The sequence below is a fragment of the Mauremys mutica genome, chromosome 20 (genome assembly GCF_020497125.1).
Source record: "Mauremys mutica isolate MM-2020 ecotype Southern chromosome 20, ASM2049712v1, whole genome shotgun sequence".
In the NCBI taxonomy this organism is placed as follows: domain Eukaryota; kingdom Metazoa; phylum Chordata; order Testudines; family Geoemydidae; genus Mauremys; species Mauremys mutica.
In genome coordinates, this window is record NC_059091.1 from 8,659,878 (window position 1) to 8,728,389 (window position 68,512).

Sequence of the window (68,512 nt, forward strand, 5' to 3'; positions counted from 1 at the left end):
TTGGGGAGCTCGTTCTTAGGCTCCTCTCTCCCCACGTGGATTGTACAGGGAGCCGGGGCTGCTGAGTGGCTGGTGCACACGGCATCACAGGTCCCACACTCTCCAGCAGGGGGAGTGGCACATGCGGCCGCACTCGTGAGTCCCATCCTGTTCAGCAGGGTGCAGTGGCACACACCAGTCCCATGTGCTCCAGCAGGGGGCTCTGGTGCATATGCACACACAGGTCCCCATCCTGACCAGCAGGGGGCGGTAGCGCGCGCGCACACACACACACACACACACACGTCCCATCCTTTCTCCCTCTCTCCAGTGCACGCCATGCTGCTCGCACCCACTAATCACAACCGAGGGTGACCAAGGTGCAGCCATCAATGACCAGGCGAGGAAGAGTCTTTAGAACACATTTAATAATAAAATAACAATAGAGAGTGAGCGCCTCCCTGAGGCAGGAAGCTGGATCCCCCCCAACCAATTAATGACAACAGCTCCCCCACCCCCTGCTCACTTTCCCTCGAGCAGGGGGGGGAAACGACCTGTTTTTTTCCCCCATTCACCAAAAATTTCCAACCCTTCCCCTCCACTTCTCTCAAACCAACAGCAAATCAACACAGAACAAAGAGGGGAAAGTGTCCGCCATGGGGAGGGCCCCAGTCCCAAGGACCGTCCCCCCAGTACACAGCACCAAAAGGCACCAGGGCTCTGGCCTCCTGAGCTGGGATCTGCCCCCATGGGGTGGTGTGTGTGTGAGATGGGCGGCTGTTTGGAACAGCCAATATAAAGTGGAAGGATAAATACCAAGAAGAGGGGACAGACACACACCCCCCCCCGGCTGGGCAGGGGCTGCTGGCTGTAGTGCAATTTCGACTCTCGGCTGCTGCACCTGCCCTGGGAGTGGCCGCGGAGCCCTGATCCCAATGGGCCATGCTCCAGTGAGAATCCAGCAGCTGCCAGAGCCCCACCCCCAGCCCCGGGACCCCGCCCTCGATCCCCTGCCCATGGCCTGCGGGAGAGAGGAATGGCGACTCGGTCCCCACTTTGCCAGCTCTCGGGCCCTGGGGCAGCAACGGCCAGGCCTGGACCCCAGAGCGGCCGTGGGAGCACGAGTCACAGCTCAAGCTTCAGTCTCACCTGAGCACCCCCAGCCCCGGGAGAGGTAGGGGCAGGACCCAGGGCTCTGGCTCAGCCCAGCAGAGCGAGGGGTTCCCAGCCCTGAGAAGGGTGCGCTGCCCGGGACCCCACTGACGGGATGGGGGCTCTGGGCGAGGGTTCGGCTGCATGGTAGCTCACGGCCCGGCCCTTCCAGCAGCCTGGCTGTCCTGTTTGCTGGCACCTGGCATCTGGGCTGGTCCACCAGGGCAACGGCTGCCCCCCCAGGCATCCCTCCCCCGAGACCAGCTAGTGCCGTCTGGGAGCGAGACCAGGTTCCCGGCTAGGCAGCCGTGGGGCAGCCGGCCCAGGGGGCAATGGGGCAGAGCCCGCGGAGTAGGCTGCTCTGGCACCCCTTCTCCATGACGGAGTCTGCCCAGCCTGCGGACAGCTGCCCAGGAACGCCAGGCGAAACCCAATGCTCTCCATGGGGGTCCTGCCAGGCTGCGCCCAATGCAGCCCGGCCATCCCTGAGGGCCAGCGTCGGAGGGCAGCGCAGGGCCAGCTCGGGGCCACCCCCAGATTTCAGGCAGGAGACAACATAATAACTTAGAGACGCTGGGAGCGGGGCTGGAGGGGAGGGGGGATGGGGCGGGGGAGGGGGCTGGCCCTACAGCGTGGGGTCAGTGCAAAGCGGGGAGCACCTGGGCCAGACCTCCAACCACACGAGAAAATTCCTGATCATAATTAAGAAGATTAATACTGACGTCGACGGGTTTATTGCACTTGGAGAGCCCAGAATCCTGGCCGCAACCCCGGGGCCGCCCTGCCCCACTGCCGGGCTGCGAGCTCAGGGCTGGGGCAGGCGCAGCTGGCGGGCCATGGCTTCGGCTTCCTATGCTGCAATCTTTGGCATCGCTGAGTGTGGCCCCGAGAACCCCTGGCTGGAAGTGTCCATCATGTCCTCGGGGGAGCTGCCTCAGACAGGAAGTGGGCTGGGGAAGGCAGGAAGTCCCACCCAGCTCCATGGCGGTGGCTGCATGGGGCGATTGTGCTTATCCGGGCGTGTCTGAGTGGACGGGCAGCTTGTAAACTGTCCTGTTCAGACTCCACGACCCTGTGCCAACCCGGCCAGAGGGACGGCACGTCACGCTGTGCCGCGGGAGGAGTCCACGGCGCCGCAGAGCCCAGCAGGGCCTCCCAGCAGCCTTCAAGTATTGCCCGTGGCTGGAGAGCGCAGCCCTCAGCATCTCACCCGCTGGGGTGCCCGCCGAGGGCAGTGGGCGGCTGCCGGGGCCTGGTGCCGAGGGGAGGCAGAGATGCCACCCCTATGGGCACAGATCAGGCAGGGCGTTCTCCAGTTGCTGCTGAAGTCCTGGGGGCTCAGCTCATGGCCCCCCCACGGTGGGGCTTCCTTGGGTCTGTCTCTGCCCCACTGGCGAGCTTGCTGGGAGCGGCCCGTCCTTGCTGTGCCAGGCCGCGCCGCCCCTCCCCGATGCCGCTCCGAGGCGGCCACGCCGGCAAAAGCAAACAAGACAGACAGACAGACAGAGCCCAGACGCGCAGAGCAGCTGGGCGGCCCCGGCCCCACTATGCCTCTGAGGCCGCCTGTGGCTTGAGCTGAGCCTTCTCCATGGCCGTGCCGTAGGGCAGGGAGCGTTTGAAGAACCCCAGCTGCAGAGACAAGAGGCAGAGAAGCCGGGCAGTGAGCGCACAAGGCAGCACTGGCACGGGCACGGGCACTGACAGCGCCTGCCCCGTCTCCCAGGCCCCCTGCTCCAGCCACTCGACCCCATTCCCCCCCAGAGCTGGGCACAGAACCCAGGAGTTCTGACTCCCAGCCCCCCGACTCTAACCACTGATCCCCAAGCTACAGAGCTGTAACTCCTGGGTGACCCTCGCCTGCCCTGTCCCTGCTGGCATCGCCCCACCCTGGCGCTGCCCCTCTATCCCAGCCTGCGGAGAGCTCCCTCCTCGCAGAGGGCAGGCCCCACACCGGAGGCTGGTGGCTGTTCACAGGGGCTGAGGCCCCAGCCCGCTGGCTCAGGACCTGCATGGTGCTGGTGCCTGCTCCCTGCCTGGGGAGGGACGGATGCCCATGGGCCGTGAGAGGCGCCTGCTCCCCAGCTGCATGCCCGGGGAAGCTGGCACTGATGGCCCATGTTGCAGTGAGATTGCTGAGCTGAGGGATGCCTGCCGGCCCGGTGCAGCGCGCCCGCGGGGGACAGCCCGGCCTGTGCTCCCAGGGCTGGTTCCGGAGGCTGCTGGGCACCCCCCGCACCCCGGCCCCGTGCCCTCACCTTGTACAGCACGTAGATGAGCAGTGCCAGCAGCAGCAGCCCCAGCAGGATGGCCAGGATGATGATCCACAGCGGGACCCCGTGGCTGCTCTCCGGTTTCACCCACTGAATCGCCGTGGACACCTGCCAACGCCGTGAGACGGGGAGGGTGAGACAGCAGCCGGGGGCTGGGCTCCCCCCACACCCTCCTGCTTCCCCCTGCCCGCGGCAGCCTGCTCTCTGACCCCCATGTGGGCCCAGAGCTTGGTCCCACGCCCTGGGCTACAGAGCTGAGCAGTCAGGCCCTGACGGGTGACCGGCCTGGAGCGGCAGGGGAAGGAGCTCTGCCCCCCGCACACTCTCAGCTGGACACTGGGCCTGCAGGGGGTCCTGCTGCAGGGACTGGGCTGGGCTTTGACTCTGCCCCAGGCGCCCCCTGTGTGCCCCCCTCAGCCCCACCCGCTCTGCATGGCCCACGGGCAGCCACTGACCTTTAAGGCCTCGCTGGGGTAATCCTGGGGCTGGATCATGTAGGGCATCCTGCGGACCTGGTACACGGCCTCGCACTGCAGGGCCTGGGGCTGGTTCTCTTTCTGCAGGGAAACCCAGAAGGGCAGGTTGGCAACATACAGCAACAGGATCTGGAGAGTAGCGGGCGCCCCCAGGCGAGGGCCGCGGGGAGAGTAACGGGCGCCCCGGCACGGCTGGATGAGGGTCGTGGGGAGAGGGCGGACGCTCCAGTGCGGACGGGCGAGGGCCATGGGGAGAGTAGCGGGCGCCCCGGCGCAGCCGGGCGAGGGCCGTGGGCAGAGGGCGGGCGCCCCGTCGCAGATGGGCAGGGCTGCGGGGAGAGTAGTGGGAGTCCCGGCGCGGCTGGGCGAGGGCCGCGGGGAGAGGGCGGGCGCCCCGGCGCGGCTGGGCAAGGGCCGCAGGGAGAGGGCGGGCGTCCCGGCATGGCTGGACGAGGGCCGCAGGGAGAGGGCGGGCGCCCCGGCATGGCTGGACGAGGGCCGCAGAGAGAGGGCAGGCGCCCCGGCATGGCTGGACGAGGGCCGCGGGGAGAGGGCGGGCGTCCCGGTGTGGCTGGACGAGGGTCGTGGGGAGAGGGCGGGCGCCCCGGCGCAGATGGGCAGGGCCGCGGGGAGAGGGCGGGCGTCCCGGCATGGCTGGACAAGGGCCGCGGGGAGAGTAGCGGGCGCCCTGGCGCGGCTGGACGAGGGCTGCGGGTAGAGGGCAGGCGTCCCGGCGCGGACAGGCAAGGGCCGCGGGGAGAGTAGCGGGCGTCCCGGTGTGGCTGGGCGAGGGCCGCGGGGAGAGGGCGGGCGCCCCGGTGTGGCTGGACGAGGGTCGCGGGGAGAGGGTGGGCGCCCCGGCGCGGCTGGGCGAGGGCCGCGGGGAGAGGGCGGGCGCCCCGGCATGGCTGGGCGAGGGCCGCGGGGAGAGGGCTGGCGCCCCGGCATGGCTGGACGAGGGCCGCGGGGACAGACGGGCGCCCCGGCGCGGCTGGATGAGGGCCGCGGGGAGAGGGCGGGCGCCCCGGCGTGGCTGGGCGAGGGCCATGGGGACAGAGCGGGCGCCCCGGCGCGGCTGGGCGAGGGCCACGGGGACAGAGCGGGCGCCCCGGCGCGGCTGGGCGAGGGCCACGGGGACAGAGCGGGCGCCCCGGCGCGGCTGGATGAGGGCCATGGGGACAGTAGCGGGTGCCCCGGCGCGGCTGGGCGAGGGCCATGGGGACAGAGCGGGCGCCCCGGCGCGGCTGGGCGAGGGCCATGGGGACAGAGCGGGCGCCCCGGCGCGGCTGGGCGAGGGCCATGGGGACAGTAGCGGGCGCCCCGGCTTGGCTGGGCGAGGGCCATGGGGACAGAGCGGGCGCCCCGGCGCGGCTGGGCGAGGGCCACGGGGACAGAGCGGGCGCCCCAGCGCGGCTGGGCGAGGGCCATGGGGACAGTAGCGGGTGCCCCGGCGCGGCTGGGCGAGGGCCATGGGGACAGAGCGGGCGCCCCGGCGCGGCTGGGCGAGGGCCATGGGGACAGAGCGGGCGCCCCGGCGCGGCTGGGCGAGGGCCATGGGGACAGTAGCGGGCGCCCCGGCGCGGCTGGGCGAGGGCCATGGGGACAGAGCGGGCGCCCCGGCGCGGCTGGGCGAGGGCCATGGGGACAGAGCGGGCGCCCCGGCGCGGCTGGGCGAGGGCCATGGGGAGCGGGCGGGCGCCCCGGCGTGGCTGGGCGAGGGCCGCGGGGAGAGTAGCGGGCGCCCCGGCGCGGCTGGGCGAGGGCCACGGGGACAGAGCGGGCGCCCCGGCGCGGCTGGGCGAGGGCCATGGGGACAGGGCCATGGGGACAGAGCGGGCGCCCCGGCGCGGCTGGGCGAGGGCCATGGGGACAGAGCGGGCGCCCCGGCGCGGCTGGGCGAGGGCCATGGGGACAGAGCGGGCGCCCCGGCGCGGCTGGATGAGGGCCATGGGGACAGAGCGGGCGCCCCGGCGCGGCTGGGCGAGGGCCATGGGGACAGAGCGGGCGCCCCGGCGCGGCTGGAAGAGGGCCATGGGGACAGAGCGGGCGCCCCGGCGCGGCTGGGCGAGGGCCATGGGGACAGTAGTGGGCGCCCCGGCGCAGCCGGGCGAGGGCTGGCTCAGGACAGCGCTGGGCACTACCAGCAATCAGCCCTTGGGAGCTCAGGCATTTTGCTTCTGTCAGCCTCAGGTCCAGTGAGCCCCGTGGGAGCTGGTAACACAGAGATCAGCTAACAGCCCTGGAGGGGCTTTGTGAGATGCAGCTACCTCTGGTTGGGGGGAGATGACCCACCCCACAGGGCAGGGCACGGCATGGACAAGAATCCTGCATTTAGCTGGAACCACAGGGCATTTGGAGCAGCCCCAGCAGCCAGGCCAGCAGGGGCCCCCCCACTACCGTCAGCCCCCCACCCCCTGGCACCCAGCCTGCCCCTGCAGCACAGCCACACCCACCCTGGGGGCACGCACACTGCAGCCTAGACCCCCCTGCTGCATTGGGGTCAGCACTGAGTAAGGGGAGAGCGGCCCCCGGTGCTTCCTGCACACCCTGGGTGCTCCCTGCCGGGCTCCCATCTCAGCACTGACCAGGACTGACCCTGCTTGGCTGGAAAGGCCCGACGGGCACCAAGGGCAGCTCGCAACAGCTCCAGCTCCCAGCCTCGGGGCTGCCACAACGGCAGGGCTGGGGCCGCACCGGGAAGAGCTGCCACGGGTGACTCCAGATGCAGGCACAGCCACGGGATCCCGGCTCCGGGTAGGAGAAGGGAAAGGCCGAGCTGGCCGGGCTGCAGTCAGGGGCCTCTGGCCTGGGCAAACAGACGTGAATTCGGGGCTGCAACAGGCAATGGAGCTGGGGCAGCGCAGGGGTTGGGATGGCCACCAGGTGGTGATATCGCCTCACATCTGGACACAGGCTGGCAGAAAGGAGCCCAGCTGGCGCTTGCTGTGGGTCTGGGCAGGCCAGTGCATTGCTGGGGGGCTGGGCTGGGCAGGCAGGTGCATTGCTGGGGGGCTGAGTGGGGGCTGGGCAGGCAGGTGCATTGCTGGGGGGGCTGAGCAGGCAGGTGTATTGCTGGGGGGCTGGGCAGGCAAGTGCATTGCTGGGGGGCTGGGCGGGAGTTGGGCAGGCAGGCACATTGCTGGGGGGGCAGAGCAGGCAGGTGCATTGCTGGGGGGCTGGGGGGGCTGGGCGGGCAGGTGCATTGCTGGGGGGGGCTGAGCAGGCAGGTGCATTGCTGGGGGGCTGGGGGGGGCTGAGCAGGCAGGTGCATTGCTGGGGGGCTGAGCAGGCAGGTGTATTGCTGGGGGGCTGGGCAGGCAAGTGCATTGCTGGGGGGCTGGGCGGGGGCTGGGCGGGCAGGTGCATTGCTGGGGGGCTGGGGGGGGCTGGGCAGGCAGGTGCATTGCTGGGGATTGTTCGGGGGCTGGGCAGGCTGGTGCCACCCGCCCCCTGCCGCAATCCTTGGAAGCAGCTGACGCCACCCAGGGTGATTCTCGCGAGTTGGTCTGGAAGAATGGAGGGGGCGAGACCCCATTTACCCTGCCCAGGTAGGAGGGTCTGAGCAAAGAGCCTGGTGGGGAGGGAGCAACAGGTGCCCTGGAATGCTGCAGAGACTCGGGGAGCTCATCCGGGTCACGGCTCCCCCGGCGGGTGGGGGAGAATCCTAGAGAGACCCCAGGGCAGGGCAGGGCCGAGCCAGTGGGAGCTGCAACGTGGGGCCTCCGCGCAGACAGACAGACAGCCAGCGGAGCCCGCCCAGAGCAGGGAAAGGGAGCCCCGCCCCAGCCTGCCAAACACTGGCAAACGGGGGAGCCACGCAGACACCCAGGGCCGGAGGGGACGGATGGGCTAAAGAAGGGCTGGCTGCAGCGACGCAGGAGGCCCCTGCTGACAGGAAAGCTGAGGCCCCAGGCCGGGCCTGCCTGGGGAGCATGTGTGGGGCCTCCCAGACACGGCTGCCCTGGGGGCAGGGAGCTGGGAGGGGGCAGAGCAGTACTCACCTGCTGGAAAGTTTTGGCCCATATCCGGAAGTAAAGCCAAAGGCTGACCCGCTGCTGCCTCTGCAGCGTCCCCACCTGACAGCTCAGCTGGAAGCACTCGGCCTCGGGGCACGTCTGTGGGGAGAGGCCATTGGACAGCGGGTCAGTGACACAGCAGGGGCTGGGGCCCAGCAGAATAGAAGTGACCATCTCCACCATTAGACCTTGAGCCGCTGGCAAACAGCCCCAGGAATGGGGGCTCAGCAGAGACAGCCCAGGCCGAGAGCCCAGTGACCGGGGTTAGCCTCGGCATTCTGAAAGGCAGAGCGACCATCGCTGGCGCCAGGCTCTGCATGGAAAAGGAGGCTGGTAGCAGCGGCAGAACCAGAATGCAGCCACCTCTGGGGCGGGACAGCACACAGCAGTGCTGCGTGGGAATGGGAGGAGTATCTGAATCCAGGTGCAATGGCAGGGGACTGGGTGCACCAAACGCTCCTGAATTAGAACAGGGCAAGGACACAGGTAACACTCTGCCCATGTGTGCCAGGCCTGTAGGCCCTGGGGAGTGGGTGCCTATTGACGACTCTCCACTCCCAGGGCCAGGCAGAGGCTGACTCTTGTGCACTGCACCCCCCTGCAGTCACAGGGCACCCTAGGCGCAGCTGCCCACGGAGATCAGCGACCCCTGGCCTGGGGTGTGCAGCGTTCAGAGAAGCACTGACCAGGGTGTGGGGGCTCCCGGAGGCCCCACTGCTCCACGCCGCGTCCCGTCTCTGCAGGTAATGCTGCTCCAGGCTGGGAGAGGTGGTGGGACTCTTCTCCAGCTGCAAACACATTCCAATGAGAGAGGGTCACCTTCACGTGGTCCCCCACATGCCCTGTGCAAGGGAGGGGCGGGGGGGGGATGCCAGGCCTGCAAGGCCCGCGTTAGATCCCACCCCCGCTGGTAAAGGCAAGCACTTCTAACCTGCCCCACAGCTGCCCACCCCTCTGACTGCAATCCAGCTGTGACCCTTGCAAGAGAGATGCCAGCCTTTGCCCAGGCTGCAGGCACTGACTGACGGCCTTGTAGCTGGAGACCAGACCTGGTCACCTGTACGCTAATTTTGCTGAAAATAGTTATTAGTCTTATAAGAATGTTTTTAGCGTCTAGACGCTATGAAATGCTTGCATGTCGCTGCATGTATTACTTCTGGGGGAATTCTGCACCACTGCACACACGCAGAATTCATGTGCCACGCAGATTTTTTTTCTCAGCTGAAAATACATTCTGCTGAGAAGTGCTGCAGTTATGCCTTTTGCCCACCAGGGGCCACTGCGGCACCAGAACAGAGCAGCCCCAGCTGCAGATAGGGAAGAGAAGAGGCTGCATTCCTGCAGCGCCCTGCCTATGGGGCCAGGTCAGGAGCCATGGGCTATGGGGGGGATGGACAGTGTGTGGCACATGGGGCTGCTGGGTGGGGCCCACAGACTGGGATTCAGAAGGGCTAGTGGAGGGGAAGACTGGAGCAGGGGCTGAATGGGAGTGGGGGGGGCTGAGTGAGGGTGCAGGGACACATGGCGGGAAGGGGTCAGCCAGTGTCTGCATGGGGAAGGCTCCCTAACAATCCCCCTTCCCCCAGAAAAAAACCCTATCCCATAATTTTCCTACCCACACCTAACAACCCTCCAAGTTCACACCCAGGCTCCTTCCCAGCAATTAGTTCCCTCTCCCTCAGCTCCTCCATTACCCCGACTCCCCCCAGCCTTTGCACTGCTTCTGCGGAGGGCAGGAAATATGAATTATTACTCAAAGTTCTGTATTAATATGCCTAGTAAGGCATCTATCTGTCAAAAACATTCAGGAAATGTTTTGTTGTTGTCTGTATTGTTAGACTTGCTGACAGGTGTTTTGGAATAAATTACCAAAATAGTGGAACTAATCTGATTATACTGTGTTATTTTGACAAATAAAATTTGCAGAATTTTAAAATATTCTGTGCAGAAATTTTCATTTTTTTTGGTGCCGAATTCCCCCAGGAGTCATGTATTCATCTCACTGATAATGTCTGGGTCCCATGGTATAAGGCAAGATTTCAGGGGCTGCTCTGTAATGTAAAAGTGTTAGCTTTGAAACTGCCAACAGACACCCGACAAACCACTGCGGTACGTCAGAGGACAAAAGACTTTGCTGATCGCTCCCTTCCACCCAGGAAGAGGGGACATGCACATGGACTCAGCCCATCATCTTGAACTCTGGGGGAAGGGAATCGACATTCCTGACAAGAAGAAAAGGCGTCTTTTTGGCCATTTGAACTCTGAAGGGCCAGACTCTAAACTGAGGCCAGAGATCCCCAGGGGATTCAAAGACACTTGGAAAAGACCGATCACTACAATTCCATCACTTGTAGGACTGAGATGGTAACTCGTGGGGTGTGTACGTTTGCCTGCTTTAACCTGTAAATCTCTCTTATTGCTTTTTCCTAGTTAATCAACCTTTAGACAGTTAAGTAAAGAACTGGCTACAGCTGTTGTCTTTGGAGTAGGAGCCAGCGCACCAGGTGACCTGGGGTAAGTGACTGGTCCCTTGGGGCTGGCCCCAGCCTGAATGCGGTGTGATTTTTGGGGTGTGTGATTGTTAAGTCCAGTGGCAAGACAGACTGGAGAGTCTCAGGGGACTGACTGTCTGTGACTCCATGGTCCAGCGATCCAGGAGTTCACAGTTGTTACTGGCTTGGTGAAATCGAATTACGGAACATATCACCCGCGTGGGGCGTCTGCCCTGCTTCTGACAGTCTGCCCTGACTCGGCACTCACGCTCACGAGCCGCTCCAGGCAACGCGACAACGGCAACAGGAGCCAGGAAGGGGCATGGGGTGGCATCCCCCTCACAGGAACACACGACACAATTCAACTCCATCGGTCATTGCTAGAGCAGGGGCTGCGGGGCCGGACTGGGGCATTAGCAGGTTTCTCAGCAGGTCTCACCTCCTCTGTGCTTGCCCCGCCCAACTCACTAATTTTTGTGATTCCCGACACAAACTCCACCCCCCACCCAACCTCCAGCCCCTGGAAGCCCGGACTCAGCCCCTGGCTGGCCCAACTTGAGCCCCTGCTGCCCTGCGAATGTAACCAGGGCCCACGGGACGCTGTGCAGACAGGGTGGTTAGGGGGTTGCCCCGTAGTGGAGAGCCCCAGCCCATCGCAGCACCCAGAGGCTCGCCCTGGCCGGGGCCAGCCCTGTGTCCCAGTCACCTGCAGCTTCAGTTGGTTGACGGGCTGGCTGGAGGTGCAGTTGGCCGGCACCGAGTAGCGGGTCACGTACATCACTGGTTTCCCTTGGAAGCTCATAGGGCAGCTCAGCTCCAGGACCCCGTGGCTGATGGTGCTGGGACCCTCATTCACCAGCTGCAGGGGAGGAGAGGGAGGGGGAGGGTCTGTGCCAGTCTGCAGTGTCCCACCGGGAATAGGGCAGCCCATCTGGCTGTGCAGTGGCCTCGGTGCCCGTGACCCCCAGGCGAGAGGAGAGGAGAAAGCAGGGAGTGGGGCATTCCAGCTGGCCTGGACGGAGTGCCCTGGTGGAGTGAGCACCCCCCCCAAAACATCCCCCCTCAGTATGGGCCCCCAGGGCGAGCCCCACAGGCAGCCCCTCTGCTCCCATACTGGCCCCAAAGAACCCCCCTCCCCAACCTGTCCTGGCCCCATGGCCCCCCGATATCCCCCAGCAGAGGGGCTGGAAGATTGGACTGCTCCTACCCAGCCTGCAGGGGGGATGGCGCGGCTCCCTCCCAGCCAGGGGAGCTGCGCCTCGTATGACACCCACCTCATACACATGCTGCACCTCGGGGCCCACATCCTGCTCCTTCTCCGGACTCCTGGCAGGCTTCCAGCCCGAGACGGGGAAGGACACGGCCTCAGGCTTGGAGACCCTGCGGGGCAGACGCAGACGGTCACTGGCTGCTGGCCCTGGGGATCAGTCCCCGCAGCCCAGACAGCCTCTGCAGCGAGGGGCCACTGGCGAGCTGCGCTGAGAGCTGCTGAGCTCGCGTCATGCAGGGGCCACAGAACAGCCACAGCTGGGCCATGGCTTCCCTGCCGGCCTGGGCAGGATGTGAATTAGTGACTGGGGGAGGAGGGTGTTTGCTGGAGGGGCGCTGGGGGGGCTACAGAGGAGCAGCTAACAGGACCTGGACTGAGTGCTGGCCCCCCCCGCCCAAGGCCAGGCCCCCTTGGCTCAGGGCTGTGGCACTGCAGGGAGGCTGGGGCCGGGCACACTCACCCGTGGGAGGAGACCCTGGCGGCGGCCTCGACGCGGAGCGGGAACGCCACCACCTCACTGTGGGAGTTGTTCTCGTTCTTGCTGTGGAGAGAGCAGAGCGCGTCACGGAGCAGCCTGCTCCCCTGCCCGGCTCCCTGCTGCCCCCCGCATGGCTCCCTGCTGCCCCCCGCATGGCTCCCTGCTCCACTCCGTGGGGAGAGCCCTGGCACCAGTCAGAGCCCCGCCACCTCCGGGCCCGGCCGGTCAGAACCCCGCCGCCTCCGGGCCCGGCCCGTCAGAGCCCCGCCACCTCCGGGCCCGGCCGGTCAGAGCCCCGCCGCCTCCGGGCCCGGCCCGTCAGAGCCCCGCCGCCTCCGGGCCCGGCCCGTCACAGCCCCGCCGCCTCCGGGCCCGTCCCGTCAGAGCCCCGCCGCCTCTGGGCCCAGCCCGTCAGAGCCCCGCCGCCTCCGGGCCCGGCCCGTCAGAGCCCCGCCGCCTCTGGGCCCAGCCCGTCACAGCCCCGCCGCCTCCGGGCCCGGCCCGTCAGAGCCCCGCCGCCTCCGGGCCCGGCCCATCAGAGCCCCGCCAGCTCCGGGCCCGTCCCGTCAGAGCCCCGCCACCTCTGGATTTGCCACATCAGTTAAGAATGTAAAAAAATAGCTTGAGCCTCGGCACCTCTTTCATTACAAATTAAGCACTGGTGCATCTGGGCTCCTGGGTTGGGGTGGCCCAGTCTGGGATCCTCCCTGAGGGAGCAATGGGGGTATGGGAGTGGGGAGCCCTGACCCCACCCCATAGCTGGGGAGGGCAGGTCCCAGAGTGTGCGTGGGGGGGATGGAAGGGATGAGGATGCCTGGCATTACCTCCGGATCTGGAACTCGAACTGGATGGTCTTCTTGTCACGAAGATGGGGGACGGTGAAGCGCAGGCCCCCCCAGAGCTGGGGGACAGAGGAGGGTTAATGGCTCCATTCTCCCAGCTCCCTGGAAGGACCTAGCTGCTCACCCACCGCCGATGTGCCCACCAGCCCATGACAGCCCAGCTCCCTGCCCTCCCCTCTGCCCCAATGTGCCCCCTGCCCCGTGACAGCCCAGCTCTCTGCCCGCCCCTGACATGCCCCCGGCCCCATCATATGGGGGTGCTGGGCCTTCAGCAACTCCAACACATGCAGGCAGCTACCACAAAACCCGGGGGGAATGACGCCCCTGCTGGCCTTGGCTAGGGCGACTGTGATGAGTCGCCCTGCTGGGCCAGTTGGCATTTCCCAGCAGCAGATTTACTGGGGACAAAGGGAAATCCCACGGCCATTCCCTGCCTGCCCCAGCCCCCTGCTGCCCTGGCACCGCACCCCCATTCCCCAGCTGCCCTAGCACCCAACCACACCCACACCCAGGGGCCTCCCCAGGCCTGGCACCCCAACACCCCACCCTCCCCAATGCCCACTGGAAATGGCCAGACGCCTCAGTGCCATGGCACCCAGCAGGCCTGCCTGGCCTCTCAGCAGAGCAGGTCTCGGATAGGCAGCCACTCCCAGGGGCAGAGGGCACTGCCCAGTGAGGGCGGCAGTGGCCGGTGCTCCAGGTGTGGGACAGCTACTCACACTGGTGCCCGACTTCATGGGGTTGCCGAGGTCACAGATCACCATGTAGGTCCGGTTCACCGACTCGTAGGCGCAGCTCAGGTTGGTGAAGTTCTGCGCGGGAGGGGAAGGAAGCTGGGATCAGAGCAGGGCTGCAGGGGGAGGGGGACTGGAGGGGAGAGGAGATACCGGGCCCTCTGCCTGTACCACCCTGCTGTGGGGAGCGGGGGCACCCCGGAGCTCCCCTGCAGGAGTCCCGTCCTCAGAGGCAGCACACGCCTGGCCACCCTGTTCCGGGGGCTCAGACCGGCACTGAGGGGCCCATGCCAAGGAGCCGCAGCCCCGAGCCAGGGACTTGGGCCCCACGGCCCTGCGAGGGAGCAGCCAGGAGCAACGTCCCTGGGGCCTGCATCGCTCCCAGAGCAGCGGGCCGGCTCCCGGGGTGCGCCGATCCCCAGGCGTCTCTGCCACCTACCCCATGGCTGCGGATCACCCCGGAGTAGTCGGCCTCGGCGGGCAGGATGACGTAGAGCTCGGCTTCGTAGGCGCCACCCTCCCCGCGGTTGCGGGCATTGAAGGTCAGGTTCAGGGCGTTCTTGTCCCCCAGGTACACCACGCTGTGCTCCCTGCAGGGCACAATGGGCATGAGAGCCAGCGGGCACAGCCGGAGACACGGCCCCTCCCGCCCCGGCATGGCACGGCCAGGACTCGCCTGCACAGCGCCTCCCAGCCAGAGCCCCCATTCACCAGCTAGTGGGGGGTGTCCCTGCTGTTCACACAGCTGTGCCAGCGCTGCCTGAGCTCCGCCCAGCTCCGCTTACACTCAGCGCCAGGCTAAGGGCTTCCATATGCGGGCGCAGCTGCTTTGCGTTAGGCCATGTGTGTGGGGGAGGGGGTGTCACGTCGCCCACGCAGCCGGGGTACTGCAACAGGCCTCCTCCAGGCCGGGCTCAGAGCTCTGCGAGGGAGGGGCTGGCATCAGCTCCTGCCCTCCTCTCACCACATCTGGGCCTTGCCTGGAGGTGGGTGAGCACCACACCAGACCCAGCCGCCTCAGGCCCATGGGGCAGGGAGAAACTGGAGCAGGTCCAGGGCAGAGGGGGCAGCGTCCCTGAGTTCCCATCCCGCTCTAGACAGAGGCGATCTCCAACCCACCCCACTGACCTGGGGCCTCTGGGGACTTCCCAGCCCCACCCCCAGTGGGAAGCTCTCGTCTCACACCCCATGATCCAGAGAGCAGGGCACCATCGGCAGCAGGAGAGGGGAGAGGGAGGGAGGTGGAAGGAAAGGAAGCTGATGGGGGGGCTGGCACCCTGCTGTAGGGTACCTGAGCCAGGCCCCCCAGACACCGCTCCTGCACTGTCCCAGCCAGATCTGGGCAGGCCTGCCCCAAAGCCCAAGGGAGCGGGTGCCCTGAGGAACAGTCTCACCTTGTGGTGGGGAAAAGAGACTCCCCAGGGCCTCTGCCACATGCAAGCACCCAGAAAAGATGCAGCTGCAGCCCAGAAACCCAGCTCGGGGGAGAGCATCACTCATGGCCCCCTCCCTGCCCCCAGCGCTAACTGCCCCTCCCTCACCCTAACTGCGCCCCCTCCCTGCCCCGCCCCACTGGCAACTCATGCACAGTGCCCCGCTCTCATCCACCTGGGCAGCTGGCCTTGATCCTCGCTCCCAGCCCTCCGCACCCTCGGCCTGAGGGGGGTTGCTGGGGGCCGCCCTATGCCCAGGCTTCCCAGACCATCCTCAGCGCCGGTCCCAGCATGGCCCCTTCACTGAGCCTTGGAGGCTAGGGATGTAACCCAGGAGCCCTAGCTCCCAGCCTGTAGAAGTGATGCGATGAGTGGGGGGCCCCATGTGCCCCCCCCCCATTTCTTCCAGGGTTTGCCAGCCAGGCCACTTCCCTGTGAGGAAGCTTCTGGAGCTGGTGAGCTGCGAGCTGTGGCCGGAGGGAGCAGCGAACAGCTGGGAGCTGCAGGGAGGGGCCACTAGGCTTTGGGTGCGGGGCGGGGGTGACTCAAGTTGTTGGGGGGCGGAACCTTTAACTTGTGCCCTGCCATCAGCAGGCACCAGTTGTCTCTGCCAGCCAGCACCCCTAGCCCCCCACCCCCAGTGCAGGGCTGCTGCTGCTCACAGCTCACCCCACGCTCTGAGCTGGTCACTGCAGAGGCCCCCCGGCATTGCCCTTGCCCGAGGCGCCTCCCGCCAGCCTTACCCAAAGACGTCGAGCTGCAGGTCGGGGACGCAGATATTGTCCTCGCCACAATCCAGCTGGATCTGGGCCTGGGGGTCAGAGAGAAGGGGTGGGCGTCGGTGTGAGCAGCCCTCCAACCTGTGTCCCTTGGTCAGGGGAGATATACCCACCTCACAGAGCTGGAAGGGACCCCGAAAGGTCAGCGAGTCCAGCCCCCTGCCTTCACTAGCAGGACCAAGTACTGATTTTGCCCCAGATCCCTAAGTGGCCCCCTCAAGGATTGAACTCCCAACCCTGGGTTTAACAGGCCAATGCTCAAACCACTGAGCTATCCCTCCCCTGCTGCCTTTATAGTGACAGCAACCTCCATGCCCCAGGACTGCCCCCCGCACCGAGGTGGCACAGGGTGAACCCCAGAGCGTGGTGCAGACCACGGAGCTGCTCAGGTTAGCACTCCAAGCCCTGCCCCAGTGCTCTGCCCCTCAGCTCCTGGGGCATTGGGGGGGCGGGGAACAGCACAGCCAGCCAGGGCCCCACAGAGAGCTGGGGGACCACAAAGCCAAGACCCCTGGTGCACACACATGGGGAACCTCCTGAGCCCCATCACTTCCACTAGTGCATCAGGCTCCTGATCAGGGGGTGGGGATGGCAGTGCTGGCGGCAGGGTATGTGTGTGTCCATTTCTGCCTGTCCTACCCCAGTGCCAGGGCCAGTTGGAGACAGACCAGGGTGGGAAGCACTTGGGTGCCGGTTTGCGGGCTCTGAAGGGGGGTGCTAAGGAGCCTGCAACCTGGGGAGAGGCACCTTCTCGCGGTGAGATTGGCTCCACGGGACCTCCCAAGGGCACAGCAGGCAGAAAAGCCCCTGCAAAATGACCCTGGGGGCCCCAATTTGATCCCTCCCTCCCAGGGCCTGGCCCTGCAGACAAAGCCAGGCTGGCAACCCAGCTCTGAGATCCAAGCTGGGGCTCCCCTACCCCTGGCCAGGCCCTGCCACCATGCCAGCCTCCCGCAGGGAGCCCTCAGCAGCCGCCACAGAGGAGCCCGGGCAGTGCGGCGCCAGCCCCTAGTCTCCCGCCGTCCCCCACCCCTCCCGCACCTTCCGCTCGATGTAGCTCTTGGTGAGGTAGTTGAGGATGGGCTGCAGCCCGTGGGCGTCTGCCGGGGCCCGCGGGTCCAGGCCGAAGCTCAGCGCCACGTGGATGGAGGACAGCTTGTCGCGGAACTCCGACTCATTCTGGGGAGAGAAGAGAGTGCTATGGGGCAGCACGGACTGGTGCTGGCCGGGACCCCCGGGCACCCCACCGCCATAGCACCTGGCCAGCGCAGACCGTCCGTGGCCGTGAGAGCTCGGGGCACTGGGCAGTGTGGGGAGGTCTGCCAGCCTCCCCAGCGAGCCCCCTGTACCCGCCTCACGGGCGAGGGCTGGCTCTGCGCCCCCTGGGGATCAGGTGGGTCACCCCAGTGCCGGGCTGCGGCTCTCGGCTGGGCTGGCCCCACTTACCCGGAGGTAGATTTTCATCTCCCTGCACTTCTCCAGGGCGCCGTTGTGCACCTGGATGGTCTGCGCCAGGTGGGGCTGGCGGGAGTGCAGGAACAGCGCCCGCTTGACGGCCCCCTTCTGCTTCAGGTGGTCCAGGTGCAGCTCCACAGTGAACCCTGTCGGGGGGGGGGGGAGAGGCCAGGGTGAGTGGAAAGCCCAGGGGCCAGGGCAGCGCTGCAGTCACGGCTCCAGGCCTCGGCAGCACCCCGCTAATTCCCCCTCCCCCCCGCTTCACAGAGGCACCAGCTAGCCTCAGAAGGGAGCCCTTCATCCACCACTGGCATGCAGCCAGCTCTGGGGCGGGGCTCAGCAGCTGTTTAACAGCGCACAGCAACCTTACAAAGCATTTTGGAAGTAAAGATGAATCCTGTGTCTCACTGGAATTAAGGGGAATTTAGAGGCAGAAAGAAATTACCCAAGTTTGAACTGAACGAGGACACAGGTCACCAAACAGGTCACCCCGACCTCAGGAAAACAGGTCAGGGCATCTTTAATCCCCACAAACAGCCAGGACCTCAGTGTTACATCTCATCTGAAACACAGCCCTGTCCCCAAGTGCCACACTGGGGTCAGCATCAACGGTGTAGGGAGAGCGCCCCCTGTTGAGCCCCGACCCCACTCCCTGCAGCACAGCGCCCCACCACCGTGCTGGGATACTGGTTCAGAAATCAATCAGATAATAAATGACTGACAGTGAGTTATCAGCACTTCATGGACAGCGACAAACTGACCTCCAGCCCCCCAGGGAAAGTGGGTACGTGACCTGCCCCAAGGGAGCAGAACAGCTGAGTGTAGGGTCAGTGCCTCAACCGTGAAGCCACCTGTCCTTAGGGGGACAAGCGCCCCCTACTGGCTCACCCACAGCAGTATGCGCTGCCCCCTGGGTTCCCACCCACGCCCTGACCTTGCTTCTCTCACCTACCCCACAGTAGGATGGACACGTCCCCACGGGCTCCCCCGTGCCCCGGGACAGTGAGACTCCCCAGACCAGGGGATTCTGGGAAGATCAGAGGCAGCACCGCGCTCCCGGCTGCTCTGACCGGCGCCCGAGCTCGCTACTCACCGATGGAGTCAGGCACGTGCTTCCCCGAGGCGTTGAGGCAGAAGCTCAGGTTTATGCTGCCGAGGCGGGAGAGAGAGAGAGAGACATGCAATGAGCGTGGGGCAGGCCAACACCTGGCAGGGCCCTGCCAGACCCAGCGCAGGGGCAGAGCTGACCCACCCTGGGGGCAATGGCGCGGGAGCCTGCACGGACCCAGCAACTCACTGTCAGTGTAGATGGTCAATGGCAGAGCCAGGAGCAGGACGTAGGACCCCCATGCCCAAGTCCCATGCTCTGCCCTCCCCTTAGTTACCCACCCCTCTGGGAAGGTGGGGGGAGAGAGATGCCCTCCCCATGGTGCAACAGGGAAACTGAGGCACAGAGCAGGGAACTGATCCAGCCAGAGTCACTGGGAATGGGCATGGGGGCTATGGCCACAAGCTGTGCTCCTACCAGACCTGGGCTGCCCCAAGGCTGGCGACAGCTAGACCCAAAGGGGAGAGCCAGGGGCGGCTCTAGCAATTTCGCCGCCCCAAGCACAGCAGCACGCCGCGGGGCGCGCTCTGCCGGTCGCCGGGCCCGCAGCTCCGGTGGACCTCCTGCAGACGTGCCTGCGGATGCTCCACCGAAGCCGCGGGACCAGCGGACCCTCCGCAGGCACGTCTGCGGGAGGTCCACCGGAGCCGCCTGCCGCCCTCCCGGCGACCGACAGAGCGCCCCCTGCGGCGTGCTGCCCCAAGCACGTGCTTGGCATGCTGGGGCCTGGAGCCGCCCCTGGGGAGAGCCCTGGACCCAGACCCTGGGATCTTCAGTTACCCCAGAGCCAGTGACAGCTCCAGGGCTGCGGCCTCCCAGTGGGCCCCACCCGCTTCCAAACAGCCCTTAGATTCCAGCCCCCCCATGGAGTTACTGGCCTCTCCCTACACCCGCTTCCAGCCCCCCCCATGGAGTTACTGACCTCTCCCTATCTTGGACCCTGCCCTCAGTGCAGCTGTGAGCGGCTCCCACCAGCAAGCTCCGGTTAATAGTTAACACCAAGGCAAGCAAACCCCGGGAGGTGGGAGCAAGATCATAATCAGAGCGAGGGGATTCTTCAGGTCAAACGCTTCCCAGGGTGCAGGGTGGGGGGCTGCTACCGCACAGAGGGGTCTCAGGAGCAGCACCTGACCGGCCCCTTGAGGCATTCCTGCCGCCCCACCCCTTGTCATGCTGACTCCCCCCTGCCCAGTGCCGATCCCCCTCCCCACCTTCTCCCCCCATCCGCCCCCACCCCAGTGCCTGAAGCTGCCTCCCCCTAGCCGCTCAGCCCGCAGCCCTGCTTCCTGGCTGGGACAGCCAGTCTCCCAGCTCCCTCCAGCTGGCTGCAAGAGCCTCACAATCGCTCATTCATGGAAGGGGAGGGCAGGCGGCCACCAGCCCCTGTTGCTGAGCAACGGATAAATAGCTTGTTATAAACAAACCCCCAGCAGGCCCGGGCCACATTAACACCCCCCCCCAGCCCCCTGGAGTGAGACCAACGAGCCGCAGGGGGCAATTCACACACGCCACAACCAGCTACATGGGGTTACACCCAGGGGGGCTTGGAGGGGTTGTCCCCAGAGCTGAGTTCATTGGCAGCGTTTCAGAGAGCCCAGCTCCAGCAGTTGAGTACATTAAAAAGGCTAAAAGCAGATGCTATTCGCCTGCCACCCGCTTAGCTCCTCTGACGGGGCTGGGGCCGTCTGCCTTGCCGGATTCTCGTGCACGGTACGCACAGGGAATGCTCCCCCTCGCCACCCCAAGCTGCAGTGCAGCCACCTCTGGGGTGGGATGCAGCAGCTATTTAACCACAGACGCGGCTGTGCAGGACAAGAAGAGAAGAACCCAACAGCCAGTCACCTCAGCCGGGCCTCACAGCCAGGCCAGCTGCGTCAGAAGTCTATGGAAGCGGCGCTTGTTCGGACGGAGGCCCTGAGCCCCGGCAGGGCAGGTCTCGAAGGGGGTGCGTTACCTACCAGGCCACGTGGGTGTCGGTGCCCTCCAGCGTGCAGGATCGCTCTTCAGGGTTGAACATGGCGGGGAAAATGTTGAGGGAGGCGCTGGCGTAGACGATGGGGCGGCCTCTGTGTGGGGCGGCAGGGGCCAGGAACGACAGGGAAGATGGTCACATGCTACATTCCCAGCCTGGAGGGACCGAAGCAGGGTCGGGACTGGGCTGACCCCAAAGGGGCGGCGGGAAATGGGGCCAGAGAGCTCGGACGCTGCCTCTTCTGCCTGCAGAGGGGCTGGCTTCAATCAGCCCCGTGCTTCTATGGGGCTGGGCCATTCACACCAAAGAGGATCTGGCCCCAGATTGCTCCAGTTCAGCCAGGAATCCTCCAGAGCAGCCGCTTCCCTTCCCCACCACGCCCAAAGTGATGACAGCCAGGAGCCGGGGATGCCCGTGGCTCAGGCTGGCTCCCATGCCATCCCCCAATGTTACTGACACTCTAGCAAATGAACTCCAAGCTGGCTGGAGAGGACCGCCGCTTGGGTAACCTCCAGCCGGGGGCAGGGGCAGACGTTCAGGTGGGCACAGGGCCCCGGTGTGCAGAAACACCATGGTGGGCTGGGGCAGCGGTGCCTTTAGATTCCCACAACCCGTGGCTGAGGGCAGGCCTGGCACTGCTGACTCATGCGGTGTGGGCTCCCGGAACCGGCCCCCAAATCCCCAGGAAAGAGCTCACAGAGAGGAACAGCGCCTACCGGTACACCACGGCCGTGTCCACTCCGAATGCGCCCACAATCAGGTCTGCAGGGCAAACACACACACACATGAGCTGGACCCCGCGGCAGGACATCACCCCTAGGAGTCAGAGCTCACAGAGAAGGGGAAGCAGCATACGGGCAGGGGGACGGTAGATGTGCGCCAGAGGGGAGCTAACAGGGAGCTCGCTGCCAGGGGGACGGGGTGGGGTCTGCTCCAGGGGGAGCGAGCAGGGAGCTCGCTGCTAGGGGGACGGGGCAGGGTCTGCTCCAGGGGAAGCGAGCAGGGAGCTCGCTGCCAGGGGGACGGGATGGGGTCTGCTCCAGGGGGAGCGAGCAGGGAGCTCGCTGCCAGGGGGATGGGGTGGGGTCTGCTCCAGGGGGAGCGAGCAGGGAGCTCGCTGCCAGGGGGATGGGGGGGTCTGCTCCAGGGGGAGTGAGCAGGGAGCTCGCTGCCAGGGGGGCGGGGTGGGGTCTGCTCCAGGGGGAGCGAGCAGGGAGCTCGCTGTCAGGGGGATGGGTGGGTCTGCTCCAGGGGGAGCGAGCAGGGAGCTCGCTGCCAGGGGGACAGGATGGGGTCTGCTCCAGGGGGAGCGAGCAGGGAGCTCGCTGTCAGAGGGACGGGACAGGGTCTGCTCCAGGGGGAGCGAGCAGGGAGCTCGCTGCCAGGGGGATGGGGTGGGGTCTGCTCCAGGGGGGAGCGAGCAGGGAGCTCGCTGCCAGGGGGGCGGGGTGGGGTCTGCTCCAGGGGGAGCGAGCAGGGAGCTCGCTGCCAGGGGGACGGGGTGGGGTCTGCTCCAGGGGGAGCGAGCAGGGAGCTCGCTGCCAGGGGGATGGGGGGGTCTGCTCCAGGGGGAGCAAGCAGGGAGCTCGCTGTCAGAGGGACGGGATGGGGTCTGCTCCAGCGGGAGCGAGCAGGGAGCTCGCTGCCAGGGGGACGGGGGGGGGTCTGCTCCAGGGGGAGCGAGCAGGGAGCTCGCTGCCAGGGGGATGGGGTGGGGTCTGCTCCAGGGGGAGCGAGCAGGGAGCTCGCTGCCAGGGGGACGGGGCGGGGTCTGCTCCAGGGGGAGCGAGCAGGGAGCTCGCTGCCAGGGGGACGGGATGGGGTCTGCTCCAGGGGGAGCGAGCAGGGAGCTCGCTGCCAGGGGGGCGGGGTGGGGTCTGCTCCAGGGGGAGCGAGCAGGGAGCTCGCTGTCAGAGGGACGGGACAGGGTCTGCTCCAGGGGGAGCGAGCAGGGAGCTCGCTGCCAGGGGGAGGGGGTGGGGTCTGCTCCAGGGGGGAGCGAGCAGGGAGCTCGCTGCCAGGGGGTGGGGTGGGGTCTGCTCCAGGGGGAGCGAGCAGGGAGCTCGCTGCCAGGGGGACGGGGTGGGGTCTGCTCCAGGGGGAGCGAGCAGGGAGCTCGCTGCCAGGGGGAGGGGGGGGTCTGCTCCAGGGGGAGCTCGCAGGGAGCTCGCTGTCAGAGGGACGGGATGGGGTCTGCTCCAGCGGGAGCGAGCAGGGAGCTCGCTGCCAGGGGGACGGGGCAGGGTCTGCTCCAGGGGGAGCGAGCAGGGAGCTCGCTGCCAGGGGGACGGGATGGGGTCTGCTCCAGGGGGAGCGAGCAGGGAGCTCGCTGCCAGGGGGACGGGGCGGGGTCTGCTCCAGGGGGAGCGAGCAGGGAGCTCGCTGCCAGGGGGATGGGATGGGGTCTGCTCCAGGGGGAGCGAGCAGGGAGCTCGCTGCCAGGGGGATGGGAGGAAGGGGGGCAGGCGAGAGGCACCCAGCACCATTCCAGCTGGCACTAAGCTATCCCGCAGCACCTCAGCCTGGCCCAGGGGCCCACCCAGGCTGCGCCAGCCCAGCAGATGTCGGGTGGATTCTCTCCCCTGGGGGGAGCCGGGCATCGCATCCCAGCAGGAGGCGCTAGAAGCAGCACTCGTCCCAGATGCACACTGAGTGCTAGAACTGGGGGAGGGGAGGGTGCAGGAGGCAAGAACGGGGAGCCCAGAGGCAACCCGGGATGGAGAGACAGACAGGCTGGCAAGGGAATGGAGCCTGCCAGGAACAGCGCCTCCTCTTGGAGACAGGGAGCAGTGCAGCTTCCAAGCAGCCCGCTCAGGCACTGGGCACGATGTGTGCTCAGAGCCATGATGCTGGCCGTGTCTCCCGGGGACCAGGTGGCTGACACCCCACCCCCCGTGGGCACTTGGGAGGGCCAGGCAGTCACAGGGGGTGGTGCCAAGTCTCCCCTGCACCAGCCCTCACCTGGGTAGCCATTTCCGTCCAGGTCCTTGGCTCCGCGGAGGGCGAACCCAAAGAAGTCGGGCGAGCGGCTGTGCGGCCAGTGCCCCTGCAGGACCTGGGAGGGCTTGGCGTTCACCCCGCCTGCCTGGCCGTTGTACACGTACACCGTGCCCTGCTGCGTGTCCTCGCCGAAGGGAGCCCCGATGCCAATGTCTGGGGGGAGGCAAACATCAAGGTCACCCTGGAAGAGCCGGACCCCGCTCCCATCCGTCGCCCCCAGCAGCAGGGAAACAGGCCCAGGGGTTCACGGCTGGGAAAGACGCCAGCCACCAGGAGCCAAGCTCATCCGCGGAGCCGTCCCTTTCAATCCTGGGCAGCCAGGGCTGCAGGGACCGACCCTTCCCCTGGCTTCTATCTCACACGCCTGCCCTGCCCGAGGTGGGCGAGGGCCGCTGGGTCTCCACAGGGCGCTGAGGCTTCCACGGAAGAGAACAAGGCTGAGACCCAGGGGACCCTGAACAGCTGGCTGGGGAGGGACTTCCGTTCGCCACAGACCAGATCTAGCTCCCAGCCTGACCCCCAGGTGGGGGGCGGCTCAGGGGCGCGGCAGGGGCAGTGGAACAGCTCAGTGTGTGCTAAGCAGCTTTTCAACCCGTAGCCTCCTGGAAGCGCAGGGCTGGAAGGGACCTCGCTAGGTCGCCTAGGCCAATGCCCGGCACTCACGGCAGGGCTGCGTAAGAACTAGATCACCCCTGACAGCTGCTTGTCTAAGGTGGGCCAGGAAGCCCCTGTACTCAGAGCAACGGCACCTGGAGGCCAGCCCCTGCCACGCCCCGCGCGGCTCCGCCCAGCAGCGTCTCCTTTCCAGGCTAGTGGGCATCAGGCACCCGGATTCCTGTACATTCGTAGCCTAGCAGAGCAGGCCGGCCACGCCAAGGTGCCCACTCCCATCCCATCCCTCACACAGGGCGAGCAGCCCCTTCAGGGCCTAACAACATGAACCCCCAGCATCAGCTGCAATGTGTGGCTGATGCTCCAACACCAATGGGGGCCTGCAAAGGATTCTGAGGTTAGCAGGACTGTGTCCCCCTCACAAGCAGCTGCTGCCCCCCCGTCCCAAGGGGCTTGGCATTCAGGCCCCTGCGTCTGCACTTGCATTTACGATTTTCCCTGAGCTATTTTTGCCTCTGGTAGCTACTGACGGGGCTGAAATAGCAGGAGAGTTGGTAATTCCACCCTGCAGGGGGCACGTCATCCCAGAAGCCAGACCCTGCACGCTCTGGCTCCAGCGCCGGGCCCCTGACGCGTGGCAGGGGGTGGTCAAACGAAACCGGCGCACACGCCTCGCTTAACTCCTACGTCGGCTGCAGCCAGCAGGGGGCGACAATCACACACGCGTGTGGGCTCACCGTTATAGCCATCCTGATCCAGGTCTCCCAGCGGGGCGATGGTGCTCCCAAACCGGCCGAACTCCTGGTGCCCGGTCAGCACCATGGAGGCATTGGGCTCCATGCCGTGGGGCTGCTGCAGGTAGATGTAGACTCTGCCCACCTCCTGCACCCGCCCGTCCTCCGTCTTCTCCATGAACAGCGGGGCACCCACCAGCAGGTCGTCCAGGCTTCGGGTGGAGGGGAGGGAGAGAGAGAGAGAGAGACCGGGGGCTTAGAATCTGGGCTCGTGCTGGAGCAGTCAACAGGCCCAGAGGGGCACCGAGGGCTCCCAAGCCAGTGGGTAACTCGCCCTCCCACCACGTGTTCAGCCGGGGGCCACATTCACAGCACACGGATGCTTGGTGGTGCTGCTCCAGCAGCCGGCTCGTCCACAGCCCTGTTCCTGGCCCTGGGCGGAGAGGAGCCTGGGGTGTGCGTGGGGGTTTGGAGAGTGAGCCCGCCTCGCACTCACCCCACAGTGTGGGCTCCTGCCCCAAAGGCTGAGCCTGGCTCCCACTCTGGGCCTCGCCACCTGCTGCGACCCCACATGCTAGAGCAGGAAGCCAGGCCCCGCCCCATGGGAGAGGAGCGGCCACTGTGGGGTGCACTCACTCGCCTACAATCCCTCCCCCCATACCAGGCCCACGAGCCACCTAGAACCTCCCTTCCCCCGGCCCCAACTCACCCCGTGTCAGGAGCGACAGGGACATGACTGGAGTCCAGGAGTCCTGACGCTCCACAAGACTCCTGCTCCAAGCCACTGAACCCCACTCCCTCCCAGAGCTGGGACCAGAACCCTGGAGCCCTGATTTCCCAGTGCCCACTTGGGCAAGGTGTCATTTGCCCCAGGGCTTGCCACCTACACGCTGGAGAACCCGAACAGCTGTTTGCTATAAAGCCTCTTACCCTGACAGCTGGGAAGAAAGCTTTTTTTTTTTAAATCTGTGTCATGTTAACTCTGAAACCTAAGGACGGCTACTTAATGTGAGTTTTTAAAGCTCTTCCACAGCCAGGAGAGGACAGAGAGGGCCATCTGGCCCCACAGGGTATGTCTACACTGCAATTAACACCCATGGCTGGCCTGTGCCAGCTGGCTCAGGCTAAGGGGCTGTTTCATTGCCGGTTAGACCCTGGGGTTCGGGCTGGAGCCTGGGCTCTAGGGCCCTGCGAGGTGGGAGGGTCCCAGCACTAGTGAAACAGCCCCTTAGCCTGAGACAGCGGCAGGGGCAGTTATCAGACTGCAGTGCAGACACACCCACAGTCATTGCCAGGGGTGAACCGAGGGTGCAGCCCAGCAGGGAGACGTCTGCAACCCCAATCCCCCGTCACACACGGTGCTAACCTGCTGGCAGGCTCGGCCTAGGCAGAACAGGCCACAGAGCCCCGGCTGAGCCCCCTGCTCCCCCATGGGGCTCTGGAGAAGCCGACCCCCTGGCTCCAGCGCTGCCACTCGGCTCTATCCCCTTCACCTAGTGAGACCCAGGGGCTAGGATCCTCTGGGGCTCCTGTAGCCTTGAGTGTGTAAGCACAGAGGGCGTGTGCATAGGTGTGCGAGGGAGGGTGTGGGGGGGTGCGTATGTGCACACGCAGGGGGATGAGTTGTGTGTGTGGGGGGGTGAACACGCAGGGGTATGAGTTGGGTGGGGCTGCGCATGAGCAGAGTGTGCGTGTTTGAATCAGATCTGGGCCTGCGGTCAACCACTTCCTCAGAGGGGAGAGGAGCTGCCACTTCCACCCACACACGCCCCAGGCCCCACTTCCGCCCCCACCCACACACACCCCAGGCCCCACTCCCACCCACACACCCCCAGGTCCTGCTCCCACCCACACACCCTCTGGCCCCCACTCCCACACAGCCCCCCGGAACCTGCGCCCGCCCACACACCCCCTGGCCCCCACTCCCACACAGCCCCCCGGAACCTGCTCCCGCCCACACATCCCCTGGCCCCTGCTCCCACGCAGCCCCCTGGAATCTGCTCCCGCCCACTCCCCCCTAGCCCCAACTCCTGCCCACACACACCCTGGGTCCCACTCCCACACAGCCCCCGGGCCCTGCTCCTGCCCACAGACACCCTGGGCCCCGCTCCCACACAGCCCCCCACAGGCCCCAGCTCACACACCCCTCCAGGCCCTGCTCCCGTCCACACACTCCCTGGGCCTCACTCCCACACAGCCCCCGGACCCTGCTCCTGGCCACAGACACCCTGGGCCTCACTCCCACACAGCCCCTGGGCCCTGCTCCTGGCCACACACCCCCTGGCCCCCGCTCCCATGCAGGCCCCCAGGCCCCAGCTCACACACCCCTCCAGGCCCTGCTCCTGTCCACACACTCCCTGGCTCCCGCTCCCACACAACCCCCCAGACCCGCAGCAGCCCCGGCAGTGACTGTATGGCCATGGTGGGGGTGGGGGAGAGGATGTCTCTCAGCTGGCCATATCTTGCAATGAAGCGGAAGGGTTTTGGGGGTGGAGGGGGTTCTCCCAGTGTGTGACCCAGAATGTGTGTGTTTGGGGGAACTGGGCTCAGGGATGCTGCTCTGTCCCATCCCCTACGACAGGGGATGCTGGTGGGTCAGCGGGCTCCAGGCCCTGCCCCCACCTTCCATGCACTACACAGGCCCCCATGTGCCTCCCCTCCCCCACACACTGCTATGCCTCCGATGCCGGACCCCCGCCCCCTCAACACAGCCCAGACCTTCCCTGCTTGACCCAACTGCCCCCCTTAATCCGTCGAACCCCCAGTAACGGCACCAACACATCCCGGCTAGCAGGACCCTGCACTCACCCGTCACTGTTCACGTCAGCAGCAGCCACCGCGTAGCCGAAGTAGGCTGCCATCTGGGGGGGAGAAAGGGAGCGCCGGGTTCGGCAATTAGGCTGCAGATTCACGATGGATTCTCCCCCCACCCCCCGCCCTGCCCCAAGTGGGGAAACCTCCCAGGGTGGGGCCCACATGAGAGGCTGGGGGCCAGGAGCTCCCTCCAGTTGGGCCTAGCCATGGGCTGGTCCCGGCTCTGCAACAAGCGGGGTGAAGCAGGGGCTCCGGGCAGGGGCGGCTCCGGGCCCCAGCACGCCAAGCACGTGTTTGGGGCGGCATGCCGCGGGGGGCGCTCTGCCGGTCGCCGGGAGGGCGGCAGGCGGCTCCGGTGGACCTCCCGCAGGCATGCCTGCGGAGGGTCCGCTGGTCCCACAGCTCCGGTGGACTGCGGGAGGTCCACTGGAGCCGCCTGCCGCCCTCCCGGCGACCGGCAGAGCGCCCCCCGCGGCATGCCGCCGTGCTTGGGGCGGCGAAATGTCTAGAGCCGCCCCTGGCTCCGGGCTGATTCCCCGTGGTGAGCAGGGGGCTGGGGCAGGGAGCTGGTGCGTCTGATCTTGGCCTGAGACAGGGACGCTGCCAGGATGACAAAGTGATTTTCAAAACTTCCCTTTCTAGTCCCCCACCCCCCTCAAGGGGATAAATTCCCCCCCCAGTGTTGGTGCAGACACCCTGAGCCTGCGGGGACCCAACGCCGCATGGCGCCAGCTCCCCATCTCATCCCCAGCTGCTAAGGGCCATACAAAGGGCCAGGGCCCAGCTGCTGCAGTCAGTATCGCTGCCCTGGGCTCTGCCCCTTTGCAGCCAGGGATGCAGCCAAAGTCACCCCTCTGCAGAGGCAGCTGATGCTGCTGGGGCCGTGGGGGCCACCAGCCCGGGGAGAGTGCTCCCGAGGCCATCTTTCTATTAACACGCCACCCACGCACCAAGACAGCAACGGGCCCCTCGCCGGCTGGCTCGGGTGGCATGTCTGCTGTTCTCGAGCACTGGCACAAATGCTGGGGAAGGGGCTTTTTCCCATGCTGCAGGAGATTATTCATCCTCCTCCCCTCGCTGACAGGTTATTTCCAACACAGGAAGCACTTCTAGCACCCCCATGGTGCTACCCAGGGGCCCTCTGGGTCAGTGACACACGGTCCGGGTAAGGGCCGTGCCCCTCCCCCTGGGAAGAGCTAGCAGCTCCCACCCAGCAAGTGGCCTAGCGGGCATCACCTGTCACCCACTGCCCATGGGGCTCGTTCGATCCCTCGGGGTGGCCTCGTTCCAAAGCCCTGCTCAGACGACAGAAGAGCCCCTGCCAAGCACACGGACCCGGCCTAGGTGGCTGGTGCATCCTGCTCACCTGCTCTCCAGAGAAGTTATACAGGGACTTCATGTCTGATCCATTCAGGACAGTGACCTGGCAAGAGAAAACCCAGGTCACAGCTTGGCTGCCGAGTCCCCGTCCCAAGCCCGCGGTGCAGAACTGCTCTGATCGGGACTCACTCCCGTCCCAGCCCCCAGGCGGTTTCTATTCGCTTCCTCTGGACAGTTCTGGCCCAGGCGGCCCCAGCTCACTCCACTGCTCTGCTGACCCAGAGCCCAGCCGGGGGAGCTCACCTGGTGTTTGCAACTTCGTCAGGTAGAAAATCCAATTCCCACTTCTCTGGCGCCTCCTCTCTGAGGGGCTCTACGGGCGATGCCCACAGCAGCTAAGCGCCCTCCCCATGTTATAGATAGGAAACCACGTCAGAGAGAAGTCCTGAGCTCTCATCCCCACCCCCACTCTAACCACTAGACCCCACTCCCCCCAGAGCAGAGAGCAGAATCCAGGGGTCCTGAGTCCTAGTGCACCCCCCCAACACACACCCTCTAACCACTAGACCCCACTCCCGCCAGAGCAGAGAGCAGAATCCAGGGTGCTAAGTCCCATTTGTCCTGTCATCTTTAAGCCATGGGAGTTTGGGGAGGGGCAGGACCCGGGAGCTGCTTGGGCAGTCACTCTGCCGCACAGCAGGATTCCCGGTCAGGTCACAGGAAGGGCCTGTGATGTCGACAGAGCGGGTGATGGGGTCACATGCGTGGGAATGACCACAAAGCCCTGGGTGGGCCGGGCCGCTACTTCCTCCGCGCCATCTCCACCCTCCCTTTCTTCACCCCCTGGCCTCGGCTCAGGCTTCGCCCAGGCACAGTATGTTTATGCTGACCCGTTTAACTGTGGGGCAGACCTCAGGGCTTGGGCTGCCACCCAGGCTCTAGGACCCAGTGAGGTGGGAGGGCTCAGCATCTACCCCACAAGTAAAGAGCCCCTTAGTCTGAGTCAGCCGGCCCGGCCGGCCCCGGGTGGTTAATCGCAGTGTAGACGTGCCCTCCGCCCTGCCCGGGGCAGTGTGTCAGTTACTATGGAAACGACCGAATCAGCAGGATTATGGGGCTCAGCAAGGTCCAGGCTTGGGGGGTGCAGCAGCACTGGGAGCCACAGCCCGAGCCAGCCTGGTGCAAGGGGCTCACAGGGCAGACGGAGGGAGGGCCCAGTTTAGCAGAGATGTAGTTGGAATAGAAGAGACCTGGAGCACTTGGGTGCAGCCAGGTGGAGAGACGGGGGACTCCCCTTGGCCCCAGGGGAGGAAACCCCCACACTGCCCCAGCTCAGGATCTTACGTAGCCGTAGGTCAGGTTTCCCTTGGGAACGCCAGCCACAAAGTCTGCAAAGGAGCAAAGAGATACGGGTCCGTTAGCTCTGGGGGGGTCCCTGGGGGCAGCTCAGCCTGAGGGATGCTGGGGTGGGATGGAGAACACAGACAAAGCCAGGCCAGCACCCCAGGCAGGTGTGACCCTGGGCTGTCCAGCGCCACATCCCAGGGTAAAGCAGTTCACCCACATGGGAGGCGAGGTGTGTGGGGGGGGGAGAATTCTAGAGCCCAAACTCCAGCCCCGGCCCAGCCGGGGTTCAAATCTGCACAGAGCCCAACGATCCATCCGCCACCCTGCCCCCACTGGTGGCTAGTTCACTGTCTCAGTGCGGGAGGACTGGCAGATCGAACCAGAGCCCTGGACCCCAACCCCCCAAAGCTCAGCCATCCGGCTATTTCTCACGTAACATGGGGTGAGCATGTCATAGCGGCTGGCCCACCAGGGTAACAGCCTACCCGGCTGCTCTGAGGGCAGGGCCCTGCAGGTGCTGGGTTCGAACCCCACCCAGGGTGGCATGTTATGCTCATTTCTGCCGTTTCCGCTGGGCCCAGCCCAGCCGGGCCCCACGGTGGGAGCCAGCCTGCCCTGTGCAGCTTCCTAGCCCGGCTGGCTAGACCCAGGAGCGTCAGCTCAGCCTCCTCCATAGCAACTGCTTCTTCAGAGCACCTGGGCTCCAACCAGCACTTGTTCTGCCCCGGGACTGACCCTGCCACGTCAACGGGGGCAGAACTTGGGGGGGCCTTCAGCATTTACTCTCCCTTCCCCCCCTCCAGAGAGCCCAGAGTGGCAGTACCTTCAGTGGAATCCCCGCTGAACTCACCGACGGCCACAGAATACCCTGCATGGGGAGAGGAGCAGAGGGGTTTGGCTCCGGCACCACTCAGCCCCTGGCCCTTCTGTCCCCACTGTTTTGGTTAGGCCCTATATCAACACTGGGCAGGAGGAGCTGGCTTCTCAGTGACAGGCTGATGGATTAAAAGGGAACCACACAGAAACATTCCTCAGCTGCTTTGCTCTGCCCCGGAGAGGGGTTAGTTCCTGGCTGACGGGGCACTGGCTGACGGGGTCGGGGGCTCCGAGACCTTGGAAAGCCTCAGTCCCTCTCCGTGCCTCACTCACCCATCTGTGCCAAGGCATAGGCCGAGTCTGCACTAGAGGAGCTCCCCAGAGCCTTCCCTTAGTTACTGTCTGTGAAGCGCCAGGGAGCAGCAGGGGGCTGGGGGGCAGGGACTGGTATCTAGTGGTTGGATCGGGGTGGGGCTGGGAGTCAGGACTCCTGGGTTCTATCCTCAGCTCTGGGAGAGGAGTGGTGTCCAGTGGTTGGACCAGGGTGGGGTTGGGAGTCAGGACTCCTGGGTTCTATCCTCAGCTCTGGGAGAGGAGTGGTGTCCAGTGGTTGGACCAGGGTGGGGCTGGGAGTCAGGACTCCTGGGTTCTATTGCCAGTTCTGGGCGGGGAGTAGGATCTAGTGGTTGGAGCTGTGGGAGGTGCTGGGAGGCAGGACTCCCGGGTTCTATTCCTGACTTTGTTGCGTGTCCGTGGGAGTAGTACAGCTTCCATTTCCCCAGCTATAAACAGCCCCCCCCATGAGGAATACCCCTGCCCCATCTCCCCCGCCCACGGCAGGTGTCACCATGTACCCCTGCGGGTGGGGCACTCGGCGAGCGAGACTGGCTTTGGGAACGTCTCTCCGTTTGGTACTGGGGAGCAGCATTCGAATCTCAGCCCCTGAAGCTGGCAGCATGGCTGGTGCAGTGCCTATGCCCAGGCCTGGGGAGCAGGCCCCGTTCCCCATCTTCCCCGCCCGAGACTGCCCATGAACCTGCAGTGAGGCGCCTCGGTCTGCTGGGAGCTAGGCCAAGACCCCCAGCTCGCTTCCCACAGGCCCCTAGACGGGGTAACCCGCCAAATACTGGGGGCCCTCGCTCTACAGTCAGTCATCCCCTCCCCCACCCAGAGGGTACCTTCCCCCATCAGCCGGGGCACTCACCCAGATAGCTGTCGTCATAGACGGGGGCGGCCTGGCGTGTCTGCAGCTGCCCCTGGGTGCCCAGGATTAAATAATCAGGGTAATAGGCCTCCTTGATCTGCTCCTGGGTGGCTGAGATCACCTGGCCTGTGGGGAGATGGGGCGGGCGGCTGAGAGTCCAGCACTGGGCCGGGGGGGACAGGGGAAGGAGTGGTACCCCAGGGAGGGGTAGAACAGGGAAGAGATGGGGAGAGCAGTAGCTGGGGGTGGGGGGAGGGGAAAGACGGTGCGGGAGGGCAGTAGCAGGGGGAGGGGGAAATGGTGGGGGAGGGAAGAGGCAGGGGGAGGGAGAAATGGTGGGGGAGGGTAGTAGCTGGGGGTGGGGGAGGGGAAAGACGGTGCGGGAGGGCAGTAGCAAGGGGAGCGGAAAATGGTGGGGGAGGGCAGTAACAGGGGGAGGGGAAAGATAGTGGGGGAGGGCAGTGGCAGGGGGTGGGGAAAGATGGTGGGGGAGGGTAGTAGCTGGGGGTGGGGGAGGGGAAAGACGGTGTGGGAGGGCAGTAGCAGGGGGAGGGGAAAGATGGTGGGGGAGGGTAGTAGCTGGGGGGTGGGGGGAGGGGAAAGACGGTGCGGGAGGGCAGTAGCAGGGGGAGGGGAAAGATGGTGGGGGAGGGTAGTAGCTGGGGGGTGGGGGGAGGGGAAAGACGGTGCGGGAGGGCAGTAGCAGGGGGAGGGGGAAATGGTGGGGGAGGGCAGTAGCAGGGGGAGGGGAAAGACGGTGTGGGAGGGCAGTAGCAAGGGGAGCGGGAAATGGTGGGGGAGGGCAGTGGCAGGGGGAAATGGTGGGGGAGGGTAGTAGCTGGGGGTGGGGGGAGGGGAAAGACGGTGCGGGAGGGCAGTAGCAGGGGGAGGGGACAGATGGTGGGGGAGGGTAGTAGCTGGGGGTGGGGGTGGGGAAAGATGGTGCGGGAGGGCAGTAGCAGGGGGAGGGGAAAGATGGTGAGGGAGGGCAGTGGCAGGGGGTGGGGGCACTCACCTTGCCAGAAATAGCTTCCAGGGCCTCCCAGCAGCACTCGCCCCGTCTGCAGAGCAAAGAGCCCAGTCAGAGCCACACGGCGAGATCCTGCCTGGGAGTCGGGGGGCGGGGGAGAGACTATCCCCAGCGGGGTGTCACTAGGTTCACCCCTCCCCCACCAAACCCCTACTGCTCCCCCCTTGGCCACAAGGGAGGCAGCTGGGCTGAGTAGATTCAGTGTCCCTCCACCCCGGAGCTGGGGAGGGAGGGCTCCCCAGGGGGGTAGCAGAGTGGGGCAGGGCTGGTCTCTGCAGGCCCAGCTGTGACGGGCAGAGAGGGGCCCCATGCTGCCCCCCAAGGGGTTGGGGAGACATGGGAAGGGCTGCTGCTCTCTGTGTCCCCTCGGGCATGAGTGACACTGCCGGAGACCTGCCCTGGCACCGGGTGGGAGGGGGGGAGCAGGCAGAGACTCGCCCAGCTGGCCCAACAGGGCGATGATCCGCTTGTGGGGCACGGGGGATGCGACTGGGATGGGCTGGAGGTATTGGGGGGCTCCTCACAAGGCCCCACTCCCAGCATCCAGCAGCTCCCAACACGCAAGATGTTGCACATAAGAATATGCTCCCCATAGTGGGGGCCCACAGAGAGGATAAGGGACCTGCAACTGCTACCAGCTAGGGGAGCGCTCCCGTAGGAGGTGCCTGTTTGTGGGTCTGGGCTCAAGGCTCAGCTCTGTGGGGTGGGAGGTACCAGAGCCTACAGTCCGGGACCCAGCCCCCCAGCCCTGCTCAAGGGGGTCTGACCGCGGGAGGCCCCGGTGAGGAACCCAGCTCTCCCCCATACACATGCTGGGGGCAGCGGGCGCTTTGCTGCTACCAGAGCTCAGGGGCGCAGCTGCATGGCATCAGGGCCTCTCACCTTGGTGAACTCGGCGCTAAAGCCACCCTGGCAGTAACCCTGCCCCGCCTCCGAGTTCAGATCTGCAGAGAGAAACACCAGTGAGGAGGGAGTGATAGGATGGGGCCCAGGGACTCGGGGGGGGCTCTGACCCTGGACACCAGCACCCTGGGGTGGGGCTCTGGGCTCCCAGCCCCCTGCTCCAGCCACTAGGCTCTTCTCCCTGCCTTCCCGGGTAACGCTGTCCCCACCCACTCTGACGCCATCCCCTGGGAATGCGTGCCCAGCCCAGCGCTGGGCTGTGAGGGAGGCCTCAGGCCTGGGATGGGGAGATTTCCTGGTTACCCCTGAAAGAAGGGGTTATCTGCTGCTGGGGGAGCCAAGGAGTTTGGGGTCTCCTGCCCACTGCCCCCCAGCCCAGCCCCAGGAGGGGGCACTAAGGGACTCTCCCCCCGTTCCCTGAGCCGGTACCTGAGCGGCAGGGCGAATACTCCACGAACTTGGTGAAGTTGCTGACAGACAGGTAGCAGGTGCCAACGGGGTCTCGGCCAGATTCTTCCTTGAGGGTGCGCCAGCTGTACAGGGGTGCGCAGGCCTGGGCAGGGACAGAGCAGCTGGGTGAGCAGCAGTTGGGGACGGGGAGACCCCCCTGCCCCATAGCCAGGCAGAGAATCAGCCCCAGCCCACCCCTGGGCGGGCACTACCCAGCTGGGTCCCCCCCGTGCCGTTCTCACCAGGATGGAGCTGCCGTGGGACCGCACTGTCGCTCCGAACCATTGCAGGGATTTGAACTCCACCGGTGTCAGCCCGTCTGTGCCATTCCCACTGAAGTCGTGTTGGCGGGACCCTGCGGGGAGGAGCGTGGTCACTGCCGGGCCCCACGACTGGCACCAGCTGCTGCCCCCGCGGGAGGCCTAGGACACATGGCTGAGCTGCCAGCTCGGCCCCGCAGAGGGCAGCGCTGACCCAACACGCCAGCCAGCTCACGGGTGCAAACTCTGTGTGGGGCAGCACGGCCCTGAGGCCCCAGGGGCCCTGTCACACGAGGGGGAGCTGCTGGCATGGGGGACCCCCTTTGCAAACGCCGCGGGGGAGGGGGCAGCGTGCTCCAAGCTGTCTCGAAAGAGGGCATTTGGCCAAAGTGTCCCAGAAAGGGATAGTCTCTCCCCTCCCACCAGCCCTTGCCAGCCCCAGGCAGGTCCTGCCTGCTGCCTGCAGCCCCCCCTTTCCCCCTGGGTGGGTCCCACATGCTGGGGGCTTCGCTCAGCTTTGCTTTAAGGGAAAACACAAGCAGAGATGAATTCTTGGAAGAGCAAGAACCCCCCATCTCCCACTACATGTACCCTCCACTACCTGCACTGTACCTCTGCCCCCACCCACAGTCCACACTGCAATCCCCACCCCCACACTGCACCCCTGCTCCCACCCACAGCCCACACTGCAACACCACCCAGCACTGCACCCCTGCCCCCACCCACAGCCCACACTGCAACCCCACCACAGCACTGCACCCCTGCCCCCACCCACAATCCACACTGCAATCCCCACCCCCACACTGCTCCCCTGCCCCCAGCCACAGCCCACACTGCAACCCCACCCCAGCGCTGCACCCCTGCCCCCAGCCACAGTCCACACTGCAACCCCACCCCAGCACTGCACTCCTGCCCCCAACCACAGTCCACACTGCAATCCCCACCCCCGCACCGCTCCCCTGCCCCCACCCACAACCCACACAGCAACCTCACCCAATCACTGCAACCCTGCCCCCACCCACAGCCCACACTGCAACCCCACCCCCGCACTGAACCCCTGCTCCCACCCACAGCCCACACTGCAACCCCACCCCAGTGCTGCACCCCTGCCCCCAGCCACAGCCCACACTGCAACCCCACCCCAGCACTGCATTCCTGCCCCCAACCAGTCCACACTGCAATCCCCACCCCCGCACCGCTCCCCTGCCCCCACCCACAGCCCACACAGCAACCTCACCCCAGCACTGCAACCCTGCCCCCACCCACAGCCCACACTGCAACCCCACCCCCGCACTGAACCCCTGCTCCCACCCACAGCTCACACTGCAACTCCCCACTGCACCTTTGCCCTCACCCACAGCAACCCCCTTCCCCCTCCCCTGCCCCCCTACCTCCACCCACTGCCCCCCACAACCTGTGCTGCAACTCACTCTGCCCCCTCAGCCCCACACTGCCCCCACCTCCTGTACTGTAAGCCCCAGGACTCCTCCCCCTATCTGCCCTCTTCCCCCTCCCAAACCCCTCCTCCCCTGCAGCGCACCCCCTGCCTTTGCCCACTGCCCCCCACATTGCCACACTGCCTCGGGGGGGCATCCCCAATCCCACCCCAGATGTCTCCTGCATCCCCCCTTCTTTCCCCTGGCCCCTGCCCTATCTTGGCTCCAGGGGGTGAATGAGCCCAGAGCCGCCTGGTTCATCATTAACTACTTATCTCAGGGTGAGGGATCATGGCCCAGAGCAAGAGGCCATGTGGCTCCAGCTGCTGGCAGGGTGCCGAGGGGGAGCAGAGCCAAGAGAGCCTCTGGAGACTGATCCGCCAGCGGGGCCGGGAGCCAGACGGGTCACGTCTGGCTGGAGCGAGAACAACGTTTGGTGCGCGGGGCGACAGCTCCCGTTGGGCCGCGTCCTGCTCTCCGGCCGTAACGCGATCGGCCCGGCCAACGAGCCAAGGAAAATCCCCTGGCTGCGAGCCAGCCAGGGCCCCATCCAAGCCGGCCCCTCCAGGGCACCGGCATCCCTGCAGCCGGGGAAACCCCGCTCCAGGTCACCCAGCCAGGCGCCAGCTCTGCAATCCAGCCGCAAAGCCCTCGCTTCCCTTTGCAAAGCTGGGTAAATATTTGTCCTGGGCCAGAGTGAGAGGCAGCCAGAGCCAGAGCCCTGCCCACGTGGGTGGGAGCAGGGGGTCCCCTCCCCCTCCCACAGCCTTTAGCCCGGGATCCCAGCTCCCCCTGATGGCACTGACTGTGCCAGGAGCTCCCCTCCTGACCCCCGGCCCATGGCTCGGTCCCCCAGCCTTGCATTGATCACTGCTGTGGGATCCAGCAGGGGAGCGACAGCAGGATGGATGTGCCCATCACAAGGGCGAGACCAGGACTTTGCACCCCACCTGTCCCCACGCAAAGTGATGCCAGGGCCTGAGCTGGGATCACCCCGTTAAAACCAGGAGGATGCTGGGAACAGGATGGCTGCCATGGAAACGCAGCCGCCTCTGGAGTGGGGCGCGTGGGATGTTTAACGGGGCACGGTGACAGCAGATGGTCGTTTGGGAAAGGAAGTGGCGAGGAAACACATAGCGGGAGGGAAGATGGGGGGGGCACAGGAAACATCTGAGCTGGGAGGGGCCAGCACCCCCCCAGCACAGCCCATCCTGGCAGCGCTGGGGGGCTGGGCTAGACAGAGGAGCCACCCCCTGTCGCTGGGATTACAGCTCATCTGGGCTCTCCCCTACCAGGGCCACTGACTGTCAGGCCGCTCAGCCTCCCCTGGCTAGGGGTTGGGATAGCCTGGGGCTGACGCCCTCCCCAAACCTGCCCCCCACCCCAACCTGATCCCCACCAGGAGCTCCCGGTTGATCTAGCAGGAGGCGCTGTGGGGAGCGGAGCAGGAGCACTGGCTGTGGGGGGAGCTCCCGGTTGATCCAGCAGGGGGCGCTGTGGGGAGCGGGGTGGGAACACTGGCTGTGGGGGGAGCTCCCGGTTGATCCAGCAGGGGGCGCTGTGGGGAGCAGAGCAGGAGCATTGGCTGTGGGGGGAGCTCCCAACTACCCCAGCCCAGCCTCTCCACCAGGGGGCGCTGTGAGACTGGGTGGGAATGCGTGGCAGATGGCACTGGGATGGGGGCTGGGTGCCATGGCCCCAGGGTGGGGCTGCACTGCCAGGTCCCTGGGCCCAGCCAGCAGAGGGGGCGGGGAGATGGTAGCAGGTTCCCCCCCAGCTCAGGTTTCTCCAAGGCAGAAAGTCTGTGGGGGTCGCGGGGGCTCAGTCTCGGGTCAATAGCAGCTTGCAGGCCGGCTCCTGGCCCCACATGGAGCTGACCAAGAGCAAGAACCAGCCCTCAGCTCTCAGCTCCCATTGCGCAGGCAGGCCAGGGCACCCAGCAGAACGGGGCCCGATCCCCCTCGGCACCGCCGCTGGGCTGGGTAACAACCGGAACCGCCTGGCTGGGGAGGGAGGAGACGGGCCGGGGCTGGGGAGTCTCATGTGGCAGCTTTCAAACCCAGAGTGGGCTGACCTAGGGGACAGGGCACAAACTCTGTGGAGGAGGGAAATTCTCCATGCCCCAGCCATGGGATCCCCTGATCCTGCCTAGGGCCTCAGGGCATCAGCCCTACATAAGTCATCTGATGGACAATAGAGAATCTCAATCCTGACCCACAGCCCCCCCATCCCAGCCCTCAGCTCCACCCCCCAGCTTTGCTGATGCCTCTCAATCATGACCCGCAGCCCCCAGCTGTCCCAGCCCTCGGCTCCACCCCCCAGCTCTGCTGATGCCCCTCAATCCTGACCCTCAGCCCCCTGCTACCCCAGCCCTGGGCTCCCCCACATCCAGCTCTGCTGATGCCCCTCAATCCCGACCCACAGGCCCCTGCTATCCCAGCCCTGGGCTCCACCCCCCAGCTCTGCTGATGTCCCTCAATCCCGACCCACAGGCCCCTGCTATCCCAGCCCTGGGCTCCCCCACATCCAGCTCTGCTGATGCCCCTCAATCCCGACCCACAGGCCCCTGCTATCCCAGCCCTGGGCTCCACCCCCCAGCTCTGCTGATGTCCCTCAATCCCGACCCACAGGCCCCTGCTATCCCAGCCCTGGGCTCCCCCACATCCAGCTCTGCTGATGCCCCTCAATCCCGACCCACAGGCCCCTGCTATCCCAGCCCTGGGCTCCACCCCCCAGCTCTGCTGATGTCCCTCAGTTGTTTGACAGGAGACTGCCCAAGGGGAGGAGCACAGCTGACAGTCCACCCCCGCCCCCTTCCCAGCTGCTGGATTGAACATACTGGCCCCTCCCCCCATGAAGCAGATGCGCCCCTTACCTGTCTGGTCAAATTCAATAGGGGTGCAGCTGCTGTTGCCCCGGTGCCAGGGGCAGTAGTAGACGGCCCCGCCCTGCGTGACATTGGGCTGGCTTGTGTTGGCCTTGGGAGCTCCGACGAGGATGCTGATACTGCTGGGGAAAGGAGGAGGGAAGGGCCATGAGTCGGAGACGGCAGCTGAGCTGGGCCCCTCTCCCCCAGCCACCCCAGGGTCCCTTCCCAGTTCCCAGGCTGCCTGCAGATGGGCCATGAGCCGCCGCTCCAGCGCCCGCCGTGCCCCCCGCATGCTCCATGGGCATGGCTGGTACAAGGGACTGTGGGAGCTGTCTGCAGAGCGCTGGTGATTGTTCTGCAGGTGAGGTCACTGTCTGCATGCCTGAGACCCCGGTATCCCCACTGTGAGCCCCCAGGAATTAGCATAACCAAGCTGAGAGCACAGGGGCTGGGGGATGCCCCATCTCTTCCCCTGCTCCCCCAAGGGCTGGGGCTGCCTCACTGGGCTCCAGCTGCAGACCCACTGCATGTCAATGATGCCCGTCCCCTGGGATGCCATTTGCACCACCCACCTTCCCCCCAGGAGACCGATACCGCCCCTCAGCACGGCTATGGCACCAGCTCCCTGGCCCCAGTGCTGTGGGGGGCATCGGAGCTGCAGTGACCGAGCAGCACTGTGGGGGGTGTCGGAGCAGCGCTGCAGCGACCGAGCAGCACTGTAGGGGCATCTGAGATGCTCCGCCAACCAAGCAGTGCTGGGAGGGGGGGTGTCGGAGCAGCACTGTAGGGGCATCTGAGCTGCGCTGCAGTGACCAAACAGTGCTGGGGGGGTGTTCGAGCTGCACCGCAGCGACCGAGCCACGCTGGCGGGGCGTTGGAGCTGCGCCGCAGCAACCAAGCAGCGCTGTGGCGGGCGTCGGAGCTATGCTGCAGTGACCGAGCAGCGCTGTGGGGGGTGACCGAGCAGCGCTGTGGGGGGGGTGTCGGAGCTGCGCCGCAGGGACCAATTAGCGCTGTGGGGGGGGGGTGTCAGAGCTGCGCCGCAGGGACCGAGCAGTGCTGTGGGGGGTGTCAGAGCAGCGCTGTGGGGGAGGTGTCGGAGCTGCGCCACAGGGACCAAGCAGCGCTGGGGGGAGGGGGGGGTTGGAGTTGCGCCACAGCAACCGAGCAGCGCTGCGGGGGGCATCAGAGCTGTGCCGCAGCAACCGAGCAGCCCTGTGGGGGGCATCAGAGCTATGCCGCAGCGACCGAGCAGCGCTGTGGCGGGGTGTCAGAGCAGCACTGTAGGGGCATCTGAGCTGCACCGCAGTGACTGAGCAGCGCTGGGGGGGTGTCAGAGCAGCGCTGTGGGGGGTGTTGGAGCTGCACCACAGTGACTGAGCAGCACTGTGGGGGGTGTCAGAGCTGCGCCACAGGGACCAAGCAGTGCTGGGGGGGGTGTCAGAGCTGTGCTGCAGCAACCAAGCAGCGCTGTGGGAGCATCAGAGCTGCACCGCAGCGACCGAGCAGCGCTGTGGGGGGCTGGTCCTTGGGACACTCCCATGGGAAAGTGACGGGGTTTGTTCATTAAGGAAAAGCGGCAGGAAGGAAACAAACAGCCACGGTCTCCGCAAACACTGGCTGCCTGTTCCTGATAAGGCCAGGAGGGCACAGGACCAGAAAGCAGAAGGACCAGAGCTGTTGAAAAAGGGACTTGCTCTTAAGAGAGGGGAGAGAATTGTTGCACCAGAGCAGCACAGGTACCCGCTGGGGTCTGGAGAAGCAGGACCACTGGGGGACGGCAGCATCGACAGGGGCCCGGACCTCTGCTTTGAAACAGGGCTGAACCGCTGCAATGAGCAGGTGGCTCGAGGGGTGGGGCGGAAGGGCTCTTGTGAGAAGACGCAGCTCTATCGCCCTCTGCACACCCCTCCCCATGGGGGCCCCACGCTCAGCTGCAGGGTCTGTAGCCAACCCTTGTCAGTGCCTGGGACAATGGGCCCTTGTTGTGGGCATCCAGGTGTGCACAGAGCAGTTGCATGGCTGCGATTCACCCGCCGGGACCCAGCCGGGCCTGGGACAGAGCTGAAACCAACTCCAGCCCGCAAGCCCCTGTGAGGCTTGTAAGACACGAAAAGCAGCTGAGGGAGAGCTGCTAGGAAAAGGTGCGTCTGACCAAAGGGTGAACACTTGTAACCCAGAAAGCACAGATCCCAACCCCGTCGGAAAAGGGGCGGGGGAGGTCTCAGTGCTGGGAGCGGGGAACACAGGGTAAGCCCAAGAGGGGAGATGGATTCCTTTCATAGGTACAGTCCTGGGGTTGGGAGACATCTCCACAGAGGGCCAGCCAATCTGCAGAATGCCCTACATCAGGGGCAGGCAACCTATGGCACACGTGCCGAAGGCGGTACGCGAGCTGATTTTCAGTGGCACTCACACTGCCCGGGTCCTGGCCACCGGTCCGGGGGGCTCTGCATTTTAATTTAATTTTAAATGAAGTTTCTTAAACATGTTATAAACCTTATTTACTTTACATACAACAATAGTTTAGTTATATATTATAGACTTAGAGGAAGAGACCTTCTACAAACGTTAAGATGTATTACCGGCACGTTGAACCTTAAATCAGAGTGAATAAATGAAGACTTGGCACAGCACTTCTGAAAGCTTGCCAACCCCTGCCCTACATCCTCACCTCACCAGACCCAGCAGTACCAAATCCCCAAAGGTACGATAGGCTTGAGAACCCGGACTGAAGGGAACACTGACGGGAAAGAAAAACCAGTGACTGAAAACATGCTAAGGTTCAGGAAGGAGCTGGAAGACACAAGGGGTATTGAACAAACCAGCCAGTCTAAACATCTTTGTAAACACCCAACTGCGTCCCCCCACCACCTCAGTTTCCCCTTCCATGCAGCAGACCAGGTTTATTATGGTTTCTCTGCTGTGATAAGCTTCAAGTCTTCTTACAGGTATTAGCTGAGAAGCAGCATTACCATATGGCCTCTTAACACAGGGTGAGTTCTTATTTACCACTCCTAGCATGTGCAAGATCTTCCCCCCAAAATCATGCATATTGCACCCTTTTTCTAGGGTTTGATCTCAGTGCCAGTTTTTTTGTCATCAGGTTTAACATTAACACCACATTTTTTTATCATGAGGTTTAACAGCAGCACCAAAGATACTTGTAAACATCCTCTTTCTCAACAGATGCCTGGGGCTGCTCAAAGGCATCAGCTAGAGACGCCATCTCATCCACAGTTTTTATATTGTTGTCCCATTGACACTGTTTCACATCATCTTCACATATGCTTAGGAAACGCTCCTGAGCAACAGGGGCAAACAGTTGTTCAAAACTTTCAGCACCTTTTCCTCTCACCCATTTTCCCATCAGATCTTTCATCCAGTGTACGTATTCCCCATTACTCAGACCAGCACCCCTCTGAAGGTTTCTAAATTTCACCCTCTGCGTTTCAGAGGTGATCTGGAATTGTTTCAAAACTATTTCTTTGAATCTGCAGTAATGTAAAGCATCCTGAATTGGCATTTCATTGACTACATCCAGAGCTTTACCAGTTAACTTTGCAAACAGGGTAGGGATTCTCTTGTCATCGGGAATCTCATGAATTGTGCACAGCCTCTCAAAAGCAGTAAAATATTCTGTGACCTCGTCTGTCTCTTTGTATGCAGAACACAACTGGTCCCATTTGCGGACTTTTGGAGAGATGCAAATAGTTGGGCTTGGTGGTTTCTTGGTGGGGGGACCCCCAGAGCTGTAGGCGGCAGGGGTATCCTGCAGCCCCCAGCTGCTGCAGGCAGCAGGGGCCCTGGCAGCTCCCAGTTGTGGGTGGGGGGACCCTGGAGCTCCTAGACGCAGCTGCCCCGCTGCAGGAGGTGTGGGCACCCACAGGTCCCCATTTTGTCACATATATTTTCAGTGAGTCAGGGCTAGGTCACGGCTTCCGTTAATTTTTCTTTATTGCCTGTGACCCGTCTGTGACTTTTACTAAAAATATACATGACAAAATCTTAGCCTTAAGTGTGATGTGTCTGGTACAAAGTCTGCCTTGGGAGGTATCACTGAAACTTGATCCACTGAACATTACTCCCCTGTTGGATTGTAATGTGCTAGCATTGTATGGGAAGTTATGAGGTTTTGCTATGTGCGTGTTACTGAAATATGTTGTGAGGTTGGGAACGCCTGCAGCCGCCTTTCAGTGGCAACAAAGGAGCACCTAGTGAGACAGATTTACATCAGCACCAGCCTGACATGTCTCAGTGGCCCTTACACCCCACGCCACAGCAAGGATCTTCCTAGCAGCTGGAGGAAAGTTTAAAAGAGGGACAATGACATCATCCCTTGGCCTCTCTCCTCCCACATCTCAGCGTCTGGAAGACAAAGACTTTGAACTGGGGAGATTGGTCCCAGGCTGGGAAGGGAATCCAGCCAGTGTACTGAGAACTGTGAGCTGCTATAACATCTCTTAGGGTGAGAGACTGCTTGATTCAAATCTTGCTTAGTCTGTTAAAGTTCGAATTTAGACCGGGGTGGGGAACCTTTATTCTATTGGGGGCCACTGATGCACAGAAAAAATCAGTCGCAGGCCACACGCAGCCCCGTGCGGGGGGAGGCGTGGAGCCTCGGGGCTTCCCCTAGGCTCCGGGGTGGGGCCAGAAATGAGAGGTTCAGGGTGCGGGAGGGGGCTCCGGGTTGGGGCCGAGGGGTTTGGAATGCGGGAGCGGGCTCAGGACTGGGGAAGGGGGTTGGGGTGCGGGCTCCGGCTGGGCTCGCGGTCGGTAGCTCCCCTCATGCCCTGGCCTCGTGCCGCTCCCAGAAGCAGCCATGATGTAGCCATGTGGCTCTGTGCTGTGCGCGCTGACCGCACCCGCAGACAATGCCCCTGCAGCTCCCATTGGCTACAGTTCCCAGCCAATGGGAGCTGCAGGGGCGGCGCCTGTGGGCAGGGATAGGCAGACATGGACTCTGACCTTTCTTGATCGCCCCTGCACTTAGTGGCTGCAGGGGCACCCTCGCTTCCCCCGCAGGAGGGCGAGCCGGCACTCTAGGCTCCAGCCCCATGTGGGGCACCGAAGCTCAGGGCTTCCAGCCCACAGTGCGGAGACTTGCCACAGGCCAGATGAAATTAAGCAGGGGGCCAGATCCGGCCCACGGGCCAGAGGTTCCCCATCCCTGATTTAAACTGTGTTTCTAGTTTTATTTCTTAGGTAACCAACTTTGATCTCAATGCCTGCTACTTATAATCACTTCAAATCTGTCTCTCTGTAGTTAATAAATCTGTTTTATATTTTACTTAATGGTGTAGTTTCGGTTGACGTGCTCAGGGAATCTCAGCTCAGGTTAACAAGGGCTGTTGCAGATCCATTATCCTTTGTCAGAGTGACAAATGAATTAATGAGCTTGCACTGTCACTGGCATAGCAGTGTGCGAGACAGCTCAGGCAGGAGAGTTAAGGGGATACAGCAGTCCCACAGTTCCAGGTTGTACCCCGGGGATCTCATCACAGCCTCCCCATGGGAACTCGTACCGAGAAGCTGCGGGACCCACTCATGCCAACAGGCCAGATAGAGAACATTGTGCCCAGCACAGCAGGAGATGCCAGGCAACCCTCAACATCACCCAGCAGCACATCCCACCCAGCACCAGCCTCAGCCCAACACTCACCCCCACCTCCCCAAGGGCTCAGGTGTGGGTGGGAGGAGCTGAGCCATCGCTGGTGGGTCAGGGGATGAGGAGACGGGGGTTCAATTCCTGGCTCTGCCTGGCCTCCCTGACCCTGACCCTGACCTCGGGCACGTCACAACCTGGGCCTCGGCTTCTGTCAGTAACGCGGGAGAAACATCCTTCTTGTCTCTGTGAACTGTCTGGGGCAGGGATTGTGTCTGTCCATGCAGCGTCTGGCACGAAGGGGCCCCCGAGCTCAGCTGGGGCTGCCGGGCGCTCCCCTTAGACAAGCACCTTCTAACCAGAGCCAGGGGAAAGCAGGTCCAGCTCGGCTGGGGGCCGCGCGAGCCCCAGCGCTGGGGGCTCTGGGCCCATCACCACACACACAGGGCCGGTGCTGCAGTGGGCTGGCAGCACCTCAGTGGAGCAGGGGCTGGGGGTCCAGGCACAGAGCCGCAGCAGCTGCTCCGCCTAATCCCAGAGGGAAGCTACTAGCCAGGAAGGGCCAGTGCCAACTCCCGGGGTGAATGGTTTGGTCTGTAAAAGGCAACTGACTTGCTGTTGGCGAGGGGCCCCCCCAAAAACGATTGCCCGCTCCCCCACCCAGGGCACAGAAAAGGGGGTTAAAAGCAACAAGCTTCTGTGTGCAGCAGTGAGTGTCGGGTCAGTCCCTGCAGAGCTGGAGGGCGCCCCACAGGGCAGAGGGGCAGGGTGGAGAGGTGCCATCCAGCCCTTGCAGGGCACCAGGCTTCTCCCTCACTAATGGCCCCGGCCCTGGAATAAGGGAGGGCACTTCACTAGGGAGAATCTGATTGTGCAAGACCGGAGACACGGTGAGAGTGGGGGCTACTGGTTAGAGACGAAGTCAGGACTCCTGGGTTCTAGCCCTGGCTCTGGAGGGTGGGTGAGTCTAGTAGGTTGGAGTGGGGGGGAGTAGGAGCCTGGACTCCTGGGTTCTAGCCCTGACTGACACAGACTCTCCATAGCCTTGGGCACCTCACTGCACCTCAGTTTCTCACCCATGAGCTGGCCCCACCTCTACTAGCCTCTAGCAAGCGGCTGTGTGGCTTAGTTCACAGCTGGTCTGTGCTCTGGGACCCTTGGGTGCTATGTAATAATTATACTGAAAGGAAACGGACATGCAGCTCCTGGGCTTTCCGCACACAATGGGCAGCTAGAGACTCTCGGGCCAAACGAAGCAGCGGGGGCCTCCCCTGGAAAAGTCTGCGAGAACTGGCTGCTCCCTGGAGCACAAAGCAGGCTCCCGGCCGCCCTGCAGTGCTGAGGGCGCAATCAGTGACCCCGGGAATGCCAAGCCCCGTGTGGATCTGCCCAGCAGGGCGGGGAGTCACACAGGCACTCAGAAGATGCAGACACAGCTGCACACCTCCTCCCTCTTCCCTCTAGCTGGGCACCAGGGGAAGCTCCCTGCCTTTGCCAGCCAGGCCCCAGGAGCAGCAGAACCCTCTAGGATCTGGGGGGTATGGGGTCCCCCAATGCAGAGGGGACACAGAGGTGGATGGGCAGAGCTGAGGGGGCCATGGCACAGTGGCAATGTCTCATGTAAAATCCCAGCTGCTGGGGGCACGCTCCCAGGGCACAGCCTGGCCCCCATTCTCTGGACCAGACCAGGGCTCCCATGCTGGCTGTGGAGGGGGCATCACTCTGGGTCTCCCCTCCAACCCCACATCAGGCTCTCTCCAGAGCCAGGGTGCAGGGAACGGCTGGGCTCCATCCTGGGAAGCGAGGGAGTCTAGGGGCAGCTGACTCCAGCCGCGTCGCTGGACGGGCCGGGGCTGGGAGTCCAGCCGCGCAGGGCGCTTGTTGGCGTGGGCTGAGCCGGGAGCTCCTGGCTGGTGGGGAGCTGGGACCTGGCTCCCCGTGAAGTTAAAGGCTGAGCCGGGTGCTGGCAGGAGGGAGAGACGATGTTAGCTGGAGCCGGCCCAGGCCCTGCAGCTGAGGATACCAGTGGATGGTTCTTCCATCTGGTGCTCCCAGGCCTCTGCTGGACACAGGGACCCTGTACGGAGCGAGCCAGGCGGCTACTCCTGAACCCATCAGAATGAGGCCCTGCCCCTGCCCCGCGGCGATGGCACCAGCACCCACACTCTGCTCAGGGTGGCGCAGGCCAGGCAGTGCTGCTGGCCCCCACAGGCAGAGATCTCGACCCATGTGCCTTGGAGCCCCATTGCCCCTCCCCCTCAGGCTGGGGACCAGGCCGTGGCAGCCTGATGGGCTAAGGAACTGCTTTGAAGCAGACAAAGGTTCGAATCCCAGTGGGTGCGACTCAGCCCTGCCGTCCCCCGAGGCACATGGGATGAGCTGGAGGCCTCAGGGAGCCCCAGAGCTTGGCCTGTTCACACCCGGTGTGCATGGGGAGTGCTCTGGTACATAGGCGCCGACTCTGTGGGTGCTGCAGGACTGGAGCACCCACGAGGAAAAATTGGTGGGTGCTCTACACCCACCGGCAGCCAAGCTCCCCGACCGCCACCCCAGCTCACCTCACCTCACCTCCGCCTCCTCCCCTGAGTGTGCCGCATCCCTGCTTCTCCGCCCAGCGCTTGCTGCCGCAAAGCGGCTGCATTGGCGTAACAAGCTGTGGGAGGGAGGGGGGAGGAGCGGGAACGTGGCACGCTCAGGGGAGGAGGCGGGGAAGAGGCAGGGCCGGGGCGGGGATTTGGGGAAGGAGACCAATAGGGGCAGGGAGGGGGCAGAGTTGGGGCGGGGACTTTGGGGAAGGGGTTGGAATGGGGGCGGGGCAGGGGTGGAGGCGAGGCAGGGGCGGGGTCGAGCACCCACCAGCGCCAGGAGAAATTGGCACCCATGCTCTGGCATCACCCTGGGCAGGCAGCTCCCCCACTGCTCCCACAAGGGGTCAGGGGGCTGCCAGGGAGACCAGGCCACAGCGGACTGAGCCTTCCTGGGCATGCTGCAAACAGGACCCTCAGCCCCTGGAGAACAGCTCCCGTCCAGGCCCAGCCCACCCCAGCCACTCTCCCCTGTGTCCCTGCCACATGCTGCCCCCGCAGCTAGTCCCTCCAAGGCAGGCCAGGGCCCAGCAGAGCTCCTGGCAGCACTCGGACCACAGGCCCTGCCACGCCCTCCTGTGCTTTACACGGGTCCCTCCCGCACGGCGCCAAGGCAGGTAGCGCAGGAGCTGGTCACGCTGCCAACGGGGATCCTGCCCCACGACAGAGTTCCTGCGCTGGCCACGAATCCACAGCCCTGCCAACGCCCGTCAGTCCTGCCCCCCAGCCTCCAGATCGGGGCCTCACGCGGTAACCGGGAAGCAGCGAACTGAGGTGATGCACGTAGAGACTGTTTGTCACCCAAGGAGCTAAGGGGACGCGCCCGAGTCTGCACACACGCTGCCTGGCATTGCTATCAGCACCGGGGTTACGGTGCCAAGGGCGCCAGCCAGGACCAGGGCCCTGCGTGCCAGGGGCTGCACAGACAGTCCCTGCCCCAGGGTTTGCAATGCACAGGGCAGACAGGGTACAGCAGGGTTGAGACAGATGGGAGTTGGGAGGAGGGAGACAACAGGTGACAAAATGAACAAAGCTGAGAAGGGAAGGGGAGGGGCCTCTGCTGCCTTTCCTGGCCCAGAGGGGATCCTCACTGTGGGGATCAGGGGGTGGCTTTATGCACATTTACAGGGTAGGGTGGAGGGGCCGGGGCTGGAGCAAAGGGGTTGGGATCCAGGCCGGCAGGGCCGAGGGCTCGGTGAGCCAGCAGATCCCGCAGATGGGGCAGGCTGAGATGGGGAAGGGCCCTAAAGGTAACGGCAATTCAGCTGATGTCTGTGCAGCCAAACTAGTCCAGGTTGCCACAAGTCCAGGCCAGGCGCCAGCCCCACCCAGCTCTGCAGGTCCCGGGGGGCGGGAATTGGACCTGGACGGAGACCCGCCCCCTCAGAGTAAAACCCCCTCAAAGAGCAGCCAGGGGCCCCCAGCAGTGGCTTGGGGGAAGTTACCGAGGGCGACCCAAGGGCGCCAGAACCTTTGTGGCAGTGTGTTGGGGGACGCAGGCTGCGGGGGGCTCAGCCCAGCTGTCCCAGGGTGGCTGCAGGCAGCACAGCGGCCCTGGAACCCGGCCCGGGACAGGCAGGGGTTTGGGGAGCCTGTCCCCCCACTCTCCCCCCAGCCAGGGGAGCTGGGCTGAGCCTGCCGGGCGGGGGAAGGAGGGGAAGGCCCCGGAGGCCTGGCCAAGGCAGAGCTCCAGCAGAGCAGAGGCTGGGCACAGCAAGGGGGCGGGGGGAGGGCTAGGCCATCAAAGGCCCCATGTCTCTGAAGGGGGAGGGGGCACCTGTTGTTTCTTTCCCTGGAGCCCCCTCCCCCGCCCCCTGGGAATGAGCTGGAGAACAAAGGCAGCCCAAGCCCTTGCTGGCCCCCACATCCTCACTCCAGGGGCCGGTGGGAGAGGGGCAGGCCAAGGGGATGGGGACATGGGAAGGGGCAAGAGGCAGGATCCCTGGACTGGGAGGCACAGGCACCATGGGGGCGAGAGACAGAGCTGCCCCCCCAGCACCCACAGATAGGGGGGTCGGGGGCTCAGGCCCAGATTGTGCAGCACCTTTGGGTTTGGGGAGCAGAGTTCCAGGGCCTGGACCCTACAGCCGGCCCATGGGCGCCAGGCTGGGCTCCCGTGCTGCAGCTTGGGGGGTGGGGGGATGTTACACCCCCCATCTGGACTCTTACCCAGGCCCGCTTGTCTCGGCCCGCCAGCTCATGCCCCCTGCTAACAAGCGGCATGTCCAGGGGCGGCTCCAGGCACCAGCCCAGCAAGCGCGTGCCTGGCGCAGCAAACCGCAGGGGGCGGCCGTCTGGCAGCCTTTGGCGGCGTTTCTGCAGGAGGTCTGCCGGTCCCGTGGTTTCGGTGGCAATTCAGCGGCGGGTATCCCATAGGCGTGGGACTGGCAGATCACCCGCAGAACCGCCACCGAATCCGCGGGACCGGGGCAGACCTCCCGCAGAAACGCCGCCAAAGGCTCCCTGACTGCCGTGCTTGGGGCGGCAAAAACCACAGAGCCGCCCCCGGGCATGTCCTTGCCATGGGGTTCTATAGGGGCCCAGGACTGCCCCACAGCCCAAACCAAGCCCAGGATCCAGGCTTCAGCCGCCTGGAATGGGACCCGCCAGAACCAGGCTCCGCCCATGCTGACACACGGGGATCCCCAGCCCAACCAGACCCAGCACCCTGGGAGGCGCCTGTCACAGAGACTGAGATGCCAGCTTAAAGGTGATCCAGGACCAGAACCGTGGTTCTGCTTTGGGCCTGATCTCCCATTTGTGGAGAGGAGAGAGAGGGAAGTGAGGTCTGGTGGGCTAGTGCAGGATGGTGGGGGTGGGTGTTAGGACTCCTGGGTTCTGATCCTGACTCTTGACACTGAATCACTCACAGCATGGGCAAGTCCCTGCCACTCTCTGCCTCAGTTTCCCCTCCGAAGTAGGGCTGATAACTCTCACCCTCCCCTTCCCTGATGGGCTGGAGGATTCATGAGAGCTGGAAGATCACTGTGAACACAAGACACACCAGACACCCTCAGAGCATCACAGCAACCCTGCACACACCTCTCCTGTCAGGCGGCTCCCCGTGGGGTGGGGTGGGGCTAGGACCCCAGCTTCCCCTCCTTGCCAGACTATTTATCAGACCAGCCGGCCTCTCTGTCTCTTCCACTGCTCCAAGCCCTACCGCCTATTAACCCATTCACGCCCAGGCACAGATCCCTTCCCCAGCAGCACTGGGGAAATATCCACATCTACACAAAGCTGGCAGGAAGGGACCAGAGAATACTTCATGGGCTGGCAACAGTGCTCAGGGGTGCCAGCAGCTCAGTAGAGGGTGGAAAGCCCCAGAGGGCAAATGACCAGCCAAGCCCCGGGCAGAGGGTCTGGATCCCATGTGGGGCAGCTTAGACCAGCTGGGCCATGGGAGCAGCATGTTGAATGGTGGGACCCCAGACAGCGCCCACCCTGACCCCGGAACAGACCCTACATCAGACCTGCACAACTCGTAAAGCAGCGAGGGCCATATTACTCCAAAGAAAACAGCTGAGGGCCAACCCCCCCCCAGCCCTGCCAAGCCCCCCCGAAACACATCTCCCCCAGCACCGCCCACCCCGCGGAAACAAACCCTCCTTCCCCAGCGCTGCCCCACCGAAACAGCGGTATTGAACCTTGCTAATATGTTATAGCGGGTCCCTAAGGTAGTATAATAAAGGTAAAAGAAAAATGTCTTTTTGCTTGAAGTAGAATAAGCTCTTCCCCCTACTTTGTAATCAATGGCCCTGTTGAATGACTGAGGTGGGACTGAGGAAGGCAGCACCTCCAGGCAGCTGCACCCTTGGAGAGGAGATGGGAGCTGGCAGCCAGACCAGATCAGTAGAACAGGTCAGCCACTGACTCCTCGCTCGCCCCCTCAGCCCCCAACCCCCCTGGCTCACCTCCTCACCCCCCCCCGCCACTGCCCACCTGCCTCTTCAGCCCCCCTCCCTCACCCACCACTTGCCTACTCACTCCCCGCGGGCCGCACCCTGAGCCCACGCGGGCCGCATGTTGTGCAGGCCTGCCCTACATACACCCCCACCCCTAGAACACAGGGAGGGTTGAGACCCCAGAGAGCTCCTGTGTGACGTCCCCCCGACGTCCCCCACCCCCGAGCGTCCAGGGAAGTGAGCTTCCCAGGGACTGAGGCAACACTGGGAGCAGGTGTTGGCTCATTCAGCCTCAGGGTTGTGGCTGTCAGCCCCCCGCCCCCCACCTCCACTCCTTGGCTGTGCCCAGTGGGGTGGGCTCCTGACCCATGGCCGCTGGGCTTTGCTGTGCGGAGCGGGCTGTGACGTCTAGGGATGGGCCTGCTGATCCCGGCATGTGGGGGTGGAAAGAGCTGACCATCAGTGCCTTGCCTGGGTTTAGGAAAAGTCTGGCTTGTAGCGCTCGGGTGTGCCTGTGTGTGCCACTGCCCCTCGCTGCCTGGCGTGGCACCGCTCACCCTGACTCCGTCCTAGGGTGGGAGTCTCCCTTAGTCCAGCTCTCGGGACTGGGGCTTTCGGAGCAGGGGGATCCTGGTTCTCTCCCTGCAGCCCACAGGAATCGCCGAGCGGCCAGGACTGCCCATGGCATGGGTCCCCGGTGCAATCCCTTTCCTGTCTGTCTCTCCCTCTTCCCGTCTCTGTGCACTCTGGCTGGCAGCAGAAGCCGCGCAGTGAGTCAGGCTGTTCCCGGAGCCCTGGCTCCCAGCCGCCCCAAACCACGGAGCAGGAGCAATGTGTGAGCGAATGCTGCTTTCCCAGGAGAATCCCAGCCCGGATGCTGCACAGCCTCTGCTCTGAATCAGCTGACCCAGTCCCCAGCTGGGACCTTGTGGGTTACCAGCTGAGCGTAATCCCAACCCTTCTTCCACGGGGGCTGGCAGGCCGACCTGCTCTCCCCAACAGCAGGGGCCAGCAGGTAAACCCACTCTGTCCAGAGGCATATTGTGCTGGGGAGGAGCAGGCTGCCATCAGCTGGGCACCGTGCAGGGCAGCAAGGCATGCTGGGAATGATGCCAGCGTATATGGAGCTGCCTGGGAGAGAGCAGAGGCCAGCACTGGCTATGGGGGCTCTGTGGTCCATGGAGAGAGACAGGGGCTCTCCAGCCAGGACTGAGGGGCTGTGAGTGATTCAGAATAGGCTCTGCTGGGGTGCTATGGTCAGTCAGGAAGCGCCCCCCGCGTGGGAGGGGGTGCGAACCCCAGAGCAGAGATTGGCTGAGCTCCGGGCTGAGCTGCTCTGGGTTGGAAGATCAAGGAGAGCCCCCACCCTGCCTGCAGATGGGTCCCGCACCCGCCTTGCCTGCCTGGGGGGTTCCCAGACCCTGCCTCCCCCTCCCCCCAGGAGCCTGGACGAGGGCCCCTTTCTGGGGTGCCTCGGGGGCCCGAACGCAAGAGGCTCTGGGAGCTCAGTGTACTGAGTTCAGCAAAGAGAAGGTTCAGGGCTGACGGTCCCGGTCTCTACAATGGCCTCTGCAGTCTAGCAGAGAAAGTCTAACGCACGCCAGTGCCCTGGCTGCTGAAGCCAGATCAGCTCAGACTGGCCATAAGACGTGAATGGTGGATTCTCCATCACTGGCCATTTTAAATCGTTTGGACGAGCTCAAGCCGGCGCTAGCCCCGCGCAGTCCTGCAGCCTGTGCTGTGCAGGTCAGGCTGGATGGCCACATGGATTATGAAATCTGACTGGCATGGACTGGCCCACAGCCAGGCAGAGCTCTTGGGCAATAAGCTAATGGCTTATTTATGGTTGTGTATTTAACCCTTTGGTGCCCAGGGCTGTGCTAAGTGGGCAACCCCTTTCTGTAGCAGGGAGCTGTGGGCTACCCCCCGGCATAGCCAGCTGATGCCCCCCATTCCAAGGGGGCAGGGTGCGTAGCTTGCCGCCACCACCCCCAGGGAACACAGGAAGGACAGCAAGGCTGGGAGGCCACAATGTCACTGCACTGGGCAGTACCATTATCCCCCATAATAGATGGGGAAACTGAGGCACGGGGTGGGGTCACTGGCAGAGCAGGGGCTAGAACCCAGGAGTTCTGCCTCCCAGCCCCACAATCAATCCAGCAGATCAACCTTGTGAAATCTGTTCCTTGCTGTCAGGAGCACTAATGTCTGCTGCAGCCAAGCCCGACAAGGCCTCTTCCTGGGGTCCCCATGCAGAGACCCTCCCCCGGCAGAGCTGCTGGGGCCTCACAGAGCTGCTTGCTGCTTTCTGCAGCGAGCTCTACAGTTAGAGCAAGGCAGGACTGGGAACCAGGACTCCTGGGTTCTGCTCCCAGCTCTGGCACTGCCTTGCTGTGTAACCCTGAGCGAGTCCCTTCCCAGCTCTGTGATTCACTTTCCTCTTCTATTAAGTGGGATAATTACCCAGGGCTGTGAAGCAGAAATGCTACCAGAGACCTCCCCACTCTCTGGAAACCAGTGCCCGGGACAGAGCATCCCAGTGCCAGTCGCTTCCAGCCCCACACCCTCCCCCTGACCCAGTGCCACGGGCAGCCTCTGCCAGCCCCTTCAACAGGAGGAGGGGAAACTAGCGAGCCAGGTGAACGTTCTGCCTCCCCTGTATCAGGCGGCGCCCAGATCAGCGCTGCGTGAGGGACCAGGACGTCCAGGCCAGGAAAGAGATGACGTGTTGAGCGAGAAAAGGAAATCAGTGACATTTGCGAGGTTTCATTACAGGATGCACCGATTTGGCTGCAAGGGGGTTGGGAAATAGTGGCACTGCATGTGAAGGGGGTGGAGAATTGGCAGCACCGGACATGGGACCCACCCAAAAAAAGAAAAAAATCACAGAACCCTGGAATCCACAAACCAGACCTCAGGATGACAACGTGCTTGCCACCCAAAGCGCATCACCCAGGAGGGGGAATTGAGCCTCACAATCAGCCAGCCCCCTACCTCGGCCAGTACCAATAGCCCCACGGCACAGAGGAGGAAAACATGCCCAGAAGAATGATTTACACAGTGAGTTAGGAGCTGAGCTGGGGACAGAATCCTGGCATCCTGACTCCCAGCCCTCTGCTTTAACCTACCCACTAGATCCCACTCCCCCCCTCCCCAAAGCCAGAACCCAAACCCAGATATCCTGACCCCCAGCCCCCTGCTCTAAAACCCACTAGACACACACTCTCACACACACCCCGAGCCAGAAACAAACCCAGGAGTGCTGACTCCCAGCCCACTGTACTTTTAGCTACCAGACCATGTGCTCCTAAGGAGCCAAGCACCGTCTCTGGGAATGATCAGAGATGGGAGTGATTTTAGCCCCTGAGTGTTGGTTGTTTCAGAGCTGGGGTGTTGGGTTGGGCCCTCTCTCTCTGACCCCATGAGCAGACAGGGAGTTAAGTGCCCAGCAGCCTGCAGATTCAGGTCACGCTGGGGGCTGCTCTCTCATCGCAGGATGCTGGGACATGGCCCAAAAGGGACCCACCCAGCACCATTCTAATGCAGCCACCTCTGGGGTAGAGCACAATAGCCAGCACACCTGCCAGCCACGGGGCAGGGATTTCGGCTGAAGACAATGGGGGCTAGACTGCTACTCGCCCCGACAGCGCCCTGAGGTCTGCGCCTGGTGCCCCAACATGCCCCGTCCCAGTAATCGCACTGTGGGTTCCAAGCAGTTTGCTTGGCAGCTGAAAAGGTTAACACCCCGCTAGAGGGGAAGTGGCTCTTACACCCCCAGCCCCTGCTGCAGGGGATGAGCCACCAGGGCAGGGCAGACCCTCAGGCCAATCAGCCCAGTGATACCAGGGGCTGGAGGCACTTTCCTGGCCAATAGATGACGGGGGGGGGGGGGGAATGGGGACAGGGTGGTTAAGCCAATAGGATCAAATGGCAACAGCTGCCTTTGGGGGGGGGGGGTTGGGCTTTACCCTCTCAGCTGCCCCTTGGCTCATGCATGCTGGGGCTTTAACAAGCTCAGCCTGACCCGTGCTGGGAGCTCCTGGAGTCAGAGCAAGTAGGGACCATGACTGGAACAGAGCACACTCACGAGGGGCATCTCCATGAGAAAGCTCCCTGGGCTGGCTGCCTGCCACAGGCCACGGGACACTGCTCTCCCCAGCTCCACCCTCCCCACTGGATCAGAGCCACCAGGCCCCACACCCACTCAGCGCCTCCAGGGCAGGGAAGAGCGAGGCTTTGATAAGTGGAATTCCCAGGAGCAGCATCTCGGTCGGAATCAGGACTCCTGGGTTCTATCCCCAGTTCTGGGAGGGGAGTATGGTCTGGGGGTTGGGGCATGGGAGTCAGGACTCCTGGGTTCTCCCCCCAGGTCTTGAGATTAGAGCAGGGGGATTGGGAGCCAGGACTCCTGGGTTCTCTCCCCAGCTCTAGGAGGGGAGTGGGGTCTCGGGGTTCAAGCAGCAGAGCTGTGAGGCAGGATTCCTGGGTTCTATTCTTGTCTCTGGAGGAGGACAGGTCTAGTGGTTTGAGTGGTGGGGCTGGGAGCCAGGACTCCTGGGTTCTAGTCAGAACTGACTGGCGTTGAGAAGAACCAACTAAGGGCTTGTCTACAGTGGCAACGACTTGTGTAGGAGTCTCCCATCGCTCTAAAAAACCCACCTCTACGAGGGGCGTAGCTCCCAGCGCTGGTGCACCGTCTACACTGGCATGTTACAGCGCTGAAACTTGCAGTGCTCAGGGGGGTGTTTTTTCACACCCCTGAGCGAGAAAGTAGCAGCGCCGTAAAGTGCCAGTGTAGACAAACCCCAACACCCTTAGCCTGGGAACACTGCTCTGGCTGTGGCTCACCCCACAGGGCTAGGTGTCAGGACACCCAGTGTCACCCACTCCCCCCGCCCTTGATTACACAGCACCATGAACCGGAGCCGGCTGAGCTCTGGAGCAGGGCCGCCCAGAGGATTCAGGGGGCCTGGGGCAAAGCAATTTCAGGGGCCCCTTCCATTAAAAAAAAGTTGCAATACCATAGAATACTATATTCTTGTGGGGGGCCCTCTGGGGCCTGGGGCAAATTGCCCCACTTGCCCCCCCCCCGCGGCAGTCCTGCTCTGGAGGGGTCCTGCCCTCAACCCTGCCACGTTCACTGGCACGAGGGCCCCGATCCCTGGCACCTTCAGCCCTTGGTTGCTTCCTCCGCCCGCAACCCAGCAGGACCTCGCGGGAGGCAGATTCGCCCCCACCCTGATGGGCGTGGACCACGGGCCGGCTCAGGAGGGGGATGGGGAAATGCAGGGGCGGTTCAGCCCTGGCCCGGGAGACGCCACCTCCAGCCCCCCATCGCTCCGTGTTAGCAGCTCGCCAGGGACTCCAGCATCCCCTCCAGTGCTCGCAGTTCCTATGCCCCCCTCGGGGCTGCCACGGGGGGGGCACGAATAACCTCCCCAGCCCAGCTGCCCTCTCCCAGGGAGCCGCCCGCACACACACCGGTCCCTGCGCCGCCAGGAGAAAGCGCCTCCAGCGCTGGAATTCCGCCTGCTCCGAGTTACAAGGGAAGGAGCCGATCCCCAGCTCCGATTACAGGAAACGCTCCGTTCCCAGCCTGTTCTGTGCGGGGCCGAGGGGCGGGGGGATCCCACCGGAGCGCGGGGCTCGGGCTGCAGCGTCGCCCACCCGGCCCCGGGTCCCCACGCGCGCCCTCCCCGTGGGGGGATCCCGCGAACGGGATCGGGCCCGGGAGCGGAGGGCTCGGGGGGACCGGAGCGCCGCGGCCGGGGCTCCAAGGAGCGAGCCGGGACCGGACGGGACGGGTAACGGTGCAAACAGCGCCGGAGCCGCGTGTCCAGACCGGCGGAAAGAGGCGGAGTCCCGCCAGGGGAGCTGGGAGCTGAGCCCGGAAAGTCAGAGCTGGGCAACCCCCCCACCCCGGATATACACGGGGGCAACAGGGGGCCGTGACCCCCCCCATATACCCCGCCCACAGGGGGCCGGGAACCCCCCACTCCTCCCTCCCGGCGCTAACAGGGGGCCGCGAACCCCCCAGCCCCGGCGCTAACAGGGGGGGCGCGATCCCCCCCATATACCCCGCCTACAGGGGGCCGCGATCCCCCCACTCCCACCCGCCCCGGCGCTAACAGGGGGCCGCGAACCCCCCAGCCCCGGCGCTAACAGGGGGGCGCGATCCCCCCCATATACCCCGCCTACAGGGGGCCGGGAACCCCCCACTCCTCCCTCCCGGCGCTAACAGGGGGCCGCGAACCCCCCAGCCCCGGCGCTAACAGGGGGGGCGCGATCCCCCCCATATACCCCGCCCACAGGGGGCCGGGAACCCCCCACTCCTCCCTCCCGGCGCTAACAGGGGGCCGCGAACCCCCCAGCCCCGGCGCTAACATGGGGGCGAGATCCCCCCCATATACCCCGCCTACAGGGGGCCGCGATCCCCCCACTCCCACCCGCCCCGGCGCTAACCGGGGGGGCGCGATTCCCCCCCCCCCCCATCCCCCGCCCACAGGGGGCCGCGAACACCCCCCTCCCCCGACCCTTTGATACAATTTGTTCTTCAACAAGGTGCCAAGACTCTGAAGCCGGGGGCGGCCCCGCCGCTCGCTCACCTCTGGGGCTCCGGGAGGTAGAAATCCACGGCGAAGCCGAAGAGGCTGCCCGGGGCTCCGCGGAACAGCGCCGGCCCGGCCACGTCCAGGTTGAAGGCGCGGGCGGGCGGCAGGGCGAGCAGCAGCAGCGGCAGCAGGGTCCCGGGGGGCGGCATGGCGGAGCCCGGCGCGCTGGCTGCCCCGCTCCCGACGCGCAGGCAGGACCTTGCGGGAGCAGGGCTCCGAGACCCCTCCTGGAAGCGCCCGCAGGGTGTTTCCACCCCCCCCCAAAGGGAGGAGTCACCAGCCGCGGCTGCGCCCACCCCCTGCCTGCGGGGTGGATCTCGCGGAGCGAGGATGGGGCGGTTTTGGAGAACACGACACCGCTGGCACGGGCCGGGCCGAGGGCAAGCCCGGGACCCCGGCGATGGGCCGGGGAGGGTCAGAGCGGCGGGCCCGGCTTCGGGCTCTTGGGTTCAGCAATAGGGGGCTTCTGTGCAAGTGACAAAAGGGGGAACTCACACTCGTGGGGAGCAGCAGCCCCCCCGCCCCAGTGAGCAAGAACCTGCCCCCCCCCCGCCCCAGGGAAGTGTGTCTGGGACAGGAGGTGGTTCTGCAGCTAGCTGGGCCCCTCCCAGGGCTGCTCCCAGGAAAGGCCCTTTGCAGAAGGCAGGAAGAGGCTGGCAGGAGGAAAAGCCCTTTGCCTGGTGGCTCCCCTGGGGTCATTATCCTATGTCACAGACAGGGAAACTGAGGCCCTGCGCGGGGCTCGAGTCTCGGCTCTGCCGCAGCCTCCCTGGGACCTGAGGAAGAGCTCTGGGTAGCTCAGAGGCTGGCCCCTGGCCTCAGCAGAAGTGGGTCCAACAAAAGCAATTACGTGCCCCACCCTCTCGCTCATCCTGGGACCAGCCTGCTACAGCAACACTGCAGACAGCAGCCTCCTGTGTGCGCTGGGCGGGCCACTGCATTTCTCTGGGCCTCAGTTCCCAGCTGCAGTGTGGGGCTAAGGATCTGCCCCAGCCGGGTTTGGGGCAATGCCCAGAGACAGCTGCCGCGTGGGGGCCACATACACACCCTCCACTGCACGCATCAGAAGCAGGGTAGAGGCCAGGTCTCTTGGCTCCCAGCCCAGCGGCCTCTCCACTTGCCAGCCCCCCTGGAATGGCCACTGGGGGCACGTCCTAGCGGCTCCGGCCCAGCTGAGCTCATGGAAAGAGGTGACCCTGCAATGTGCAAAACATTTGCTTAGGCAAAAACCTTGGAAATCTCACACAATATCCCAGTACAGGAGGCCAGGGTGAGAAACGCCCTGAGGCCGGCGCTCGCCAGGCCTCCACCACCCACTAGCTTTCCACTCCAGCCGCCCTGAGTCAGTGTGGGGCAGGGAGCCCAGCCCTCCAGCCCCTGCCTCCCCCCACAGGCTCCCCCACTGGCACAAGCCACAATTAGCCCTCACAGCCAGGGAAGGAGGGTGTGAAACAGGGAGGAGAACAAAGGGGGAGACATGTCAGTGATTGCTTGAATTCTCAGCAATAGGAGCTGGGAACAGAACCCAGGAGTCCTGGTGTTCCGCCCGCCCTGCTGGACCCCACACCTCTCCCATAACTGGGACAAGAACCCAAGAGTCAGTTCCTGCTGTGTTATTGTTGGGCCACTTGTGCAGGCACAGGTGTGGTACTGCAGGATTGTTTTTGTACAGATGGGTGTGTTATCACAGGGTCACTTGTACACACACTGGTGTGTTATTGTAGGGTTGTTCATGCTGGCTCAGTCCAGATGAATTCAGCAGCTGCAGCCTGTCCTGGCCTCACTTGGTTCCCATGAACAAGGAGCAAAGGCAGGAGCCTGGGAGGGGCTGAAGGGAAGGGAATTCCTCACCCAGGGGCCCATGATGGCCTGTCCCAGGGGGTACAGAGGGGAGGGAAGGGACCCTGGAAGGGATCAGGGGAGCTGGCTGGGTGAAAAATGAGCCCAAACGCTGGGGCTCCTGGAAGCTGCCCTGATTTGCACCCACACCCACAGCAGGCGCCCCAGGCTTTCCGGGTGTGCCCCAAAGTCCCACCGAGCCGGGGAGGCAGAGGCAGCAGGGCTGCACCATGCCTGCAGCAGAGCTGCTTTTGTGCTATTTCCTGGCCCCTCGGAAACAGGAAGTGCCAGAAATCTTGTGCTAGAAGTCATTTCCCCATGGCTTCCCGGCTGGCGGGTGAGCCCCACCTCTGGACTCCCCAGAATAGCCAGCGGCCTGGAATGTCTCCACTCACAGCACAGCGGTGATGTCGGCTGCAGGGAGATTCCAGGGGAATCCAGTCGGTTCTGAGTTAGAAGAAGGGAAATGGCACAGGCACCCAGCCTGACACCTCCAATCCCCACAGGCAACCCTACAATAACAACCCAGCACGCAGGGCCCCAGTGCACACAGGCAACCCTACAATAACAACCCAGGACGCAGGACCCCAGTGCACACAGGCGACCCTACAATAACAACCCAGCACACAGGGCCCCAGTGCACACAGGAGACCCTACAATAACAATCCAGCATGCAGGGCCCCAGTGCACACAGGCGGCCCTACAATAACAACCCAACATGCAGGACCCCGTGCACACAGGAGACCTTGCACTAACAAATCAGGGTGCCAGCCCCTTTGGCGAGCTGCACCAAGGGAGGTGCCATGAACACAGTCTGGCAGTGACAGGCAGGGGGCGCTCACTGCACTATGGGCTAGGAAGGTGGGGCTGGTCAGTGCCACGCCCCAGGTGGGAACCTGGCTGGGGCAGAGGCCAAATCCCAGACCCCGCTGGGGTGTGGTCTGGTGGGCCTGGGGAGCGGAGGGGCCGTGCAATGAGGGTCTCCAGGTCAGGAGAGGGGTGGAGCTGTAGTGCCCTCTCCCCGCCTCATGCCCATCTGTTTCTCCTCTGCGGGTGCTGAGCCCTCCTCCCCCAGCCAGGCACGCACACAGGCACGCACTCAGCCGACACAGGGGCATGACCCATTCCTACATCCCCACTGCATCATAAATAGCCATGGGGCGTCCAGGGGGATATAATGGATGGGGAGACAGAGGGACTGGAACAATTTGTAGTGTGGGGGCTGAGAGCTATTGAACCAAACTGTATATCCTGTATAGGATGGAAAACATTTCTAGCCAGGGGGTGCAGCAGCCCCCCCCCAGCACCCCTAGTTCGAGCACCTATGTGGGGGGACATGTTGGGGCCCCGCCTGGGCCTGGCACAGGGATCCCTGCAGAATCTGGGCCCTCGTCACAAGCAGGGAACAGCTGACGAGGTTTTGAACCTCCTGGCAGCAGAACCAGCCTTTTGGCCCATTTTCTCGGGGCACTTTCAACCCTGGCACAGGCAGCAGGGCAAATGGTGAGGGGTGTGCTGGGAGGGGGCAGCGGCAGGAAGGGGGAGGGGCACGGGGCTTTCAGGTGGGGGAGAGGCAGGGATAGGGTGACCAGACAGCAAGTGTGAAAAATCGGGACGGGGGTGGGGGGTAATAGGAGCCTATATAAGAAAAAGACCCCAAAATCGGGACTGTCCCTATAAAATCAGGACATCTGGTCACCCTAGGCAGGGAGCAGGGGGCTCTCAGGTGGGGGAGGGGGCTCAAGTGGGGGGATGGGCATAGGGCTCTCAGGTGGCAGAGAGGAGGGGCAACAGGGGGCTCTCGGGTGGAGGAGGGGCAGGGGGTGCTCAGTTGCAGGGCAGGCTGCCAGCTGCAGGGCTTTTCCTGTTACAGCTGGATCCTCTCTGGGATGGCCCCTGTTTGGGGGAGGGAGGATTGAATTGGAAAAGTGATTCAATTGGGAGGGGGCTGTACCCCTTCCCCCATTTACCCCCTCCCATTCACCCCATGCAGCAGCTGCCCCAGTGGGAGGGGCGGGAACCAGCTCACCCAGAATTGGGGGCAAAACCACCTCAAAAGCCACTGCCCCCATCCCTGCCCTGGGGCTCCCCCCGCTTCAGTCATCCCTTACCCCTCTGACCTCGCCTCCATCCCTCTCCTCCCCCAGTTCATCCTTCCATCATGTCTGCATCCCGCCCATCCTGCCTCCCCCCCTCCCCGCCCCCCACTGACCAGGGCTGACACAGACACACGGGTCTCCCCCCACCCCCACATGGGAAGTTGCTCAGCATTACTGCGTGCCGTGGGAGATGAGTGTTCATCTGTCTGTCTGAGCATGGGCTGGTCCCAGGGGATACACAGCCCAGCAGGGAGCGGGGGGCTGGGAATCCCTTGGAGGGGGCTGTGCTGTGCCAAGGGACCCAAGAGGTTCCCCCTGCAGCAGCTGCCAGTGAAAATCAACCTGGCATCAGCATCAGGGTGGCACGGAGCCCGCCGGGCAGCAATGCCAACATGGGGGGCAAGCACTGGAGCAGAGAGAAACCTCCAGGCCAGGGTACCCGTCAGGGGGGCAGACCCCACCCAGCCCGTCCGTCACTTTGTCTGTCTGTGTTTTGCCATCCGGTGAAGAAGATGCTGATTCCCTTCTATCTGCCTGGCCCCCCCACAGCCTATTTCGACTGGCCGCCCAATCAGCTGGCGCCATGCAGGAGGCAGGCAGGCTGTGGCGCCCATGGGTTATGGGAGGGCAGTGCCATGGGCACAGCAGGAAACATCTCTGTTTCACATAAAAGCAGCAAAGAGGCCTGTGGCACCTTATAGACTAACAGACGTATTGGAGCATGAGCTTGCATGGGTGAACACCCACTTCGTCGGATGCATGTTTCACATGTATCCCTCAGCAACCAGCAATAGTGGGCGAGTCGGGAGTGGCCTACGTGTGTCTGTGCATCTGTGTGTGTGTGTGTGTGTGTGTGTTGGTGCCATCACGATTTCACAGCTAGAAATGACTCAGACTGCCACGTCTTAGGGGGTCCCCCCCAGCTTTGCCAATGTCCCAGGGAGCTCAGCTCTATAGGATGCCACAGAGCCAGTCATGTAGGGTGACCAGATGTCCCGATTTTATAGAGACAGTCCCGATATTTGGGGCTTTTTTCACACTTGCAGTCTGGTCACCCTACAGACATGGCACCTGGCACAGAGAGCAGTGGTGTCAAAGCTGGTGCACAAGGGGTTAAAAGGGCTGGGGGGGGCATGGCCTGGGCTCCCCTCTGCTGGGGTGTTACTGGGGGTTGCTATGGCAGCAGGCGCCCGCTCAGGGACACATGGCTGGTGTCAGCCCAGTTCTGTGGGTAACAAGGACTCGGTCTCGGGGCAAAGGCCAGAAGTGGGCAGGGCTCAGCTCCCTGGAGCGTGAGGGGGAAAGACCCTATAGTAAATAAAACTGCCCCTGTCCTGGCCCGGATGGGCCCAGCCAGGGAGACTCACCCGTCTGGTTTTTCTTCCTGAGGAAACAATGGGGTGGAAGGGGCAGACCACAGCCAGCCCCTGCCCCCGCTCCCTCTCGCATGGGATTGCCCCATGCACATCCCTCCCCACCGGGCTTGGCTGTGGGAGGATGTCTGGACCAGCGACCCCTGGCGACCTTGGGGCACTGACACACAGCTGCGGAGGGCGAGGGGTACTGGGGGAATTACTCACCGCTGGCTGCATTCCTGGGACACTGATGCAATGGGCTCTGTGCACACATCTGGGGGCGGGAAGGGGGAGCCCGGGCTGCAGAGCAGGGAACGCTCTGTGCCAGAGAGCAGCAGCAGCCGCGCGGCCCCATGACTTCATGGAACCAAAATAGCCCAGGTGAACCTCACACCTCCCTCCAGGCGCTGCAGATAGAGCCGGTCCCCATGCAGTGCTAGGGGTGCTGTGCTGCAGGGAGCGGGGAGGGGGCTCAGCAGGGGGCGCTGTGCTGCAGGGAGCGGGGAGGGGGCTCAGCAGGGGGCGCTGTGCTGCGGGGAGCGGGGTGAGGGCTCAGCAGGGGGCGCTGTGCTGCGGGGACCTGGGAGGGGGCTCAGCAGGGGGGGCTGTGCTGCATGGAGCGGGGTGAGGGCTCAGCAGGGGGCGCTGTGCTGCGGGGAGCAGGGTGAGGGCTCAGCAGGGGGCGCTGTGCTGCGGGGAGCGGGGAGGGGGCTCAGCAGGGGGCGCTGTGCTGCGGGGAGCGGGGTGAGGGCTCAGCAGGGGGCGCTGTGCTGCGGGGAGCGGGGTGAGGGCTCAGCAGGGGGCGCTGTGCTGCGGGGAGCAGGGTGAGGGCTCAGCAGGGGGCGCTGTGCTGCGGGGAGCAGGGTGAGGGCTCAGCAGGGGGCGCTGTGCTGTGGGGAGCGGGGTGAGGGCTCAGAAGGGGGCGCTGTGCTGCGGGGAGAGGGGTGAGGGCTCAGCAGGGGGCGCTGTGCTGCGGGGAGCCGGGTGTGGGCTCAGCAGGGGGCGCTGTGCTGCGGGGAGCAGGGTGAGGGCTCAGCAGGGGGCTCTGTGCTGCAGGGAGCAGGGTGAGGGCTCAGCAGGGGGCTCTGTGCTGCGGGGAGCAGGGTGAGGGCTCAGCAGGGGGCGCTGTGCTGCGGGGAGCAGGGTGAGGGCTCAGCAGGGGGCTCTGTGCTGCGGGGAGCGGGGTGAGGGCTCAGCAGGGGGCGCTGTGCTGCAGGGAGAGGGGTGGGGGCTCAGTAGGGGGCTCTGTGCTGGAGGGAGCGGGGTGAGGGCTCAGCAGGGGGCGCTGTGCTGCAGGGAGAGGGGTGGGGGCTCAGTAGGGGGCTCTGTGCTGCGGGGAGCGGGGTGAGGGCTCAGTAGGGGGCGCTGTGCTGCAGGGAGGGTGCGGGGGAGCCTGTTGGGGCTGCACTCTGTGTCCAGGGTACTAGACGTGGCCTTGCTCTCTGCCCTTGGGGCCACAGCCTCTCCCCAGGTTGCAGGGCTGCGCTGAGGGTGCCTGGCAGCCGTGGCGGGCGGGAGCGGCGCCCAGGCAGTGGCGGCGGGGGGGGGTGCAGGGCTTGGGAAAGCGGCGGGTCGATCAATACTGCTCTGTGCTCAGGGTGACGGGGGGGCCCTGAACAAAGCCCCATTGAGGGAGCAAGGAGCCGGCTCAGCCTCCTGCAGCCACACGGCTCCAGGGGCCAGGAGAGGAGATCAAAGGGGGCCGGGCACCTGGCACTTAGTTCACTGGGGGCCCATGTTAGAGTCCCCAGTGTCACCCCCACGAGCCGCACCAGAGCTCAGCAGAGCTCGAGCGGGAGGCTGGGAGCCAGGACAACATGGGGCGGGGCGGGGGGAATGTGAGCTCAGACCGTGGGAAGCTTGGGGGGGGGATTTGGGGGGGCACCCCTGCCCCTCTGCAGGAGGGACACATTCTTTGGGCTTAATCATTAGCAACAGGCAGTGAGTGGCTCTTCCATGCCCTGGTCCCAGCAGGGCTGGGGGCTCCTTGGGCAGCAGGAACCAGGGGCCTTATGTGGACCTTGATTTAGTGCCCTGGCTCAGTCTAGAAGCCTCCCTTGGGCCCCACACTGGGGCTCCCCCCAGCTCTGCCAGTGCCCCTCAATCCTGACCCACAGCCCCTCTGTCCCTGTGCCGTGCCCCCGGCCCCACTCCCTGAGGGAGCCCAGGACTGGCCACCGGCAGCCTTGTGGGGTGGGGGCAGCCCAGGACTGGGCTAGCAGGGTTCTTCTGAGCATAAATAACTCTTGCCACCCCCACCCCTACCACCCTTCCCCCTCAAATGCCCCAGTCATCCCCGTCCCCAAGCCCCCATCTCTATGCCCCCTGCCCCCTCCCCCCCATCCCCCCAACCTTCCTGGCAGGAACAACCCCACTGCTAAGGGGGAGTCCAGGCCTCCCCAGCGCCCCCACCACAGCCCCCAGGGTCCGTTCCCACAGGGGCTGGCCGGGTCTCCCCACCCGAAAGGGCCGGATGAGTGTCTCTGATCAGCAGGCGCCTGCTGGGTTCAAAGGCTTTTCCCACAGTCTGGCCCGGAGCTCAGCCCCAGGGCCAGACCGGCCTGGCTCAGGGACAGAGCGAGAGCTCTCCCAGCCCAGGGCCCCCGTCTCACACTGCCCCCAGCCCAGGGTCCTGCCCTACACTTCCCCCAGCCCCCCAACTCAAGGCCCCTGCCCTGCACTGCCCCCAGTCCCCACCCCGACCCCAGGGTCCCTGCCCCACACTGCCTTCAGCTCCCCCCGCCCCAGCACAGGGCCGCGGCTATGCATTGTCCCCAGCCCCTCCCGCCCCCCCGCACTGCCCCCAGCCCCTCAGCACAGGGCTCCCACCCTGCACTGCCCCTCACCGGGCTCTGGCAAAGCTTCTGGGTGCCTTGCTGACCCCCTGGTCTCGGGACCTCCCCTCACCACTCCCAGCATAGGGCCCCCAGGCCGGGCCCATACACAGAGCCCAGGACTCACTGCCATCCCCAGAGCAGGGCTCCCCCTCCTTCCTGCCAGGGCCCTGGCTGTGGCAAACAGGCCGCCCCACTCCAGGCTGTGGGAGTTCCTGGGCCCGGCAGCCCCAGAGCCGCCCAGGCTGTGTTTTGAGGGAGCGTCTGTGTTGCCCAGCTGAGCCTACAGAGTCCTGGTGCTGCACAGGCAGAGCAGACTGGGACCCCCGCTCTCCTCTGCCCTGCCTGCTGGGGGGGGGGGGGCAAGGCCTTCCCCATGGCTCCCCCAGGAGTGGGGTCTGAGCCCAACCCCCACCACAATCACATGCCAGCAACTGTATCCCGCCCTGTCATGTTCTCCCTGCAGTCCAGCAGAAGATGCTGTGTGTGTCACCATGCAGCCCCCTGCTGGGCAGAATTACTATGGCCCTGCCATGTGCCATAGCCCCCATACTGTCACCGCCAATGGGGATTCTCCAGCAGTTCACAGGCCAGGGTTGCAGTAACAGGAGGGGCCCGGCTCTGCTCGCAGTGCTCTGAGCTATTACCAGACAGGAAAGGCTGACTGTGAACAGAACCGGACAGTGGGGGAGGGGAGGATTTGGCCCACACCTCTGGGCTGCAGGGAGAGCCCCAAGTGCTTGGCTGACTTGCAGATGTTTCCATCCCACCATGCCCTGGAGCAGTGTCAATGGCAGGAGGGCATCTCTGGTGGGAATTCTGGGGATAAGGGAGAAAAATCCCAACTTGATCGTGTGTGTGAGGGAGGTGTAGGAAATGTGTGGGGTGTTGGGATGGGGGTGTAGATGGGGTGGGGTGGGGCAGGGAGGTAGATTTGGGGGGTGTTGGGATAGGGGTGTAGCAGATGTGTGGGGTAGGGGAAATGTAGGTGTGGGGGTGCTGGGGTGGGGGGGTTAGGAGTTGGGGTATAGGGCATGGGGATGTGGTGGTGTAGGGGGGTAGGGGAGATGTGGGATGTAGGGGTGGGGATGGGGAGAGTGGGGGTAGGGAAGATGGGGGAGTGTAGGAGATGGGGTGTAGGGGATGGGGAGGTGCAGGGTGTAGGAGATGTGGGGGGTAGGGGAGATGTTGGAGTGTTGGGGTGGGGGTAGGAGAGATGCAGGGGTGTAGGAGATGGGGAGGTGCAGGGGGTAGGAGATGTGGGGGGTAGGGGAGATGGAGTGTTGGGGTGGGGGTAGGGGAGCTGAGAGTGGGGGTAGGGGAGATGTGGGGGTAGGGGAGGTGGGGGTGGGCAGGGCTGTACAGATGCTCACCTGGTTCAGGTGCAGGGCTGGGGGTCAGGAGACATGGGTTCAGGTCCCTGCCCTGCCCCAGCCCCACCCCCTGCAGGACTGTGGGTGGGACTGCTGGGGCCAGATTGCCCAAAGGGCTCAGCTCCCCTCTTCCAGGCCTCTAGCACTTAGTAAAGGAGTGGCTCCATTGGTGGGCAGCAGTAGAAGACTGTTATCCTCTATGTCATACAGAGAGGGATGCGACACACTTAGCCAGTGCGCTGCACACCTGCCCTGGGGAGCCAGGTCAAGGATCAAAGATTGGGGTCTGCTTCGCAACCCCCTCTGGGGACTTGCTCCCCCGGGGGGTTCTGGGGGTGACCTACAAGTACCCGGGGAGAGGGGTCAGTGGCACCTTCCCAAAGCAGCAGAGCTGCCGGGGGTTGGGGGGCAGCGCCTGGAGGGGAGGGGAAGGGGTAGGGGAAGGGATATGCCCAGCCCAGTTGCTGAAGCACCAGCCGCCAGGGCTGAGAAAACAATCCTGCGATTCCTGCCTGAAATCAGCCCCTGCCTGGCAGACACCCAGCTAAACCCGGGTGCCTGTTTCCAACGCCGCTGTGCATCTGCTGCTGGAGGAGACCTATTACCGAGGGGAAGGGGCTGACCCCCACTGTGTTCCCCCAGAGCTGCTGGGGCTCAGGACGCGTCAACGCATCAAAGGGAGGGGGAAACAGGTTAGAGAGAGCCAAGCTTCAGTCCCAGCTCGGAGGTGCCCTTCGATCCCGACCCGCAGCCCCCTGCTGTCCCAGCCCTGGGCTCCCCCATCCCCCAGCTCTATTGGTGCCCCTCAATCCCAACCGGCAGCCCCTGCCAGCCAGTGAGGCAGTCGTAAAAAACAAGTGAGTCTCCTAAACTGAACTAAAGGCCCTACTCCCCCATGAGAAGTGGGTAAACGCGACTGCCCCAGGGCTGCTAGCCCAGCTCGGGGCTACCCCCACCTCAGTGACTGAACTTCTCCAGGGCTGCCCTGCTGGCACCGGGTCCAGTGGGCCCGTGCACCTGGGATGAGAGTGAATCTGGCCTCAGCCAGGTCAGCC

General features: G+C 64.4%; 1 protein-coding gene across 2 annotated transcripts; it reads right to left on the reverse strand.

Annotated features, from left to right (window-relative positions):
* Positions 1 to 387: 387 nt before the first annotated feature.
* Positions 388 to 58,173, reverse strand: ITGA5 (integrin subunit alpha 5). 2 transcript variants are annotated; one of them, XM_044994768.1, is made up of 30 exons: positions 57,952 to 58,173; positions 39,258 to 39,388; positions 34,929 to 35,041; positions 34,666 to 34,789; positions 34,216 to 34,277; positions 33,319 to 33,364; positions 32,304 to 32,429; positions 31,107 to 31,151; positions 30,281 to 30,324; positions 28,983 to 29,039; positions 27,611 to 27,663; positions 24,806 to 25,014; positions 23,418 to 23,609; positions 21,173 to 21,218; positions 20,443 to 20,550; positions 18,470 to 18,525; positions 17,368 to 17,522; positions 16,963 to 17,100; positions 15,886 to 15,953; positions 14,149 to 14,299; positions 13,695 to 13,787; positions 12,958 to 13,034; positions 12,116 to 12,196; positions 11,660 to 11,765; positions 11,092 to 11,244; positions 8,580 to 8,681; positions 7,879 to 7,992; positions 3,857 to 3,958; positions 3,387 to 3,509; positions 388 to 2,760 (listed from the first exon to the last, which is right to left on the reverse strand). In XM_044994768.1, the coding sequence occupies exons 1-30, from the start codon at positions 58,104 to 58,106 to the stop codon at positions 2,677 to 2,679; spliced, it is 3,114 nt and encodes a 1,037-aa protein (XP_044850703.1). In that variant the 5' UTR covers positions 58,107 to 58,173; the 3' UTR covers positions 388 to 2,676. The 2 variants fall into 2 exon arrangements, with proteins under 2 accessions (XP_044850703.1, XP_044850702.1); XM_044994767.1 differs by having other exon boundaries at positions 39,258 to 39,391.
* Positions 58,174 to 68,512: the final 10,339 nt, after the last annotated feature.

What these genes read in the sequence shown, in the direction of transcription:
- ITGA5 (XM_044994767.1), bottom strand. Translation starts at nt 58,106, where the DNA reads ATGCCGCCCCCCGGGACCCTGCTGCCGCTGCTGCTGCTCGCCCTGCCG. An exon ending in GAAACCTGACCTACGGCTAC is followed by an intron (nt 29,040 to 30,280) that starts GTAAGATCCTGA and finishes TTCTCTTGCCAG; the next exon opens with GTCACTGTCCTGAATGGATC. An exon ending in GCCAGGGTCTCCTCCCACGG is followed by an intron (nt 11,766 to 12,115) that starts GTGAGTGTGCCC and finishes TCTGCCCCGCAG; the next exon opens with GGTCTCCAAGCCTGAGGCCG.